The sequence below is a fragment of the Macaca mulatta genome, chromosome 13 (assembly GCF_049350105.2).
Source record: "Macaca mulatta isolate MMU2019108-1 chromosome 13, T2T-MMU8v2.0, whole genome shotgun sequence".
In the NCBI taxonomy this organism is placed as follows: Eukaryota; Metazoa; Chordata; class Mammalia; order Primates; family Cercopithecidae; genus Macaca; species Macaca mulatta.
Window position 1 is genome coordinate 114,651,455 of NC_133418.1, and position 67,789 is coordinate 114,719,243.

A 67,789-nucleotide genomic window follows, 5' to 3' on the forward strand; every position below is an offset into this window, starting at 1 on the left:
ATAATATCCTTTATAATAAACCAGTAAACACAAGTGTCTCCTTGAGTTCTATGGGCCACTCCAGCAAATTATTCAAACCCAAAGAGGGGGCTGCGGGAACCCCTACTTGAAGCCAGTCGGTCAGAAGTTCTGGAGGTTGATGTGTGACGAGTGTCTGGTGGGGGGAGACAGTCTTGGGGACTGAGCCCCAGCCTGTGGGATCTGACACTACCTCCAGGTAGACAGTGTTGGCACTGAATTGGAGGACACCCACCTGGGGCCGAAGCTGGGCGGTGGGGAGGAACCCCCACACATTCAGTCACTGAAGTCTTCTATATTGATGACGGCTGTGGTGTGAGAGCAGAGAAGAAAAACAGTTTGAGAGGGTTTTCCCCGAAACACAATCCACGTGCGTATGAATAAACTCTGCCTCTTCAGGTGGGCTGGTACGGCGGCTCAGGCCTGTAATCCCAGCACTTTGGGAGAGTGAGGCGAGAGACTCATGCGAGACCTATCTCTATTATAAAAAACAAAAACCAGAAAAGCCTTTGTCTTTTCTACTGTTGATCTGTTGACTGTTAACTTCTCAGACCCCCACACATAGAACCTAAGTGGGTAGAGGAAGAGCTTTTCCTCCTAACACTGTAGCTTGCCTGCTTTAGAGCTGTCTCCAAGAAAGCCCCGGAGACAATTCCTCCGGCCAAGCAGACATTTGGCCTAAGGGCTTATTAAATCTCAGAAGCGGCCACCATGGCCTGGTGCGGGAAGAGAAATCAGAACAGCTGAGTTATCTTCAGTTGGGAAATGAGGCCAGGCAGGCCCAAGACTCTGCCACGAAGAGTTCTGGGTGGGAACCAACAGTCCAGTACACACTGCCACCCAGGCTGGGGACATCGGCCCTGATCCCATAACCAACAGTCCAGTACACACTGCCACCCAGTCTGGGGACATCGGCCTGGTCCCATCTCTCCACTTCCTCCTGGCCCAGAGAGAAGACACAAGGAGGAAGAGCCAGGACACAGGATGAGCAAGGGACAGAGGACCTTCCCACCGCCGCACCCGCTGACAACACCTGGCCCAGGACTACACACAGCCTGAGAGGAGAGAAAGTTACAAGGCAGGGCGCAGCACTCAGAGCCCTGACACTCACCAGCCAGCACATCCTACACACAGCCTGAGAGGAGAGAAAGTTACAAGGCAGGGCGCAGCACTCAGAGCCCTGACACTCACCAGCCAGCACATCCTACACACAGCCTGAGAGGAGAGAAAGTCACAAGGCAGGGCGCAGCACTCAGAGCCCTGACACTCCCCAGCCACCACATCCTACACACAGCCTGAGAGGAGGGAAAGTCACAAGGCAGGGCGCGGCACTCAGAGCCCTGACACTCACCAGTCACCACATCCTACACACAGGCACGGACACACTCCACCACTCCGCTGTTTGTCCCCTGCAGCCAGGCAGGGAGAGAGGCAAGTCCAAGTCAAGCAGTGAGATCCCAGCAGCCAGGCATTCGAGAGAAGGCTGTCCTGGGCCCTCGGATCAGCTTCTTCCCGATTCCATCAAGAGGGCCTTTTGCTTCCAGTCATTTGCCTTTCACTGGCTCATTCGTTCCTGATGGGTTCAATCTTTTATCAACAATCATTTACTGAGCGCTTCTTACGGGGCAGGTGCTACACCAGACCCAGAAAAAGCAAGGCAGATAAAATAGTCGGGAGGTTGCCGTGCAGGGGTGGGAGAGCGGCAGTCGAGGCGTGTCTCGAGAGCAGCTGTGACAGGGCTCTTGACAGGTGTCACATGCATGAATCAAACAGCGTTTGACATCCTGCTTAGAAGACAGAGTTTTAAGCCCTGTTCTCAAGGCATCTGCCATCCTGCTGACACTAGCCCCAGCAAAGTGACCATGGCCTGTCCCCATCATAAGTGGCATGTACAGACATTAACAGGGTCAGTGGTGACCCATTGCCACGCTCCCAACCCCGCTGGGGTAAAAGCTCCAAGAGAGAGAGACCATGAGCAAACCATCACCATCTCGACACGCTCGTGCTTGTGGAGGGCTTAGGACACTGGGGGGACACGGCGCCTGTTCCATCGCCACTCAGCAAATAGAATGTGATGACAAGGCACCGCTCCGTGGGAGCATCCAAGCAGCTGGTGCGCCATAGGGAACAGGGCAAGGGCTTTGCAGGCAACAGGTCCCTGCCTCTGCGCCTCCTAGCTATGCATCACAGACGGGCCTCAGTTTCTTCAGCTATAAAATGGGACCATAATTCTCTACTCCTGGGGGCAGCATGGAAGATAAAAGGAGACCCGGGATGCTAGACACATCACCCACTTGCCAGACATGTATACGGAGAGCGGGGAGCACACGCGGCATCCCTGACCCACCCTCACCCTGAGAGACCAGGCCCTGTTCGGGGCAGCCTGATGTTCAGGGGCAGGGCACAGAAGCCAGTCGGCTGACCTAAGCGCGCCGGCCACCAGGAACCTGGGGTGTGAGCGGGGTTGGTGGACAGCAGGGCCCGGGAGAAGGGCTGTGGGTCCCCGGCCTGCCCCTGTAGCCGGCTCTGGTCTCTGGACTTCACTCTCCCGCACTCAGCTCTGGAAAGCCTGGTTAATTTAGAGGAGTCATTTTAATCAATTAGATGAAGTGTAAAATAACTGTTCAGCTCTGTTCAGGAAATGGGACCTGTCATCTTTAAGGCTTTATTGGAAAGGCATTAAGATGGAACGGTGTGCTCCACGCTGCCCTCACCGAGCTCAGTCAAACCTCAGGGCAGAAGGACCTTCCAGAGCCCCTGTGACAACCCAGCACACTGTCACCAGCAGCTGCTGTGCTCCCCCGGGACCGCTGGCTGCCCTTCCTGCCTTCAAACGCCTCTGATGCGGCTGCTGCCCGGGGCTTCTAGGCACCCAGTCCAAGCCTCCTTCCCGGCCCATCCCCAGCTTCTCAGCAAAAGGGCTGTGAAGCACTGTGTGGAGTCACCACAGGGCGTGTGCACAGGGACCAGGAAGCAATCAGCAGGCCCTGGACCCCCGCATTTATCCCAGTGAATCAGATGCAGCTTTTCCGGCACAGCTGTTGCAGTTTGGAAGGCAGCATCCCAGTCTCTCTGGGTGAACCAGTCTCTGATCTCTTTGCCTTTCCTCGCGTGTGGTGTTTTGGGTCATTCATCGCCCTGGTCACCCAGGAGAGGATGAGAGTGGTGGTGATGATGAACGCCTGTGGGCACGTTTCATTCCAGAGCTTATTTAAAACCGTCGTTTCCCATAGGCTTTACAATATTTATCTCCCTTTTGTCCAGATGAGCAGCAGGAGCCTTAGAAACAACTGGTTCAATGTGGCCCCTGCACCATGGCCTCACCCCCGTTGGCTTCGCTTAGGTCTGTTGTCTGCCCTTCTTCCCACACAGGGCTCCTGTCCTGGGACCGTCAGCTACAGAGCCCACTAACTGGGAGGTCCCCATATGTGGCTCTACTTCAGTCCCTCTCCTGGCCGAAATTTCATCCCAGAGGATTCAGTGAAGGTGCCCAAAGGGAAATGTGTTTGATGGATCTCTCAAAGGCCCTGCAAGTGTTCCAATGAAGATAACCAAAAGAGGCTGGGCATGGTGGCTCACACCTGTAATCCCAACACTTTGGGAGGTCGAGGCAGCCAGATTGCTTGAGCTCAGGAGTTTGAGAACAGCCTGGGCAACTTGGTGAAACCCCATCTCTACAAAACATAAAAAATCAGCTAGGTGTGGTGGCGTGCACCTGTGGTCCCAGCTACTCAGGAGGCTAAGGTGGGAGGATCTCTTGAGCCCAAGAGGTTGAGGCTGTAGTGAGCTGTGTTTGTGCCACAGTACTCCAGCCTGGGGAAGAGACCAAGACCCTGTCTCAAAGGCAAAAGGAAGCGAAGAGTAAAGCGGGGTCTCCTCTGTGCGGCAGAATTCAAAACACTTTACTCTAGGAGCAGCAAAGTGTAAAGCCAGCTGAGAATGAGGAACCCCTCGCAGTCGGTGGTGGCAGCCAGTGGCAGCCTGCCCCTGTGCGCCTGGCTGCAAAAACTGAGCCTGGTTGAGTAGTCTCACATACCAGATGGACTGTAGGACCAGGGAGGGGCAGGGGGGCCCTGGCTTGTAAGTGACAGGGGTACCTCCTGCAGGGCCCTGGCCTCCCAGATAGGAACTGGGTAGTCCCCAGGGCTGGATTATCTGGCCACACCCACATCCCTCCCCTAGTCCCTGCGTCTGTAAGTAGCCCTTCAGTTTCTGTCTCTTCTATCCAGGGATGCATTCAAACTGTTTAACAACTAACAGTGGCCGGGCGCGGTGGCTCAAGCCTGTAATCCCAGCACTTTGGGAGGCCGAGACGGGTGGATCACGAGGTCAGGAGATCCAGACCATCCTGGCTAAACCGGTGAAACCCCGTCTCTACTAAAAAATATAAAAAATTAGCCGGGTGAGGTGGCGGGCGCCTGTAGTCCCAGCTACTCGGGAGGCTGAGACAGGAGAATGGCGTAAACCCGGGAGGCAGAGCTTGCAGTGAGCTGAGATCCGGCCACTGTACTCCAGCCTGGGCGACAGAGCGAGACTCCGTCTCAAAAAAAAAAAAAAAAAAAAAAAAAAAAAAAGCAACTAACAGTGTTCAAGCAGAGACCAATCCAAACAGATGCCAGCCTACTCACCTCGCCCGTGAGCACTGAGTGAACCCGAGCCCTGTGTGCTCCTGAACGGATTCATCCCACATCACTGGCTGGTTCATGTGGATGTTACAGTGACCCTCAGCATCAAAAATAACCATGAGGATAAAATGTATTGAGCACTTACTGGCAGTCCTTGTTCTGAGGCTTCCGAGTCTGTTAAGTCGTCCACACACCTAGGCAGAGATGTGGACAGATGATATGATGTCTACTTACAAATAAGAAAACAGGAACAAAGTGATTTCACACACAGCTGGTGAGGTGGAGCCCAGATGCAGACTCAGGCCAGCTCCATAGCTGGTCCCCTATCATAACACTCTGCTGCCTCTCTTTAAAATAATATAAAAAGAATTTGGGAAATACACCCTGGGTGCCATTCAAAAAAGGTCGAAAAATACATACATTGTTTAGAAACACTTCTATCCAACACAGCCACACACGCACTCATATGCACACTCACACACACGCTCCTCATGCACTCACACATACTCATACTCATGCACATACACACATTCGCACACACACACACAAGCACATTTACACACATGCTTTAGTTCTAGGGAAATGAACTCACAGGACTCTAATTTCCTGATGCCATGGGAAGAACAACGGGCATTCCTGTCATGTTTTTCGTAGGAAGCTGATTCAGAGAGGCTGAGGGGCATCCCTAACGTCACACAGCTAACAGGCAAGGCTGAGGTTTGCACTTCCACCGCTCTGACTTGGAAGCCCAATGAAGCGCTCAAATTAAAATTAGAAATCTTTTCCTGTTGTCCAGGCAGAAAACCAGGAGAGGGGAGAGGACGGCCTCTAGGGCAGGGACAGAGCACAGCCACTGGGCAGCCAGGGAACCGAGGTTCACGCCTGGCTGCAGACCTCCCTCTTCAGGCCCTTCCGGCACCATCTGCTCCGGACCCCACGGTTCCCCCCCGCCACCGCCCCGGATGAGTGGGCTCCATCTGCTCATTCTGCACAGCACTCATTTTGCAACCTGGGGAAACTGAGTCCAAGAGGGCTATGTGACTTGCCCAAGGTCACACAACCAACCCTCACCAGACTGAGTGGAGTGGCCCTGAGCTTGCTGTCCAAGCCTCTACTCCGAGCCTGGCTGCCCCACACCCACGCACGGAGCTTGGTGCCCGGCGCAGGTGGTGGGCTCAGCCCCAGCCCCCAGAGGCAGCTGCAGACGCCCCCTCCGCTTTTCCCCACTCTGCCCAGTTCTGCCCTTTGGTTCTCCCAGGAACAGGCTGACATTCACCATCATGCTCTGGCTCCCCCTCTCCCTGCAGCCAAGAGCTAATTGTCCTGATTTCTTTCCAAGAGCAGTCTCTCTGAATAGCCTTCGCAGGCACAATTAGGCAGGTTCAGCTTGACTTTCACACTCCAGTTCTGAAAAAATCAAATCAGCAAGGAAGCAGAGCCTCTCGGAAGTTCTCTGAGAGTGCCTCTGTGCAGGAACAGGGCACACACATAATTACCCGCTTCACTGATGAGCTCAGGCCCCGGGGCCCTGCGTGCAGGAGCGGCCGCTGGCGGCCCGCACAGACCCTGTCTGCTCTATTCTGGGGCTCCTCCTGCAATCTGCCGTGGGAGGGCCATGCCCGGGAGGCCCCTGCCCCTGCAGGCCATGTGTCTCTACCTCAAGAACCTCGGTCATGGATGGCTGGCGCGGGTGGACCCATCTGAACAGCAGGTGCAATGGCCTTATTCTGACGATGGAGTGCCTGAGGCCCAGAGAGGGTAAACACCCTGCCCAAGGCCACACAGCAAGATCAGGCAGAGCCTGTGACCCCCCAGGCCTTGGGGAGGGGGGATGGGGGGACACCGGGGGGACGGGGGGGCGCGAGGGGCTGATGTCTTCCTGGCCCTGACCCTAAGGCTAACTCACGGTGCACAGTCATCCTGTCCAGAAAAAAGCGCGGACTTTGACCCCATGAAAGAACATGGCTTCCCACTAAACAGCGGGTGCATCGCTGTCGACAGGCCAAGGAGAGTGTGGCCGGCACTTTTTCTGAGGACAGAAAAGGAAGAGGTTCTCTATCTCCATGTGGAGAAATCAAGGTCCAGACGTCACACAGCCAAGAAATGGCAGAGCTGAGACTCATCCCCGTCTCTGATTCCTGGGCCCGCACTCATGACTAATATCAGCAACCGCCCTGCACACGCCCACACACCTCGCGACGCCGCATCCCAAAGCCCGCTGTGGCAGCGTTTTGATTGACTGAGTGAATCGACATGAGCGACGGGCGGCTCCACACCACTCTATTCATCAAGAAGTTGTGCCTGGCCTGGCAGCTCGGCTGTGCCCTGCCTCCTCCCTCTTGGCACCTCTCTTCCCACTAAACAGCAGGTGCATCGCCATTGACATGGCACCACTCATTCCGGGCGGCGGCGAGTGGGAACCATGGGGTCCGGAGCAGATGGTGCCGCAAGGGCCTAAAAAGGGAAGTCTGCAGCCAGGCGTGAGCCTCCTGAGGTTCCCCAGCTGCCTAGTGGCTGTGCTCTGTCCCCACCCTAGAGGCTGTCCTCTCCCCTCTCCTGGTTTTCTGCCTGGACAACAGGAAAAGGTTTCTAATTTTAATTTAAGCGCCTCACTGGGCTTCCAAGTCAGAGCGGTGGAAGTGCAAACCTCAGCCTTGCCTGTTAGCTGTGTGACGTTAGGGATGCCCCTCAGCCTCTCTGAATCAGCTTCCTACGAAAGACATGACAGGAATGCCCGTTGTTCTTCCTATGGCATCAGGAAATTAGAGTCCTGTGAGTTCATTTCCCTAGAACTAAAGCGTGCGTGTAAATGTGCAAGTGTGTGTGTGAATGTGTGTATGTGCATGAGTATGTGTGTGTGAATGAGTGAGCGTGTATATGAGTGTGTGTGTGGCTGTGTTGGATAGAAGTGTTTCTAAATAGTGTATGTATTTTTCTCATCTGTAGAATGAAGATGAGGCTGGCCTCTCACTGGGCTGGGGAGATTCCTGGTCCAGGTTGCCGCGTGGCACACCTGCAGGAGGCTGTGCCCCTCGTGCTCACGGGTAGTGGAGGTCATGACACACACACCCATATCTGCCCTGTGATAGGGAAGTCAAAGTCTTGGACCCGTGCTAATAAAGAACCACCAGCCCAGGCACAGTGGCTCATGCCTGTAATTGTAGCACTTTGGGAGGCCGAGGCAAGTGGATCACTTGAGTTCAGGAGTTCAAGACCAGCCTGGGCAACACGAGGAAACCCTGTCTCTACCAAAAATACAAAAATTTAGTCAGGCATGGTAGTGCATGTCTGTGGTCCCAGATACTTGGGAGGCTGAGGTGGGAGGATTGCTTGAGCCTGGGAGGCAGAGGTTGCAGTGAGCCAAGATCATGCACTCTCCAGCCTGGGCCACATAGCGAGACCGTGTGTCAAAAATCAACAACAAAAAAGAACTACCAGCCTGGGACAGGGTGGAGCTCAGTGCTGTGTGGCCCAGACCATGCTTCCTGCAGCCCCAAAGAGGGAGGCTCAGAAGGATGGAGTGACCAGCTAGGAAACTATTCCACGGAAAGGTGGGGCTGGGGGTCTCAGGGCAGGCCAGCTTCAGAAAGACTGGTGAGAGCACTGCAGGGGCACAGGCAATGGGGCAGACAGAGGTGGCCAGGAAGGTTCTGGCGTCCCAAGAGAGCAGCCAGCTCGCCTGGCGGGAGCAAGGCTCCGGGAAAGACTGAAAATACAACGGGCTGCATGGTGCAGTGTCCTGACATCCAGGGGTTTGAGCTGAGATGTGGGCAGAGCAGGCAGGGAAGCCATCAGATGCCCTGAGACTGGTCTGGCAGGTAGGGATGGTCTGCACAGGTGGTCCTGGGGAAGAGGCAGAGGGGAGAGGGGACCCAAACCTCTATGGTGAATATGGGAAGGAAGGAGAGGAGCTGGGCATGAGGGAACCACCTCAAATCCAAGCAGCCCTAGGGAGAAGCCCCTGCCCATGCTGGTCTCCTCTCCCCTGCCTGCACAGCTCTCCTTGCTGGGTTCCACACAGTAGGCACCTTCAGTCGATCTGCTCAAAGCTGCAGGGCCTGATGGGCAAGCCCAAGGTGAAGCTCTTGGGTTTCCTAGGGTATCCACTCAGCACCACTCCATGAGGCGGTGGGGACCCTGGGATCAATCAGACTTTGGCACCACTCCCCGGGAGCCCACATCTTGTCAGGGAGTGAGATGCTGTCAGCTCAGAAGGCGTTTGGGTTTGGTACAAAATGCTGGGGAGCAGTGAAATGAAAAGATAGCAGAGGGCAATCAGGAAGGCTTCCTGGAAAGGGGTGCAGCTCAGGTGAAACCTGAACTATGTGCAAGGCGTAGGGAAGGACATCTAGGCTGAGCCCAGCATGAGCAGAAGACAGCAGCCTGTAAGAGCAGGAACCCCCTGGTTTGCCCGGGACGACATAGGGGCACACAGGAAATCACACAAGAGCGGGGAAGAAACTCATCACAGAGGGCCTGGAGGACCAGGGAGAGGGGGCTGGACTTTCCCCCAGGGGCCCTGGGGACCCACTGAGCATAAAGGGTAAGAGCAGAGCTGTGTCCTCAAGGAGAAGAGCTGGGCCTCCTGGGCGCTTCCCACCTCCAGCCACCTCCCTTACCAGCAGAACGCACAACCGTGGGGCTATGGAGAAACGGGGGCAGGCTCCCAGGGCTCCTTCAAGCCAGCGTTTCTGAAACGCTGGGCTCTTCTCCCTGGAGAGGCTCCCGGGAAACAAAGATCTGAGTGTTGGAGAAAAGCCCTAGTCTCCATCTCTGTGTGTGTGAACACACGATACAGCAGTCAATAAAGGCTCTGAGCAGTCCTGCAGGAAGGAAGCCTCTTTAGCTGTTTCAACCCAGTGACGCCTCAACCTCGTCATCCTGGAGCCTTTCTTTTCTTGTTGCACTATTAAAATCCTGTTTGAAAAACACCACTCGGAGCTCCACCTTCTGTGAGGGCCTCGTGGAGAGACCCTGTGTCTGATCGGGGCCCAGGGGTCAAATCCAGCGCATGGAACTGAGTGGGAGGAGAGACCCGCCTAGGCCAGACCTCAGTCTCCTGAGAATTAGACACAGGAGCGGACACTATGCAAAGACCGGCAGCCAAAAGACGGGGCTCTGGAAGAACCGAAGACTCAACGACCTTCCCAGGCTGAGGGCGAGAACCAGTCAGGGGGAAATGCTGGCGTGGCCTTCTGGGATCCGTCTGGGGCTTTGCTCATCATCTGGGTACCTGGGGCACCTGGTGGCTACTGTTTGCAGCTCTTCAACCACTCAAGCCTTTGGGCTGAGGGCGTCTCCACCCACGAAGGAGTGTTCTTGTCTCATTTAGGGGTACAGCCCTCTTTGAGAATGTTACCTCCCCCACCTCACCTCTCAGTACCAGATGTGAACACAAATTAGGGCCAATTTGGTCCCCACTGGAAGCTGACTTCCATCTCTCAGCAGGAAAGTGTGATGTAAATGACTCACTTATGGAAGAAGACATCCAAAGGACCGATGATCTGGACTGGCCCCCGCAGCACTGTTCTCACTACTACTTGGTTCTCCAAGGTGAAGGTCTGAGGACAAGCTCTCCTAGGCCTGTCCAGGTGGGGTCAGGTCAGTGTCAGCTTCTGCCTGGTCATAGCTGACTAGCTGACTGACCCCGAGCTCCTGGCAGAGGAGGCCACTCCTCGGAAGTGCCCAGCCGTTCCCCAGCTGGGGCAGCCAGGCCTTCCTCAGAGCACAGTCCCGGCCCCCATGCCAGTCTCACGCTCGGCTGCTTATTATTGGAATTCAAATGAGCATAATGAGTTCGGGGGCCCCTATTACTCCAGACACAGAAAATGAAATTAGTGAGCACAGACACTGCAATTGTATTCCAACCTCATCCTCTGGGTAAAGAAGGTGAGGGGAGGAAGAGCGCCGGAGTCAGGGCTGCTGCATCCAATAGAGCTGCTTCATCACAGTCCGGAGTTAGGGCAGGGAGCAGAGGTGGCTCAGGGACCCTCACCCTCTGCACTGAGTGCCACAGCTGGAAAGACATGGCCAAGACCCCTTTGCTGACCTCATCTCCCAGAGGCAGGCAGCATGGGGTGGCAGGAGTTGTGCAGGGGGATGATGGAAGGCTGTAGGTTCAAATCCTGGCCAGGCCACTTACATGCCACGTGAGCACAAACCAGAACAATGATGGACAGGAAGTTCGTGAGCGCTTTCCTGTGCCAGGACTGCTGACAGCTTTGTGTGTATCACCCTCTCATCCACTCAACAACCTGCTGAGCTCTCCTGACACCCATTTCGTACACGGGGAAACGGAGAGCTCAGAGGAGCTGGATTCTCTGAGCCTTGTTATTTTTTTCATCCATAAAATCAAGGTAACCATCCTTGTGGCAAGGATTAAATATGGCAGAAATTATGAAGATGACCAGCCGTGTTTGACACAGGTGAGCACCCAATAATGCTCTTCCCAGAAATGCATTTGTTTAGTCACTTATCCCTCCTCTCACTCATTCATTTCTTCATTTATTCATGCACTCATTTATTTAAAATAAATAGGCCAGCTGCGATGCCCGGGGTTCCAATATTAGGCATTTTACTAGGTTATGCCATAGAAGGTCCTCACTAGAATACGTCACCTGCCCCTTCACAAGTTCAGTTCCTAAGGGCAGGGTTGGTTTGCAGAGTAAGGAGCAAAACTGAGCCATTAGTTGCCTCTAATAGCATTCATAATTTTTAAAATGAAATGCACAAATGCCAATCAGGGGTAGAATGAACAAACTGTAGTATAGTCAAACAATGGAATACCCTCTGCAGCAACAAAAAGATTACAGCTACCTGCAACACAGTCTCACAAGTATAATGTTGAGTCAAGCCAAAAAAGGGCACCAAAAAGTGTACCATCCTTGATCCTGTCTGCATAAAGTACCAGACCGAGCAGGGGCCATCTCTGGGGATGGAAGTGGAGACGGTAGCGCCTTAGTGTGGTCAGGACTGGGAGGAGCCGGGAGGGGTTTCCTGGGTGCTAATGATGTTCTCTGTCTCTATCGGGGGCTGACTTCACAAGTGCATGCACTTTGAGAAAAGGCATCAGGCTGTGCTCTTAAGATGTGTGCATTTTTCTGTAGTGTAATATTTAGTTTTAAAAAATGTCTATTAGGGCCATGTGCACTGGCTCACTCCTGTAATCCCAGCACTTTGGGAGGCAGAGGCAGGCAGATCACCTGAGGTCAGGAGTTCAAGACCAGTCTGGCCAACATGGTGAAACCCCATCTCTACTAAAAAATACAAAAATTAGCTGGGCACAGTGGCTCACACCTGTAATTCCAGTAGTTTGGGAAGCCAAGGCAGGAGGATCACCTGAGGTCAGGAGTTTGAGACCAGCCTGGCCAACATGGTGAAATCCTGTCTCTACCCTACTAAAAATACAAAAATTAGCCGGACGTGGTGGCATGCACCTGTGATCCCAGCTTCTCGGGAGGCTGAGGCAGAATCGCTTGAACCCAGGAGGTAGAGGTTGCAGTGAGCCGAGATTATGCCACTGCACTCCAGCATGAGTGACATAGCGAGAGTCCATTTCAAAAAAAAAAAAAGAAAAGAAAAAAGTGTCTTTTAGACATCCCAGGGGAGCGCTTCATAGATAATGAGATACTTGAGTGTGGCAGCCAGGAGGGCCAGGACAGAGCCATGAATGTCAGCATCATCGGTGGCCTGGTGGGAGCCAGCAGCACAGAAAGGCGAGGGTGCCGAGCTCCGAGGTATGGGAGTTTGGGAGGGGAGAGGACCCAGCAAAGGGAATAAAGAAGGGGAGCTGGTGACGCTGGCGGAAACCAAGGAAGGGTGGATCCCAGAGGCCAGTGGAAGTTTCCAGGAGCATGTGCTGCTGAGAGTCAGGAAAATGAGGCCCTGAGGACCCGCTTTTGGGTCTGGCAACACAAAGGTTACTTGATAAGAGCATTTTGGGGACAAAGAAGGGACAAGGGCCAGACTGTAGCTGGCTTCAAAGCGGGAGGGAGACAAGGAAGCAGAACAAGACCCACTGAATCCTTCTCAAGCCTACTCATCCTTCCAGGCTCACTCAATGCCGCCGCCTCCAGGAAGCCCTCCTAATAATCCTCATCTCCCAAGGCCTCTTCACTTTATAGTCACTGCAAATATGGCTGTTCCACCATGTGAGCCAAGTGCTTCCCAAGGGCAAGGACTGTCACCCTTGCCTTATGGCACACAGTAGGCCCTTTAGAAATCTTAGCTCCTCCCTCTTCCTTTTCAGATTCCAGAAGGCAATTCTGAGACTTACTTTTTTTTTTTTTTTTTTTTTTTTTTTTTTGAGACAGAGTCTTGCTCCGTCACCCAGGGTATAGTGCAGTGGCACAATCTCGGCTCACTGCAACCTCCGCCTCCTGGGTTCAAGCAATTCTCCCACCTCAGCCTCCCGAGTAGCTGGGATTACAGGTGCACACCACCATGACTGGCTAATTTTTGTACTTTTTTAGTAGAGACGCTTTCACCATGTTGGCCAGGCTGGTCTCGAAGTCCTGACCTTGTGATCTGCCCACCTAGGCCTCCCGAAGTGCTGGGATTACAAGCCACTGTGCCCAGCCCCAAGACTTACTTTTTTTCTTTTGGAGATGGGGTCTCACTAGGTTACCCAGGCTGGTCTCAACTCCTGGGCTCAAGTGATCCTCCCACTTTGGCCTCCCAAACTGCTTAGATTCCAAAGTGCTTGGCCTTCCAAAGGGATTACAGGTGCGGGACATCATGCCTGGCCTCTTTTTTGAGACAGGGTCTCACTCTGTCACCCAAGCTGAGTGACATGACATGATCATGGCTACTGTAGCCTCAAACTTCCAGGCTCAACTGATCCTCCCATCTCTGCCTCCCCAGTAGCTGGGACTAGAGGCATGAGTCACCATGCCTGGCTAATTTTTAATTTTTCTGTAGAGACTAGGTCTCATTATGTTACCCAGATGGGTCTCGAACTCCTGCACACAAGTAATTCTCCTACTTTGGGCTCCCAAAGTGCTGGGATTACTGTGCCCAGCCTGAGACTTCCCCAGAACTCTGTTCTGTCATGTAATAAATCATTCCTCCCCAAACAGTTGTTTTTGTATTGCCTAATAAGGTTATTATTTTTTTGTATTGCCTAATAAGGTTGTATTGCCTAATAAGGTTATTAGTATAATGATGAAATTTAATATTACATTAATTTAGTTGTGAATTATTTGTATTGTCACAGTCATTAACTCGGTGATTGCAATTTTGTTTTAATTTAATTTAGCTCTTTGTGCATTCTCTCAAAACTTCCAGCAATATAACCCAGAACTGTGTAATGTAATGTTGCAGTCATGGTAATGTGACCTGGGTTATGGATCAGGCAAACAACAGAAGGTTCCAGTACTCACCTCCCTGGCTTCACTCAGCCCCCAAGACCTCACTACCCTGGACCTTTGCCATGGGTAGAAAAAGGTTTCTGAATCAGGTTGTCCATCAGGGAAGCAAAGCAGATGGAGTGGAGGGGGTGCCCTTTGTGGGAGAGGAGTTATCCTGAATTAAGCAATCAGACATCAGGTGCTCTACTAGATATGTTTCTCAGAACCCATTTTACAGATGAGAAAACTAAGGCTCAGAGAGGTTCAGCAACTTGTCTAGATAAGGAAAGCACAGAAGTGGGAGAGTGGAAATTTTGTGTCTGACTCCAAAACCCTTTTCCTTCTACTGACCAGATTGCTTCATGGACCTGACTGCTGGCAGAGACCTGGCCTCGCCATAGGCTGGCCCCGCAGCAGCCACCCCCCAGAACAGAAAAAACACCAAGGACAGCAGGTGCAGACAGGGAGGAGCCAGGTAGGACCAACACTCACCCCACTCCCACACAGGCAGCTCGGTTCTCTGGCCCCATTTCAGCCCCCTGTAGACCCTGAGGGCCTCAAGGACAAGAACTGGGTCAGCTCGCCTCTCCGCCCCACACAGAGCTCAGGTCAACATCCTGCACATCGCAGAGGCCTCAAAGAGCGGAGGAAAAGCAGCACGGTTTGGAATGAAGGAAGGACCAGCCCCTAGCAGCACTTGGTTTTGGCACATAGGGCAGAGAGCCTGGATATGTAATGTAGGTCTTCTTTCTTCTCTCTCGCCAGCTCACATCATGACCCTAGCCCTGGTCCAGGCTGCAAAGGCTGGAGAAAAGCTCAGGTGACTTGAATTCATCTGGCTTTTCAGCACCGGGCTTCACAATCTTTGCACTTGAACTGAACATGACCTTTTGCTTACTGAGCTACTGATGGTTGAAGCCAGCTGGCTGTCCTCCAAGAGGCCTCCCAGGCAGCATTTACCTGTCAGCTGATGCAACTCAGAAACCTCATTGCCGTGCTGGAACCAGCACACATAGGAGCTTGCAAGGAAGACTCACATTAGCCAAGTTTACATGGCTGATGTATAAACCAGGAGCCATTTTTTTCATTAATAATGAGCAACTGAGCTGTGACAAGCATTGGACTACTTTCTCCCAGAGATGGAGTCCTCCCTTCATCTGCCACTCCAGGCCTCTTTCTGGGCAGAGTCATAAAGCCCCTGGGTGTCCCAAGGTGCCAGGCACAGTGCTGTCACCTGGCCCCCACATGGGTCTCTTCTTCCGCTCCCTGCAATGGTGTGGGCTGTCCTGACCCTTCATGATGCTAAAGCTCAGGCTACATCCCTTGTCCCTGCTGCCAAGGGACACGGCCCCTTCCCTTTTCACTTCTCTTCCATTGAAGTCCCTCGCACTGGACCTTTGGGAAGATCCAAGTATAAGAAATGGGCTGAGCTCAGAAACCCCCTTCCTCCAACACGTTACCATTGATTCCAGCATCTGAAACGTTCCTCTGGCTGGGCACTGTGGCTGGAGCCTATAATCCCATCACTTCGGGAGGCCAAGGGGAGGCAGGAGGATCACTTGAGCCTGGTTGTTCAAGACCAGCCTGGCAGCATAGTGAAACCCTGTCTCTGCCAAAAAATACAAAAGGTAGCTGGGTGTGGTGGCGTGGGCCTGTAATCCCAGGTACTCAGGAGGCTGAGGTAGGAGGACGGCTTGAGTCCAGGAGGTAGACGTTACAGTGAGCTGAGGTTGCACCACTGCACTCCCACCTAGGTGACAGAGTGAGACCCTGTCCCAATCAGTCAATCAATCAAGCAAGCAGTCCTCACATGTTGTCAAAGCTCAATAAATAGGGAATGAAGGAATAATGAACATGGCCTAGCTTTCGCACCTCTGTTCTCTCTTGCTGCAAGTGAGAACTTTCCCAGGAGGCAAACAAACCCTGGTGTGCTGTTCCCAGCTCCCCAGATGACTGGAGACACCGCTGGGCCCCCACTGAGGACCCCACTGCCCAGGCCTGCCCCTTCCCCTGCTCACAGCATTCAGTGAGTGCCCTGATAGGTCTAACAGGCCTGGGAGCTGTTTCTTCTTTATTTTTTTTATTTTTTTTTTTTTTTTTTTTTTGAGACGGAGTCTAGCTCCGTTGCCCAGGCTGGAGTGCAGTGGCCGGATCTCAGCTCACTGCAAGCCCCGCCTCCCGGGTTCACGCCATTCTCCTGCCTCAGCCTCCCAAGTAGCTGGGAGTACAGGCGCCCGCCACCTTGCCCGGCTAATTTTTTTTTGTATTTTAGTAGAGACGGGGTTTCACCGTGTTAGCCAGGATGGTCTCGATCTCCTGAACTCGTGATCCGCCCGTCTCGGCCTCCCAAAGTGCTGGGATTACAGGCTTGAGCCACCGCGCCCGGCCTGTTTCTTCTTTAAGACTGTAGATCTCTCTGATCCATTATAGCAAGCTTGTCCAACCCGTAGCCCAGAATGGCTTTGAATGCAGCCCAACACAAATTTACAAACTTTCTTAAAACATTGAGTTTGTGATTTTTCACTGTTTTTAACTCATCAGCTATCATTAGTGTTATTGTATTTCATGTGTGACACAAGCCAATTCTTCTTCCAATGTGGCCAAGGAAAGCCAAAAGACTGGACACCCCTGCCTTATAGGCTAACTGAAAAGTGAGCTCTGAGAGCAGTTAGAGCCCCAAGGTCTAGAGGGGCTTACTGGGGTGCCAGCAGGGTTCTTCCTGTAGACTCGGGCAGACTCAGGCCAGAGAAACCCAGTCCTCAGGAGAGCAGTGTGGGCTGGCGGGCTCTGGAGTCAGACATCCCGCTCTGGAAGATGGCCCGAGTGGCTGTGCACCCAGTGCACAAGCTCTTTGGGCGGTAGCCTCCTTATCCTTAAAGGAGAACCAATGTTGTTGTGAGAATTTGATGGTACAGTTTCACCTCGCTGGGGGCACAGTGGAGCCAGGTAACCCCGACTCAGCGTTGCTTTCCAGTGAGGGGACGCAGCTCTGGGCGAACGCTTTGCCACTGTTCTGCAGGAAATCCGGGCTGGAGAGCGCTGGAAGCGGAGGGCCGGTGTCTCCCAGGTCAGGCCCAGTGGCTCATGGGTCTGCAGCTGATGATGATCAAATGAAGCTCAGAGGCATTTAGGCAGAAAGGAGGCATTCTGGACTGGAACAGAAGAGGGGAAGGAATCAGAGGGTGGAGGAGAGACCCAGAACGCCTCAGTAATGCGGAGTGGGAGACCAGATACCCACCCCACCCCTCATTTCACAGTAACGAAGCCAGGGCCTGGCAGTGCAGCCAGAGCTGGGGACACACCCAGCTCGGTCTAATTCCAGGCCCATGTCCCCTCCACTCCTCCCTCCGGGCTGCCCCCTGGCTCACCAGCTAGATGGATGAATGAGCAGGGCACCTTCTGTCCACAGCAAAAGGGCACAGAGAGAAAACCCAGAGGAGGGAGTCTCATGTAGCCAGGTGGAAATTAACAATAATACTCCGACGTACAAAATACTTATTTATTTCTCTGCAATTTATCTAATCATTTTCACAAGACTCCATGAATGTAAACTTGCTAATTAAAGAAACCCCATTAGGCTCTGAATCAAGACTAGTGTTTTGCTGTTGGTTTCAAACAGGATCCAAGAGTGATGTCTTCCTCGTGGTCTGTTCGCTGCTCAGTATCCCAGTGTGAGTGGCCAATTCAGTTGGAAGCAACATGGTCTTGAATATAAAGCCATTGTTTTTTTTACAGAGCAATTTAACTATGTTAGGCTTAAGAATTAGGAACTTACAGGCCGGGCACAGTGGCTCGCACCTGTAATCCCAGCACTTTGGGAGGCTGAGGCAGGCTGATCACTTGAGGTTGGGAGTTGAAGACCAGCCTGGCCAACATGGAGAAACCCCGTCTCTACTAAAAATACAAAATTAGCCGGGCATGGTGGCGCACGCCTGTAATCCAGCTACTCGGTAGGCTGAGGCAGGAGAATCGCTTGAACCCAGGAGGCGGAGGTTGCCGTGAGCCGAGATCAAGCCATAGCACTCCAGCCTGGGCAACAAGAGTGAAACTCAGTCTCAAAAAAAAAAAAAAAAAAAGAATCAGGGACTTACTCTGTGGAGATAGGGACTTAACCAAAATAATATTTATTAGCCACTCAGAGGAACTTGGTCCTCCTTTCTTCCCACCTCCTCCCTTCCCTGCTCTCAAGATCACTTGCTTGCTTTGTGACTGTTAGGATATTGACCAAGCAATCTCATACTGCCTGGCAATTTTTTTTTTTTCTTTGGAGTCTCACTCTGTCACCCAGGCTGCAGGTGCGGTGATGCAATCTGGGCTCACTGTAACCTCTGCGTGCCCACCCCCCACCCCTGCCACCACCCACCAGGTTCAAGCGAATCTCCTGCCTCAGCCTCCCAAGTAGCTGGGACTACAGGTGTGCACCACCACACCCAGCTAATTTTTGTATTTTTTTAGTAGAGGCGAGGTCTCGCTATGTTGGCCAGGCTGGTCTAGAACTCCTGACCTCAAGTGATCTGCCTGCCTAGGACTCCCAAAATGCTGGGATTATAGGCGTGAGCCACCGTGCCCAGCCTGCCTGGCAATATTTAATTTTAATTCATATTATTGGTCCATACTTCAGTTCATCCCTGGGGAACTTAGGTGTTGACTACAGCTAACTAACCCCAGAGGGAATATGCTTTTTTAAAAATACTCTTTAACTGTGGTAAAACACACGTAACCCAATTTACTGTTTTAACCATTTTTAAGCGTGCCATTCAATGGTATTATGAATATTCACAATGTTGTGCAACCATCAACACTTTATTTTCCAGAGCTTTTCCACCAGCCAAACAGAAACTCTACCTGTTCAAGAGCACCACCGCCTTCTCCCCTCCCCAGTCCCTGCTATTCTGCTGTCCTATTTTCCATCTCTATACATTTTCCTGGGAGTTTGCTTTTTTAAGCCACTATACCGGTCTGTGTTTTATACTTTGCAGCAAGAAAAAGTTCTCAGTGCTTTTGGGTCTTGTCTTATTTGTTGGACATTCTGGTAAAATCATTTTTGGATTAAAGGTAGGCAAGGGGTGAGGGAGGGAACAGAGAAGCGCTGTGAGGCTTGCTGAGAACTATGCCAACCTTAGCTTACGGTTTCCCTTGGTATTGCTGATGGCTTTTCCTTTTTTTTCCCTAGAAAAGAAAAAAAAAAGAAACCTCAGCCCATGGGGCCTCGTATAATAGCTTGACACAGCAGAGGAGCTGGTGGGTCCTCCCTCTCCTCCCAGAAACCGGCTCAAAGAGAATAGAAAAATAAGCCCCAATCTCCAACCTCATACCATATACAAAAATTAACTAAAAATGCAGCATAGACCTAAATGTAAAACTACAAAGTACCTAGAAGAAAACATCTTTGTATCATAGAGTCGAAAGAGATCTTTTTTTGGAGACAGGGCCTCACTCTGTCACCCAGGCTGGAGTGCAGTGGCACGAACTTGGCTCACTGCAACCTCTGCCTCCTGGGTTCAAGTGATTCTCCTTCCTCAGCCTCCTGAGTAGCTGGGACTACAGGCGCGTGCCAGCACACCCGGCTAATTTTTGTATTTTTAGTAGAGAGAGGATTTCACCATGTTGGCTAGGCTGGTCTCAAACTCATGACCTCAAGTGATTCACCTACTTCGGCCTCCCAAAGTGCTGGGATTACAGGCGTGAGCCACTGTGCCCGGTCCTTTGATCCCTTCATTCATCAATACCTACATTGTTTCCAAATCGTGGCTAACGTGAATAATGCTGCAATTCACACAAGAGTGCAGCTATCTTCACGAGGTGGTGATATCATTTCCTTTGGTCAGTCATATGGTAGTTCTATTTTTTTATTTATTTAGAAACCTCCTTTGGGAGGCCGAGGCGGGCGGATCACAAGGTCAGGAGATCGAGACCACGGTGAAACCGCGTCTCTACTAAAAATACAAGAAATTAGCCGGGCGCGGTTGTGGGCGCCTGTAGTCCCAGCTACTCGGGAGGCTGAGGCAGGAGAATGGCGTGAACCCGGGAGGCGGAGCTTGCAGTGAGCCGAGATCGCGCTACTGCACTCCAGCCTGGGCGACAGAGCGAGACTCCGTCTCAAAAAAAAAAAAAAGAAACCTCCATACTGCTTTCCACAATGGCTGTACCAATCGACACCCCCACCAACGGTGTCCAAGAGTTCCCTTTTCACCACAGGAAAAGATTTCTTAAGAATAGTACACAGGGACCAGGTGTGGTGGCTCTTGCCTGGAAACCCAGCACTTTGGGAGGCTAAGGCAGGCGAATCACCTGAGGTGAAGAGTTCAAGACCAGCCTGGCCAACACGGTGAAACCGAGTCTCTACTAAAAATGCAAAAATTAACCACGCATGCTTGCGGGCGCCTGGAATCCCACCTACTTGGGAGGCTGAGGCGGGAGAATTGCTTGAACCTGGGAAGCTGAAGCTGCAGTGAGCCAAGATCGCACCACTGCGCTCCAGCCTGGGTGACAGAGCAAGACTCTGTCTCAAAAAATAAAAAGTTGGCCGGGCGCGGTGGCTCAAGCCTGTAATCCCAGCACTTTGGGAGGCCGAGACGGGCGGATCACGAGGTCAGGAGATCGAGACCATCCTGGCTAACATGGTGAAACCCCGTCTCTACTAAAAAATACAAAAACTTAGCCGGGCGAGGTGGCAGGCGCCTGTAGTCCCAGCTACTTGGGAGGCTGAGGCAGGAGAATGGCGTGAACCCGGGAGGCGGAGCTTGCAGTGAGCTGAGATCTGGCCACTGCACTCCAGCCTGGGTGACAGAGCGAGACTCCGTCTCAAAAAAAAAAAAAAAAATAAAAATAAAAATAAAAAGTTAAGCTGGGCATGGTGGATCACGCCTGTAATCCCAGCACTTTGAGAGGCCAAGGCGGGCGGATCACAAGGTCAGGAGATCGAGACCATCCTGGCTAACACGGTGAAACCCCGTCTCTACTAAAAATATTTTAAAAATTAGCCGTGCGTGGTGGCAGGCACCTGTAGTCCCAGCTACTTGGGAGGCAGTCCCAGCTACTCGGGAGGCTGAGGCAGGAGAATGGCGTGAAGCCGGGAGGCGGAGCTTGCAGTGAGCCGAGATCGTGCCACTGTACTTAAACCTGGGTGACACAGCGAGACTCCGTCTCAAAAATAAAATAAAATAAAATAAAATAAATAAAAATTAATAAATTAAAAATAAAAAAAGAATAGTACACAGAAAACATAAACTATAAAAAAAAAGTAAATTGGACTTCATAAAAATTAAAAGACTTTTAGTTTTCAAAACACACTGAATAAAATGAAAAAGAGGGGCACAGACTGGAGAAAATATTTACAAGTCATATATCTGATAAAAGACATGTAGCTAGAATAAAGAGCTGTTATAACCTAATATATAACACAACTCGGTATTTTAAAATGGGCAAAGGATTTGGACAATTCACCAAAGATGGTGTACATATAAAAAATAAGTACATTAAAAAAGTCTCATGCCATTTGTTATTGGTGAAATGTACATGAAAACCCCAAGGCTATAAACTAGACACGCACTTGGAGGACTAAAATGTAAAAGATGGGCCATGCCAAGTGTTGGCAAGGGTATGAAGCAACTGGGACTCTTGTTGCTCTCATGTGCTCAGAGGCATGTAAAGCGGTGTGGTCACTTTGAAGAGCAGTTTGGTCACTTCTTAAAAAGTGAAACCTACTATGTGACCCAGTCATTCTGTTTCTATGCATTTATTCAACAGGAATGGGGCCAGGTGTGGTGGCTCACACCTGTAATCCCAGCACTTTCGGAGGCCAAGGCAAGCAGATCACGAGATCAGGAGTTCGAGACCAGCCTGGCCATCAGAGTGAAACCCCATCTCTACTACAAATACAAAAAAAATTAGCTGGGCATGGTGGTAGGCACCTGTAGTCCCAGCTACTTGGAAGGCTGAAGCAGGAGAATCGCTTGAACCCGGGAGGCGGAGGCGGCAGTGAGCCAAGATCGCACCACTGCACTCCAGCCTGGGCGACAGAGCAAGACTCTGTCAAAAAAAAAAAAAGGAGGAATCAAAGAGGAATCAAAGCTAGTGTCCAAAAGAGACTTCTACGTGGAGACTGGCAGCAACTTGATTCATCACAGCCAAAAGCTGGAAACAGCCCCAATGTCTATCACCGGGTGAATGGATGAATAAATATGGCACAGCCATACAATGCAATGCAATACTGCAATAAGAAGGAATGAACCACTGTTACATACAACTGATGGACTTCAAAATAATTATGCTAGGCCGGGCATGGTGGCTCATGCCTGTAATCCCAGCACTTTGGGAGGCCAAGGTGGGTGGATCACCTGAGGTCAGGGGTTTGAGACCAGCCTGGCCAACATGGTGAAACCCCACCTCTACTAAAAATACAAAAAATTAGTCCGGCGTGGTAGCGTGCGCCTGTAGTCCCAGTTACTCGGGAGGCTGAGGCAGGAGAGTTGCTTGAACCCAGGAGGCGGAGGTTGCAGTGAGCCGAGATCACGCCATTGTACTTTAGCCTGGGCAACAAGAGCAAAACTCCATTTCAAAAGAAAAAAAAATATATGCTAAGTGAGAGAAACCACATCAAAAAAAAAAAATACTGTAGGATTCTATTTACATAAAACTCTAGAAAATGAAAACTCTAACGATGGAAAGCAGGTCAGAGTTTGTCTGAGAATGGGAGTGGAGGTAAGAAACAGCACGAGGAAGCTGTGGAGGGTGACAGGATGTCCAGTGGCTGGTGGTCGTGACAGTTGCATGGGTGTATACGTATGTCAGAACTTATTAATAACACAATCAATAGGTGCAGTTTATTGTATGTCAATTATACACGAATAAAGCTGGAAAAAGAAAAAAGAAATCGTCCCACAGTAACAAGGACAAAGAGAAACAAAATGCAAACGTCATCTTTTTTTTTTTTTTTTGAGGCAGAGTCTCGCTGTGCCTCCAGGCTGGAGTGCAGTGGCGCGATCTCGGCTCACTGCAACCTCTGCCTCCCGGGTTCAAGCAATTGTCCTGCCTCAGCCTCCCCAGTAGCTGCAATTACAGGCATGCGCCACCACACCCGGCTAATTTTTGTGTTTTTAGTAGAGACGGGGTTTCACCATGTTGGCTAGACTGCTCTCGAACTCCTGGGCTAAAGCAATCCACCTGCCTTGTCCTCTGAAAGTGCTGGGATTACAGGCATGAGCCACCACACCTGGCTAAACTCCATTTCCAGTGAAAACAGAAGAGAGATGAAACCCAAACTAGAAACGAGTCAGAGGGTTGCCCAGGGCAGGAAACACCATACAGATGTTTGGGAAGAAGCTGTGAGAAGGGATCACACTGCCCACCAACCAATGTCCCTTATCTGCACGAGCAGGAGTGGGGCCCGTGATCTCATGACAGCGGCATTTGAGATACAGGTAAGCTTGGAACCAAGAAGCAGAAGCAGCGGATCAGACACAGACAATCACACAGACAAGCCACACTTGCAGGCAACAAAGAGGAATCACCAGACTGCCCGTGAGCAGCCCTACAACTGCACATGGCACTGGATGTAGGGAAAGTCCTCGCTGCTTCTCCCACACAAACCTCTGGCAAATAGACGGCTGAAGAAACACTCACCTTGCCCAAAGATGAAAAACAAAAAAGCAAAGAGCGCAGCATCTACAGGAAGACACTGTAAGAATTAAAAAATAAAAACGAGAAAAGGAACAGGAAAAACAAGTGGCAAGTGAAAGCTCATGAGTAAAAACGTTGCCATAGAACAGATAAAATTGCCAGCAAACTTTTCGCTGTAAATTAAACAACAACAAAAATTAATAAAGCAGGGCTGGGCGCGGTAGCTCACACCTGTAATCCCAGCACGTTGGGAGGCTGAAGCAGGCGGATCACCTGAGGTCAGGAGTTCGAGACCAGCATGACCAACATGGCAAAACATCATCTCTACTAAAAATACCAAAATTAGCTGGGCGTGGTGGTGCAAGCCTATAATCCCAGCTACTTGGGAGGCTGAGGCAGGAAAATCGCTTGATCCCAGGAGGCGGAGTTCCAGAGTGATCTGAGATCCCACCACTGTACTCCAGCCTGAGCAACAGAGTAAGACTCCATCTCAAAAAAAAAAACAACAAAAAAAGAAATTAATACAGCAATCATCTCCAGAAAGCAAGCACACAAAACAGATATGAGAGCTCAGGGGGAACATGAAACTGGAGCTGACAGAACTGGAGAAAGAAGGAAAAACATCACATCTTCAAAGTCATGATGAAATGGAAAGCTGTGCAGAGGAGCATCAAATATTGCTCAAAACACAATCAAGACACTGAGAACAAGACTGAGGAAAGTGAGTAAAAGGAAATGAAAATGGACGGTGTAAAGAGATTACAGAGAAAATTACAGATTTGGAAGAACTGCAAAGGACCCATCATATATCCCAGAATAGAAAACTGAAATAAGGGAACATAAATATTTAAAGATATCATTCAAGAAAATTTTCCTGAAATAAAAGAAGATAAATCTACAAACCAAAAGGGCACACCATGTCTTGGGGAAAATGACAAAAATCTGTCAATAACAAGGTAATTTCTATGAAAGTAACTAGACATAAAATATAAAAGAAAGGGGGAAGAAGCTAACTAGAAAAGACTTTGGACAGTCAAGTGAAAATATCAATTCATAAAGGGTAACAAAACAGAAGTTAGACTCAGACTTTCCCACAATGACATTTGACTCTAGAGACAGAAGTGATGCCTGCGAAGTTCTCAAGGAAAGAAAGTGTGGTCTAAGAATTTTATGTCCCGGAAAGCTGTCAAACACAAAGACTAGAAACCTTTTTGAACTTGCAATAACTCAATAATTTTTTTTCATTTAGTCCCTTTTGATGAAACTACTGGAGAAAGAATTTCAACAAATCAAGAGAAAAATAGGAAAACTTCAGCAAGGGAACAGACAGTGAGCAGTGACTCTACCTATAGGGCCAATGTGAGTGAGGATTAAGGACATATATAAATATAAATTCTGAAATTAGAAATGATACATTAAACAAAAATTGAGAAGAAAAGAAAGAAAGAAGGAGAGAGTTGTTAGTATCTGATTTCTTTTTTTTTTTGAGTCAGAGTCTCACTCTGTTGCCCAGGCTGGAGTGCAGTGGCACGATCTTGGCTCACAGCAACCTCCACCTCCCGGGTTCAGGTGATTCTCCTGCCTTAGCCTCCGTGGTAGCTGGGCATACAGGCGCCCACCATCACGCCTGGCTAACTTTGTATTTTTAGTAGAGACGGTTTTCACCATGTTGGCCAGACTGGTCTCAAACTCCTGACCTCAAGTGATCCACCCGCCTTAGCCTCCCAAAGTGCTGGGATTACAGGCGGGAACCACCAGGCCCAGTCTAAGTCTCTGATTTCTTTATCTTTCTTATGGGGGAGGGGGCAAGAATAAGAAAAAAGTAGCATAGAGATATAAGTATATTTTAAAGACAAACACTAAGAAATACAATGTAAAATTAGATGGCAAAAAAGGAGAAGGGGTAAGAGAAAACACATACTTTTCATAAGTGCTTTTAGTAGGAAACATACTGTTGAAAAAGGAATTCAAGGTGAGTGCAAAGGCTCACACCTGTAGTCTCAGCACTTTGGAAGGCCAAGGTGGGTGGATAGTTTAAGCCCAGGAATTTGAGAAACTTACCTCTAGCCGGGTGTGGTGGCTCACGCCTGTAATCCCAGCACTTTGGAAGGTTGAGGTGGGCAGATTTGCTTGTTGCCTGGGCAACAGGGCGAAACCCATCTCTAGAAAAAAACACAAAAATGAGCTGGGTGTGGTGGTGTACGCCTGTAATTCCTGCTACTCAGATGAGGTGGGAGGATCACTTGAGCCCAGGTTGAGGCTGCAGTGAGCTATGACTGTGCCACTGTACTCCTGCCTGGGAAACAGAATGAGATTCTGTCTCAAAAACAAAACAAAACAAAAAACCCTTACCTTTAAATAAAGAAACTAAGCTGGGCGCGGTGGCTCACGCCTTTAATCCCAGCACTTTGGGAGGCTGAGGTGGACAGATCACGAGGTCAAGAGATCAAGACCATCCTGGACAACATAGTGAAACCTCGTGTCTACAAAAAATACAAAAATTAGCTGGGCGTGGTGGTGCACATCTGTAGTCCCAGTTACTCAGGAGGTTGAGGCAGGAGAATCGCTTGAACCCAGGAGGCAGAGGTTGCAGTGAGCCAAGATCACGCCACTGCACTCCAGCCTGTCGACAGAGCAAGACTCCATCTCGAAAAAATAAGTAAGTAAAAATAAATAAAGAAACTAAATTATACATCTAAAACAGGAAGTTAGAAAAGAAACCAACCTTTAAAAAGTAGATAGAAAGCATACACAAAAAGTGAAAATTAATGGATTAGAAAATGAACATGCAGGCATTTCCTCCCTACCTGTGTACACTTTCCAGTTTCCCCATGCTCAAAACGGGGGCAAGGCTGGGGGTCGCTGTCCCTGCACTGCCCTCTCCTCTCCCTACCCTTCCCGGGGCTTACCAGGCACCCCCTCAAGGCCTGATCCATCCCCAACCCATCTCAGCTCTCCTGCGCCCCTCCAAGCACGGCCCACCTGCGTGGCAGGGGCAGAGGGAGGAGCACACACTGGGGGGAGGGGCAGAGAGGACACTCAGCATTGCCCAGTGCAAGGGGGCTAGCAGCCCCCAGAAAACAACCTGTCCATGCAACAGCTGAATGGATGGACCAGCAGGTGGCAGGTGGGGACAGAGGGCAGACACAGGGCCACTCATACCCCTCCCCTATTCCCCAGAGCAGAGGTGCCCCACCCTAGCTGCACGTGAGAATTACCAGGGAGCTTGAAAAATGCCAGATCTCTAAGTCCCTTCCCCATACACTCTGATTGAATCAGTTCATGTCTCTCCACGTTGGTCATCTGGTTCCAAAAAGCAAGGTGCACTGGGGAAAGAGGCAGCCCAGGGCATGGAAAAGAGAGGGGGCTCTGGAGCCACCGTTTGGAGTTGGAGCCCTGTCTCTGCCTCTCGCTGGCTGTGTGATCTCAGGCTGGCGCCTTAACCTCCCTGAGCCTCAAGGTCGCCATCCATAAGATATGCTTCCCTCCCAGAAGGGGCTAGGGATGGGTGATTGTACATGTAAACGCTTCCGCTGGTGCAGGGTGCCCAGGATGAGTGTGAGAAGGAGGGCTGTCATGGTTCCCCTGAGGCCACCTCTGACTCCTGGCAGGTAGGCTGGGCTCCAGGACCACCTGCCCCCTCTGGGGAGTTCAGATGTGAGCGAGACCCAGGGCGGTGGGGGCAGCCTTGGATCCACAGACCCAGCTTCGGAGGCTATTCTGGTTCCAATTCAGAATCCCTGGCTCCTGACTCAATGGGCTTTGTCCCAGAGATGTAATTTCTATTTTGATTCCATGTGACATTTAATGAAATGGCTTTCAGACACCACACAGTGACTGAGTTATGAAACCACAGCTTCTGCATCCTCAACACGCCTCACGATGACAGGACCCCTCTTGTTGCTTCGGAAGCTGCCCCAAGTCTCTTGAGGCCTGGGGCCCAGGACCACTGAGGTGGGGTCTTACTACGAAGTCCCTGGGGTCTGCCCCAGGCCCACTGTCTGGCACCCGCGTCTTGTCCTAGCTGGACTCACAGCAGCCTCTGCCTGGGTTCCCGCCTCAGTCTCCCTCTTGCCAATCCAGTGCTGTTCTAACTGCAGATCAAAAATATTCAGGGAGACAGGAAGCCAATGTAGAGGATTGCAAACAGCATTGTTCGAAGAACAAATGAGCCGGAATAGAAGCAGAACAGAACACGCCAGAACGAGCTGCACATGGCAAGGGCGACTGCAGCTCACAAGCCTGGGCTGTGAGTGTGCACGCTGGGTCTCTATGTATGGGAATTTGAGGGAGTTTGAATGACATGGCTCTAACCCACCACCGTGCCACTCCCCAGTTACAACTTTCGGGATGGACTTCAGACCCCTCAGTATGGCACTAAAAAACCCCTCCATACCTGGCCCCTTTCTGCCCACCCACCTGGTCCACAGCCAACTCCAACCACACTGAGCCACTGGGTTCTGCAAACTCTGCCAGCAGCTCCCATACCCGCCCAGAATGCAAGAGCCTCCCTCCTCTCTCCAGGCCTCCTTCCCTCCCTCCCTCCCCTCCAACAGCTTCCACTCTCCCACACACTCCTACCGATCCTTCACCCTTCAAGGGAAGGGCCACCTCCTCTTTGGTGTCTCCCTGATTCCCCAGCAGCCTTGGGGGCTCCCGGTCCAGTGCTCATGTTACATGGTGCACACTTTGCATAACACGGTCACCCCCGCCAGCCGGTGGGCTCATTGTTTTCATGCCTCCCCGCCCTTCCCCCAGTGGGCAGCTGGGACTTCCCTCGAAGGGCTGGCTAAGCCCCTTGGTGCTCAATGTCGTACCATGTAATGACAGCAAGTGCAGGCTGACACGGGGGCCTCTCCCAGGTGACCCTCTCCACATGCGGGACCTCTTCCAAGTGACCCTCTCCACATGCTGACCCTCCCTGGGTGAAGATGACCTCCTAGATTCTATAGAAGCAAAGATATAAATATTTCTAGAGCCCTTCCGTTCAAAAGGAAGTAGAAGCCCTACAATTTCTCAACAACTTGGCTATTAAAAATAGGAACTCCACCTACACGCCGGAACAGTTTGTTGGCGTGGAAGGGCCAGAATTGTGAGGTCACACATGTGTTCGGGACTGAGAAAGCTGCTGGGTCCAAAAGCTGAGCACTGTAAGAAGGCAGACAGCTGTCTGCAGCTGGTGCTACAGCCCTGAGGCCCCAGAAATCTCTAGAACCACAGGGATGCCAAATGGTACTCTGCCAAGAGTTTTATAAAACTCACTTCCCCACCACATCATGTGAACATCTGCACAGCACAGGTTCCAAAGGAAATTGAAAAAGAAATAAATCGTGCATTAGCAAGCAGATCTGAGACCTCGTCTCTGACCTTGGAAGAGTGTGAGGAGATGCCTCAGACTCCGGCTCCTGCTGCCGCCTCCTCCCACTCCCAGTCCTCAGAACAGAGCCCCAGACCCGGCCCTGAGCTGGGGTCCCCTAAGGATTCAGTCTTCCGCGTTCATTTCCTGGCCCTCAACGCCTGAAGCTCCATCCTTCCGCCACTCCTTTGGGTTACAGGAGAATCCCCAACAGGCACTCTGCATGAACAGTGACGGCAAAGCAGACATGCATTCTGTCAGCATCCACAGTCACTCCAGAGACAGCCTGGGTGGAGACGGGGGAGGAGGAAGAAGGGGAAGAAAGTGGGCAGAAGGGCCAAGCGCGATGACTCACGCCTGTAATCCCAGCACTTTGGAAGGCCGAGGCAGGCGGATCACAAAGTTAAGAGATCAAGACCATCCTGGCCAATATGGTGAAACCCTTTTTCTACTGAAAATGCAAACATTAGCTGAGCATGGTGGTGCACACGTGTAGTCCCAGCTACTCGAGTGGCTGCGGCAAGAGAATTGTTTGAACCCAGGAGGTGGAGGTTGCAGTGAGTCAAGATGGCGCCTGGCGACAGAGTGAGACTCCATCTCAAAAAAAAAAAAAAAAAAAAAGGCCGGGAGTGGTGGCTCACGCCTGTAATCCCAGCACTTTGGGAGGCCAAGGTGGGCAGATCACGAGGTCAGGAGATCGAGACCATCCTGGCCAACATGGTGAAACCCTGTCTCTACTAAAAATACAAAAATTAGCTGAGCATGGTGGTGCATGCCTGTAGTCCCAGCTACTCGAGAGGCTGAGGCAGGAGAAGCGCTTGAACCCAGGAGGCGGAGGTTGCAGTGAGTCAAGATCGCACCACTGCACCGCCTGGCGACAGAGCGAGACTCCGTCTCAAAAAAAAAAAATGGCCGGGTGTGGTGGCTCACACCTGTAATCCCAACACTTTAGGAGGCCGAGGTGGGCGGATCACGAGGTCAGGAGATTGAGGCCATCCTGGCTAACACGGTGAAACCCCGTCTCTACTAAAATACAAAAAATTAGCTGGGCGTGGTGGTGGGTGCCTGTAGTCCCAGCTACTCAGGGGGCTGAGGCAAGAGAATGGCGTGAACCCGGGAGGCGGAGTTTGCAGTGAGCTGAGATTGCGCCACTGCCCTCCAGCCTGGGTGACAGAGTGAGACCCCAAATAAAAAAAAAATTAAAATTAAAAAAAACAGTGGACAGAGGTAGCGAGCCCCACTGATGACCCCCACTCTGGGGGCCAGGGGCTCCAGTCATGATCGCAACCAGCCTCCCCCAGTGCAACCTGCTTATTACCGTGTCAGACACAACAGCTTCCCCTGTGGGCAGGTCACTCACTCACTCATTCATTCAACAACACTGAGAGTGCCCGGTCAGGTGCTGACTGAGCACACTGGGGGACATGGACCCCATCCCTGTCCTCAGGGCACTCACAGCTGGAACAAGGCATCAGAAAAGTGTACGATTCTGTACACTTTGGATAGTATGAAAAAGAGAAGTGGTAAACACTTGGGGCCATGAGGGCTCCCAGGAGGCCCCTAATCCGGCCTCACTGGGTCTGAGGAGGTTCCTAGAGAAAGTGACCTCTAAGTTGAGACCTGAAGGATCAGGAGCGGGTGGGCAGGGACAAAGTCTAGGCTCAGGGAACAGTCTGTGTGAAGGCAGGAGGCTAGAGGATGTGGTGTTTAAGAAGCTCAGGCGCGGTGGCTCACGCCTGTAATCCCAGCACCTTGGGAGGCCGAGGTGGGTGGATCACGACGAGGTCAGGAGATCGAGACCATCCTGGCTAACACAGTGAAATCCCGTCTCTACTAAAAATACAAAAAATTAGCCGGGCATGGTGGCGGGCACCTGTAGTCCCAGCTACTCGGGAAGCTGAAGCAGGAGAATGGTGTGAACCCGGGAGGCAGAGCTTGCAGTGAGCCGAGATCACCCCACTGCACTCCAGCCTGGGAGACAGAGTGAGACTCTGTCTCAAAACAAACAAAAAAAAGGAAGCTCAGACTCAGGAAGGTTCAAGGCAGAGGTGAGTGGGGAGCCTACAGGCACCTGGGCTCAGGCAGGGCCGAGAGCTGCGGTGAGGGGAGAGGCTTATGCAACACAGCCACATCGTCTGAGGTGCTGCCCATTCCAGATGCTATGTGTGCAAAGGACTGGGGGAGGGTGAAGGTGGGGTGGGGGGTCTGGCCATGGTAGGGGCCTGAGCCCTGGAGGGATATGGCTGTGCTGAGGACTGGAATGGGAGGGGGATCACAGGACCGTGCTGTCTGGGCCATGGGACGAGGGACATGGGAGGGCGAAGGCTCCCCCGCCTGACCACACATAGAACGGCAGAGGCTGGCAGTGCCTGGATTTCTGACAGGGGTGCGTGGGGGCACTGTTCACTGAGCTGGGGAACAGCAGGTGACAGGCCCCCCAAACCACCTCCACAGCGGCCCCTCTTCCCCCACCATGCGAGTTGCCATCATTTCTCACCTGAAAGCTGCGACTGCCTCTCGCTTCCACTGGCGAACCCCGAGTAACAGCTGACACGCAGGAGCAGGGGTTTCCCTTTCAAGATGTAAGGCTGGTCAGACCTTCCCGAGCTTCTCATCCCCTTAAAAATGAAATCCAGACTCTTCACCTGGGTCTGCAGACCTGCCATGTACACACCCCACCCCACTGACCCGGTTCCATCTCCCACCCCTCACTCTGCTCTGACCGGTCACAGACGTGCCTGCCGCAGGGCCTTTACGCTTGCTCACCCTCCGCCTGAAACACGCTTTCCTCCCCTAACCACGTGGTCGATCCCCACATCCTCTGGTTCCTCTCGTCTCCCCACATGAAAGAGCACAGGGGACAGCCCACCCCTTCCTCCCTGCTTTCCTTGTCTTCAGAGCTTGTCACCGTCTGACTTACTGCACACTGGGTAGGTGATTGGTCTCCGTCTCCCCCACTGGCATGCTGTCTCCCCGAGGGCCTGGACTCATCTGCTTTGCACTTCACGGTCTCCCAGCACCTGCAGCAGTGCATACAGGAGGGCTCAGTCACTGCATGCTGGAGCAAGCGCCTCCCAGCCCTGGCCCCAGGGCCATGACCACCTCCTGGTGCTGTTTCCTGTGCTTGGAACAGAATCCCACCCTCACCTGCTCTTTCCTTCCCAAGAACAGGTCGAGGTCTCTCGCCCTTCTTCCTGCCTCCCCGCTTCCCAGACCTAATCACACCCTCCTCCGTGTGATCCTGGAATTCTTAAGCACACGCACTCTTGACTCCAAGACCAAACACCAGGCCTCCTCCATTCCAGCACAACCACAGATAATAGCCACTGTCCACCACCATGTGCCCAGGCCTCTGCTGACAGTGACTGAGGATGCAGAAGCAGAAGATGCACGCCCACGAGCACTGGCAGTCTCCCTGGAGAGGGCACACTAAACATGGGGACAGCATCTTAGCACAGCACGAGATGCGTGTCAGTGAGCGTAGCTAGGTGGCACCAACTTCCTGAAGCTCAGAGTGAGACACGGGGCTGGGGGGGAGGGATGGAGGGAAGATGGGATGGGAGGTGCCAGTTTTGCCACCCGCAGACTTAACCAGAGTCCCAGAGCACACAACTGGTTAACAGCAGAGCTGGGCCTGGCTGGATCCATTGGGTTCCACACCAGAGGTTTCTGAACTCAGAATGGCCCCCATTGGCCGAACCCTTTGGACAGAAGCAACTGACTCCCACTTCTCCACGAAATCCCAAGCTCCTGAGCAACTTTCAGAGGCTACAGCACAATAGTGAGCAGACACACAACTCACATGGGCCCTGCACATGACAGCAACATGGGCGAGACGCAGCCCCAGCCACCAGCTCACAGGAGCGAGGGCCGCCAGCCTCCACATGCCCGGGGCACCTCCTCCTAACCCTGGTCCAGAGCTCGGGGTCCCTCTCCCTAAAGCCCGCCTGAGACCCGGAACGGCCTTCTGCCTGGGTGGCTGCTTCCCCTGGTGGCTGCGAGTGATCAACACTTATTATAAGAACATTACAGGAAAATTTAAACAGAAAAATAGAATAGAAAGAAAAACTGCTCTTACTCCCAACCCGCCCCCTAAGATACCTGTTCATTTCTCCACGTGGGACACCTTCTTCTCTATCCATACATACACATTTTTATGACAGCATAACCACAGTGTACCATAATTTTACGTTGTGCTATTTTACCGTTTTCCTGTAAACAGCTTTCCTTGTGTTTAAATGTGATCTGAGTATTTCTCATCTAGAGTGACTGGTTAGCACTCCATTAATAACCGGCTCTCTGAGAGGGTACCCCGCTCGCTCAGCCACCACCAATGCCATCCACTACTTTCCCATCAGCTCCACTACAGAGCCCTCAGGAACAAGGTCAGGCCTTACTCAGAGCTCAAGTATTTTCTGTAAAGACAGAGATAGAAAATACAGACCGCAGCAGCTATTCTAGTCTCTTATCCATGGCGAAGGCAGCCACAGACCATACGTAAACAAACAAGTGTGGCTGCGCCCCAACAAAGCTATTTATGGGCTTTGAAATTTGAATTTCATAGAATCTTCATGCAACACGAAATGTTCTTTTGATTTTTTTTTCTTTTTCTTTTTTTTTTTTTTTTTTTAGAGACAGAGTCTCGCTCTGTCGCCCAGGCTGGAGTGCAGTGGCGCAGTCTCAGCTCACTGCAAGCTCCACCTCCTGGGTTCACGCCATTCTCCTGCCTCAGCCTCCTGAGTAGCTGGGACTACAGGCATCCACCACCACGCCCAGCTAATTTTTGTATTTTTAGTAGAGACGGGGTTTCACCGTGTTAGCCAGGACGGTCTCGATCTCCTGACCTCATGATCCGCCCACCTCAGCTTCCCAAAGTGCTGGGATTACAGGCTTGAGCCACCGCACCTGGCCATTCTTTTGATTTTTAAAACACATTCCTAGCTCCTGGTATGTACAAAACCAGGCAGCGAACCAGATCCCACCCACAGGCTGTTTCCTGACCCCTGCTCCATTAACATTGGAGGATTCAGGGGTGGAGGAAGGAAAGTCCTAGAAAGGAGTGAAGGAAGAGGGTGGAAGCTGAGGAAGCAAAGGAAGGCCCAACAGACCACTCTCTGTGTTCCAGAAAGTTCTAGGACTTGCTTCCAATTCCCAAGGGGCCTGGGACACTCCAGCTCTCTGAAACTCCCTGAACAGAGCAAAACCGAAGGCTGGCCGGGCGCAGTGGCTCAAGCCTGTAATCCCAGCACTTTGGGAGGCCGAGACGGGCGGATCACGAGGTCAGGAGATCGAGACCATCCTGGTTAACATGGTGAAACCCCGTCTCTACTAAAAAAAAAAATACAAAAAACTAGCCGGGCGAGGTGGTGGACGCCTATAGTCCCAGCTACTCGGGAGGCTGAGGCAGGAGAATGGCGTGAACCCGGGAGGCGGAGCTTGCAGTGAGCTGAGATCCAGCCACTGCACTCCAGCCTGGGTGACAGCGCGAGACTCCGTCTCAAAAAAAAAAAAAAAAAAAAAACGAAGGCTGAGACCACAGAGATGGCTCAGCACCTCATTTTCCTGATGGAGGGGAAGGGTCACCAAGACAGATGGGGGAAGAACAGACTCCAAATTCACTAACTATCCCCTCATGTGCCCCCACCAAGGTAGTGATCCCAGCCTTTGACACCCCCACTTCTAGTCAGCTTGTCACCAGCTCACAGTGGCAAAAGTCCCCTTCCAGACAATGCCCCACAAATCTCTTTTTAATGCCAAGTGGCCTAAAATGCCAGAAAAGATCCTTTTGAAATGTAAATCAAACCTCTCTGCGAGGCAGACCCATCCTCTGCTGCCCCTGGCATTCTAAATGATCTCTTAGAAATAAGAGCCAGTGCCTTTGCCAATAATAACTTCTACTTTAGAAGTGCCAGATCAAACCCAGAGAAAGTGGCTCAGTGGCTGCCCAGGGCTGAGGCAGTAGACGGGAGACAGGGAGTGACTAAAGGACACAAGCTCTCTTTTTGGGGTGGGCAAGATGTTCAACTGTGGCAATGACTGCCCATACCTGTGAATATACAGACCCCTGAACCATACCCTTTATTTTTTTTGAATCAGAGTCTCGCTCTGTCACCCAGGCTGGAGTGCAATGGCACAATCTCTACTCATTACAACTGCCGCCTCCCGGGTTCAGGCAATTCTCCTGCCTCAGTCTCCCAAGTAGCTGGGATTACAGGTGCCCACCACCACGTCCGGCTAATTTTGGTATTCTTAGTAGAGACAGGGTTTCATCATATTGGCCAGGCTGGTCTCAAATTCCTGACCTCAAACGATCCACCCACCTTGGCCTCCCAAAGTGTTGGGATTACAGGCGTGAGCCACCACACCTGGCCAAGAGCCATACTGTTTAGATGGGCAAACCGAATGGTATGTGAAAAAGTTGCTTATGAAAGCATGCCAGGCGCTTCACTCATCTAAAATCTCACAAGCCTGTTGAACCTGGATTACAAATCCTAGTTCACGATGTGGAAACTGAGGCTGGGAGCAGTGATGTAACGTCCCCAACTGTTTCATAGCAGTGAGACTGGCTCCAAGGGCAGTCAATTTTTCAAAAGGGAGGTGACAGGTGGAGTGGCCTGTAATCCCAACATTTTGGGAGGCCGATACGGGCAGATCACTTGAGGTCAGGAGTTCGAGACCAGCCCAGCCAACATGGTGAAACCCTGTCTCTACTAAAAATACAAAATTAACCAGGCATGGTGGCACATGCCTGTCATCCCAGCTACTCAGGAGGCTGAGGCAGGAGAATCGCTTGAACCTGGGAGGCAGAGGTTGCGGAGAGCTGAGATTGTGCCATTGCACTCCAGCCTGGGCAACAAAGGCGAAACTCCATCTCAAAAAAAAAAATTAGCCGGGTGTGGTGGCAGGAGTCTGTAATCCCAGCTGCTCAGGAGGCTGAGGCATGAGAATCACTTGAACCCGGGAGGCAGAGGTTGCAGTGAGCCGAGATCACGTCACTGCACTCCAACCTGGGCGTAGCAGCGAGACTCCATCTCAAAAACAAAACAAAACAAAGAGGGAGGTGATGGTTCCTAAAGTCAGCCCTTTGCTGCAATGGCCCCTGCACTAACAGGACCTGGAAGTGCCCTTCAGTACCACTGGGACCCACATCAGTCCAGGGGAAGGCCAGAGCAGCTGCAGGACCTATTCCCAGCCTTCCAAAGCAAATCCCATCTCGTCCTGGCAGCCCTTCTGGAGGAGAGGCTGGACCCCCTGAAGTAGAGGAGAGGGAAGACTCGGGCTCAGGGAAAACCTCACCCAGGCAGCTGCTGCCCCAGGGCTTTCTGGAAACTGAGACCTCCCTGTTTTCCACCTCCAAGGGAAGCTACTGCTTCCCACTCACCCCATTCCTAAGCATGGGGCTCCATTTGGGCATGAGTACCTGTCCCTGGACTTGCCTTTGTGGCCATAAGCTACCTTTCTAGCATGGCACCCAGAGCGTCCCAGGTAGAAGCAAACTGAAAGTGGCCCTCACTCGTGATGCACAGACAGTAAGAGAGCCCCTAGTCCCATCTGGACAGGATCCCCACAGCCACGGTGACAAGGGGCAAAGCAGAGCTCACCCTCCCCCACTACCAGTGCAATGACCAGGGAGGAAGGGCAGGATGAGGGTAGGCATGACCAAACCCTTCCACGTGGCTCACTGGCCAGCTGGTGGTTTCAGGAGCCATTCCTTGGGCAGACCAGCATGGGGCTGGCAGGTGCCTGCTCTCCCATCAAGAGGGGCACATGCAGTGAGGGGACGAATATAGACAGGTTCGAGTTCGGGTCAACCACTGGTTTTTGTGCAGGCCAGTCCTCTGTGAGGCACATGGCCTCCCTGAGCCTCCCGGCCATATCTGTAAAATGGGGGCGGTCATCTCTGCCCCATGGTGGCTGTGCAGATCAACTGAATTCTGTTGGGGTGGAACTGACTGCATGTGGCAGGAAAATCAACATTATCCTATCAGGAATGTATTGACTGACTTCTGTGAAACATCTGGGATGTGGACTTCAGGATTTGCTAGACTCAGAAAATGAATGTCATGAGGCTTCAGGTCTACCCTCATGGGTTCAGCAGCCCCAAACCCCTGGCCTCTCTTCTATACCCCCCATCCCCAGAGTAAAAGCCTTAAAGTGTGGCTCATAGGGTTCTGGTTGTACAGAGACTAGAATCCCAGGGGCTATGGCCAGGGAATTTGTTTTTCAGAGTGGGTCTTGCTCTGTTGCCCAGGCTAGAGTGCAGTGGTGCAAGCATGGCTCACTGCAGCCTCTGCCTCCTGGGTTCCAGTGATCCTCCTGCCTCAGCCTCTTAAGTAGCTGGGACTTACAGATGCATGTCACCACACATGGCTAAATTTTTTTTTTTTTTTTTTGAGATGGAGTCTCGCTCTGTTGCCCATTCTGGAGTGCAGTGGTGCAATCTCAGCTCACTGCAAGCTCTGCCTTCTGGGTTCACGCCATTCTCCTGCCTCAGCCTCCCGAGTAGCTGGGACTACAGACGCCCGCCACCACGCCTGACTAATTTTTTTGTATTTTTAGCAGACGCAGTTTCACCGTGTTAACCAGGATGGTCTCGATCTCCTGACCTCGTGATCCGCCCGTCTCGGCCTCCCAAAGTGCTAGGATTATAGGCGTGAGCCACCATGCCTGGCCCACATGGCTAATTTTTTAAAATTTCTGTATAGAGATAGGGTCTCCTTATGTTGCCTAGGCTGGTCTTGAAATCCTGGCCTCAAGCAAGGGATTCCCGCCTTGGCCTCCCAGTGTTGACATTACAGGCACTAGCCACCACACCCAGCTACCCACACCTCTGATAAAGGGCAACAGGGGGTCAATCAGTGGCCTCTAGGCAAGAGCGTGCCTTTTCAAGGCCACATCCACACCCGACAAAGATTCCATCTTGCCAAAGCTTGGAAGGACGGCACCCTACATGGCGGAGGCCCACCCACACCCAGGAAGGCTCAGCCTGCCCCAGACTAGGAGGCCCCAGCATCTCCATCGCAGCATGTGCTGCAAACCTGTCTTGTCTTTTCACCTGGTATCATCTGGGCCTCAACCCCTCTGCCCTTTGCTGAGATGCCAGTGTGGCCACGTTGCATAATCCAAACCATCCACTTGTGAGCAGTCATTTGACCACACCCTACCCCATCCAGGCTTGGCCCAGCCCTGCACTTTGGTGGTACTGTCTGGACACAGGAAGATGGAACATCTTCTCACATCTGGTAGGAATGTGAGCTCTCAAGCAATTGCCAGTAGAGCCATGAAGATTCTCGGCAATTGGCATAAAAGCAAACCCAGGGACCGTGTGTAGGGCCAGAGGACAATGAATAAAAAACACATGACTAAAGAGAATATGGCAGCACCAAGACAATACCTCGCTTCATCACTCTGAGCCTGAGCCCAGGACTCATCAGTCCCTGGGGAGGCAGGGCTGAGGTCACACCCAAACACTGCAGAGACCATGGTGCTTGGTGCAGTTATTACCATCGTGTGTTCCCAGAGGAACAATTCTTTAAGCCAGTAACTTCTATCTCTAAGGGGCTTTTTGCTTTAAAGTCTTTTCCTATAGTAATTGTTTACTCTTAAGTGTTTAGTTTGGCAATTGTTTATGGCTAGAATTTGAGTCTGAAGAGTTTTAACTTAGTTTATTTACATCTACTGTGCTTTTATTTCTACCATTTTATTTTGTGCTTTCCATCGACTTGTTCTCTGCTGCACCCCCAACCCTTTCCGCCTTCTACTAAACCCATCAAGCTTTAACCCCCCTGCAACACATCCCACACCTGCACGCATGCCACTCCCTGACCAGGGCCCCCACTTTGGAATGCCTCCAGTGGTCACCTTTAAACTTTAAACTGTATCTCCAAAGCCTAATAGTACAAAGACCTTAGTATTCGTTATCCCTCTGCAGTGTCCATTATTCTAGTTCCATTTGAGTTTGGTCTCACTGTTGCTCAGGCTGGACTCAAGTGATGCTCCCACCTCAGCCTTGTGAGTAGCTGGGATCACGGGCAGGCACCATGATACCCAGCTTCCTTGTGATTCTATCAATTCACTGTGGACCAACCAATTTCTCTGCTCATCACCATCCTTTCTTTTGGCTCAATTCCTTAGGAATTATTTTGTTTTGGGGATGTGAATGGTAAAACCTTGGCATGAGAATGTATCTTACTTCTTTCTGAATAATAATTTCATCCAATGATTCCCTCAGCATTGAAGATATGATTTCATAATCTTTTGGCTTCTGTTGAAACCTTCGTTTAATGGTTGTTCTTTCTGTTCATGTTCTGCAGCTTCATTCAAATGAGCCTAGGAATGAATGTGTCTTTGCTTCTCATGTGTGATTCCTAGTGGACTTCCTGAGCCCAAGGATGAGTCCATTCTGGAAAGTCACCAGTCATTACCTCCTCAAACACTGCGTGTCCACTATCTCCATGCTTTCTTCCATCTACTTTAGAATAATTCCCTTAGATACATCCCTTCCAACTCACAAGTCCACTCTTCAGCTATGTCTAATCTTACTAAGCTGTGTTGAAAGAGCTCTAAGAGCCTGAACTCTAGTAGTTATGCTGTATCCCATTCTACCTGAATCCAAAAATCTATTTCTTCACCATACCGTTTTTTTTTTTTTCTTTTATCTGTTGTGTTATCTGAGTTCCTAATTTAGGATTGTGAACCCGACCTGTGAGAATCCTGTGCGACCAGGCTAGGGATCAATACTGGGGATTAATTTATCTTCGAGTAGTTCCTAGACCACAAATTTGTGTGAAGGTTTTTATTTTTAAGAATCCAGAAGGATTAAAACTTTCATCCTCCCCACTGTGCCAATGGGGTTTTTGTCTAGTTCCTGTGACACTGGGGCGCCTAGCTTTATGCCGAGGTTTTGGTCCCAACTCCTCCCCTGGTTTAGATCAACTTCTCCCTCCAAATCCAATTGCATGTCAGCCCCTGCCTGTTTAATTTCTCTAAGGGACTAACAACCACTCTGAAGGTTGCTACAAGCTCCGGGGCCTCCATGTTCACTTTATTTGTTCCCAAAAGAGGTCATTCTCCTTTCCCAGGAGGTGATTACCTATTTACCGTTTTGGTTTTTTGTTTTTGAGACGGAATTTCACTGTCACCCAGGCTGGAATGCAATCTCAGCTCACCACAACCTCCGCTTCCCAGGTTCAAGCGATTCTCCTGCCTCAACCTCTGGAGTAGACGGGATTACAGGCACACGCCACCACGCCTGGCTAATTTTTCTATTTTTAGTAGAGATGGGATTTCACCATGTTGGCCAGGCTGGTCTCAAACTCCTGACCTCAGGTGATCCGCCCGACTCAGCCTCCCAAAGTGCTAGGATTACAGGCGTGAGCCACCATGCCTGGCCCACCTATTTAACTTTTTACTGTGCTATTTATCATGGGCAGGTGTTTGAAGCAGGAGTTTGGTTCCTTAGTCCACCATCTTGCTGGAGCCACTCGTCTCTAGAGCCAAGGCTAAGGTGAACATGACTATTGAACCTTAAGCAGCAATGGGTTTAGCTATTCTCATGATTTAAAAAAAAAAAAAAAAAAATCCTGATGTGACATATTCCCTCCAGGGAATGGCAGGGAGACACCACTGATGTGTTCCCTTCTGTGTCCAGACAGACACCAGGAGGGTAGCCCCTCTACACTCAGGGACTGTTGGAAGAGGCCAGGCCACGCAGTCCAGTTGCAGCCACTCACGGATGAGGGGCTGGGCCTGTGCCTGTCTTGCTAAAAGTTAAACCATTATCAGGATCTCCAGACCAACACTGGCAGGGCCACTGATCCTCAAAACACAGCCAGTTAGCTCCCTGGCCAGGTGACAGTTAAGAACACCCATCTGGTTCCTCCTTTGCAGGACAAAATCCTCAGGTCAGAGGCCACAGCAGTACCAGGTGAAGGGAGGTTTGTTTTTGCAGGTCTGCTCTTAGCAGCCAGGCCTGGCCACTGCAGCTGGGCAGGGCCCTGAATGTGCACACGCAATGAAGTGTAACTCTTACGCAGCATGTCTAGAACACACCAGAAAACATATCTAGATAATGCTAAAGCTCAGCAGGGCTGCCTTTTCCACAAGTGAGATCCAGACTTTAGTAGCTTTTAAAAGCCCCAGGTGATTATAATTCACACCCAGGACTGAAGTCCACTGGTTTGAACTTTATGTTAGGAGTCTATCCCACCCGATCTCAAATGTCTGAGATCTCCCATTAAGATTACAGGGTCCCTGGTTTACCCCCAGACTGATTCAGTAGGTCTGGGGGTGAGGCCAGGGAGGATGCATCTAATGAGTACCCAGGGCAATTGACTCAGCCGCCTGCCCACTCAACTCTCTGCAGGCCCTCCTTGGGCAGCATGGGAGACACGTTCTATAGAGCATGGCAGCTGGCATGGGGCGGGAGGGAGCAGAACAGGACTGTAGGCCACCCACAGGGAGGCTGTCCCAGTAGCTGGTCATCTTCTTGAAGCCTGGCTGCCCTGAACTTCTACAATAGGCCTGGTGCCAACCTGACATTACAAATCAAATGACCTTCACTGAACACTTTTAGATGTAAAGGCAAAGCTCTCTACTAGGTTCCTCTGGGACAGAGAACACACTTTTACCCAAGATACCATCCACCCCAAAATACTTCAGTTCCAATTAGTTTATTTCCCCATGTACCAGTCACTTAAATACCTGATCCTTGGAGGCCTTATGCTTAGAAATATAGAGACAGATAAAAACCTGTGCCCTCAAAGACAACTTTCTCTTACGAGCAGCACGGGAAGGAATCTTCATGAGAACACAGGAATTGGAAGCAGCACCTCAAACACTAGTCCCAGTCTCCTCCACCAAGGAAACATCATCTCCCCCATGAGGCCTCTCCCAATCACTCCCACCCACCTTAGAATTCTCTGCTGCCCCATCACTGCCCAACACTTCAGATCTACTCATCTATCAGTTTTCCTCTCTAAGAGTAAACCCAAGCTGCAGAGGGAGGGGCCTCCCATCTGGCTCAGTGCCCCACCTTCCTGAATTAAAATGCAGGTGGAAAACGGCACCTGACAAGAGAACTGCTCTCTTCTCACTGAATGGCAGTGGCATGAGGTACAAGGAATAATAATTGGTTCGTTTGGGGATGGATGGGTGTCATTAATTCTAAAAGGCTTTATCAAAGTGGGTGGGATTCCAAGTCAGGAAAGGGCCTTTATAGACAGAGGGACCAATCCAAACCTGTGCTGGAGTCCACACAGGCCAGGTCAGATGAGGGACAGCAAAGCAAAAACTCCAGCTGGGAAGACCTCTAGCCCCACCTGTTTTGCAAATGGGAAAAGAGGCCCAGGAGTGGCTCCCCCACAGTTGAGAAGTTAACTCAGCCCCGACTTCACAAACCCCACATGCAGTATGGTAGTTAATATTTTTGGGCACCACCTTTCGGGTGTACCTGTCTCCTATACACCTTATGCCAGAATAGGCACAAGGCAAGTCTCTTGCCCAGAACCAGTGGAAAGCAAATGAATTCGTTAGCCTTTACAAAAAATACTTTTTTTTTAAGACAGTCTCACTCTGTTGCCCAGGCTGAAGTGCAGTGGTACAATCTCAGCTCACTGCAACCTCTGTCTCCCGGGTTCAAGCGATTCTCCTGCCTCAGCCTCCCAAGTAGCTGGGATTACAGGCACGTGCCACCATGCCCGGCTACTTTTTGTAGTTTTAGTAGAGATGGGGTTTCACCATGTTGGCCAGGCTGATCTTGAACTCCTGACCTCAGGTGATCCACCTGCCTCAGTCTCCCAAAGTGCTGGGATTACAGCCATGCCTGGCCAAAAAATATTTCTCTTCCTGAATTAAAATGCAAATTTTACCAATCAAGAAACTGACATAAGAACAGTTTTATTTTAATCACTTAACACTTGTGCATTATTCAATTTTGAGATTGAAATACTTGTTTCCCTTTCAACTGATTAGGAAATGGTCTGAGTTGGCAGAAGTTAATCCTCACATTATTCAGCTAATGAGACACAGAACCCTAAAACCTGATTCCAACTTCCGCCTGAACCTCACAATGCAAAGCAAAGCCTTTCATTTTAATGTTGTACAAGTATAAGGACAATGTAATCTGGATTAACTTTAGGTAACAATAACTTAAGATAGGAAAATGTATCATATTACAGAGATTTAAAAATTGACTATACAATAAATGAAGAAGAAAACTAACAATAGAACAGGACAATGTTCAAATAGCGAATATAATGAACAAATGGGGCCAAAAGATCAACATTTATCTCTCATCATCTTTCTTGCAATGTCTCAGCTTTCTTCTCCCAAACATAAAGGCAAATTAATTCAAAGTAGCCCTATTAAGAATATTTGTTTATCATGCCTGTAATCCCAGCACTTTGGGAGGCCCAGGTGGGCGGATCACCTGAGGTCAGGAGTTCAAGACCAGCCTGACCAATATAGTGAAACTCCGTCTCTACTAAAAATACAAAAATTAGCCAGGTGTGGTGGCACATACCTGCAGTTTCAGCTACTCAGGAGGCTGAGACAGGAGAATTGCTTGAGCCCAGGAGGCGGAGGTTGCAGTGAGCCGAAATCGCACTACTGCACTCTAGCCTGGGCAACAGAGCGAGACTCCGTCTCAAAAAAAAAAAAAAAAAAAAAAAGACATAGTAAATATAAATGAATTAACCCACACAACCTACTTACAAACAAAACTAGAATAAACAACAACTTGTAGGAACCACCTCTAGTTGATTTCACCACTTAACAGAGGCAAGATCTTAGGTGGGTCACTTTGTTTAAGGATGACTTGAAATTTTACAGTACTACCTTAGATCCCACATATGAAAACTCTTCAAGAATTTTTTATCAACTAGAAGTTGAGGAAAATACAGTGAGAAGTAAGATGAAATGGCTTCTTACACATATGAAGGCCGAGATCATGCCTAAATTTCTAATGATTTAACATAAGAAGCTCCTTGTCCTGAGAGATTCCTTTAACCCACAACACTACTCAGATGGCGCAGAGAATCCCAGGACACTACCCAAGCCACAGGATAAAAACACAACCTGTCTTCTATCTGGCACCAACAGACTAATATCTAGCTATACACGGGACTGACTTTAAAGTTGGTTAACGAGTATTTCAATCCATTAAAATAAAACTTAGAAATTACATGCTTAGTCTACACAAGTTTAACTTACTTTAGTCACTTAGTGAACTGTGAATTGGCTCCCATTAGTGGTCAGAATGCTTTGTATTTGGTGTAGAAACCAAATAAATCAAGCTATTATTACCTTGTGAGTACAAACAATGTTTATTTGTTTGTAAAGTGCCAGTTTTATATTTAAGTAAACATTAAAATGTGCGTTGAAGCAGTGAGGCTGCATCTTTCAATTGGCTGTGCTGGTTAAAAGACTGTTTAATCCTGCTGTGCCAAGCTCACTAAAGGGTCACCCCTCACTTTAAAGCCAAGACTGCCATTGTCACTGCTATGGTAAGTCACAGCCAGCCAGGCCTGCTGGCAAAAGGTGATACTACCAGCACTATAAATAAACAGGACTGGTTGTGAGGTAGCTACACAGTTTTAAAGATGCTGTTAATAAACATTATGGACAATTCACGGTGTGGCTAGTTGGTAACACTTCAGCTGATTTTCTTTATGACATGGAAAAAAAAATCAGCAAAATAAGGGCATATCTTCAGTTCATTTAGAAGTCAGCATCCAAGGTAAAAGAATTCTCTGTTGGACTTGACATCACTCCCATCCTCTGATACTCGCCTACTCTCTTCTCAAAGAAGTTAGTCTTTCCTTCCAGTGAAATATTCTCCATAAAGTCAAATGGGTTCTCTACTCTGAAAACCTGAAAAGGTTCACATCAAGATATAAATACAGAACACCAGTTTCAAAACAAGCAGAAGGCTATGTAAACAATACTTTACCTTGCTAAAACCCAGTTCCAGCATAAGTCTGTCTGCCACAAACTCAATGTATTGCTTCATTAGAGTGCAATTCATTCCAATTAGCTTCACAGGCAAGGCCTCAGTGAGGAACTCCTAGGAACCAAAATATAGCTTCTGAATACAACTAAAGCTCAGGCATTTTCTAGCAAGCCTGAGTAACCCATTTCATCACCCACTTACCTGTTCTATCCGAACAGCATTGATAATTATTTCTCTTACTCTCTCCTCTGATGGTTTGTGTACCAGGTGTTTGAACATCAGGCAAGCAAAATCACAGTGTAAACCCTAGAAAAAAAAGTTCAAGATCACTAAAGCCAGAAGACTTCTGTCACTAACATGGAATATGAAATTACTTTATCCTTTTCTGCATTCTCCTTATCCAACATGCTCAGCCATACTGAGAGGACTTGAACTCTCAAAGGGAAGATGACTTCAACTACAGACTTCTCTGCTCATGTCACCAAGGCAAGCTCAGTCCCATTCAAGGGCATCAAAGCTGCCACCTAGATGAAGACAGGCAAGGTCTATTTCTTGCTCTGCTGTGTGGTGGCAAAGGAGGAGTCACAGCTTCACTCAAAGTGTTCTTTCTACAGCCATGAGTGCTAATTTTGCCACTACTTCAGCAGGAAAGGTAAAACTCAGTAATAAGGCTAGTTTTTAGATGCTCAGGAAATTTGTATGCAATTTCAAGCAAATCAAGTTTGCAAGTGAGTGCATTAAACACCAAGCTTCACAGCTTACCTCCTAATCCGATAAGGAAGGTCCTCCTACAAGGTAACCAAGTTTGATTTGCCTACTGGGCTCCAAGTAAGATGGAGTTCATGCTCCTGGCTTTTCAAATGTGACTTAATCAAAGACATACACTAGACCAAAATGTGTACTCATTTCACCAAGATGCTTATTAACATTGAAGTTGAAGGGCAATTTCTAGATCAAACAGAAAAAACATAATGGCTACTATGAACATTTTTTTGGGGGGACAGAGTCTCGTTCTGTCACCCAGGCTGGAGTGCAGTGGTGCAATCTCGGCTCACTGCAACCTCCGTCTCCCAGGTTCAGGCGATTCTCCTACCTTAGCCTCCCAAGTAGCTGGGACTACAAGCACATGCCACCACACCCGGCTAATTTTTTGTATTTTTAGTAGAGACAGGGTTAGCCAGGATGGTCTCCATCTCCTGACCTCGTGATCCACCCGCCTCAGCCGCCCAAAGTGCTGGGATTACAGGAATAAGCCACCACGCCTGGCTTTACTATGAACATTTTTATGGAAAAGGGGATTACATATAATACCAGGCAAAAATAATAAAACATCCCTTAAAATCCCAATCCCATCAATAACTTGTAGTTTTGGCTGGGCATGGTGGCTCATGCCTGTAACCCCAGCGCTCTGGGAGGCCGAGGCGGGCGGATCATCTGAGGTCAGTTCAACCCGAGCCTGGCAAACATGGTGAAACTCCGTCTCTACAAAACTACGAAAACTAGCCGGGTGTGGTGGCGGGCACCTACAATCCCAGCTACATGGGAGGCTGAGGCGGGATAATCACTTGAACCTGGGAGGCAGAGGTTGCAGTGAGCCGAGATCACGCCATTGCACTCCAGCCTGGAGCGACAGAGCAAGATTCCATCCCCTCAAAAAACAAAGAACTTGTAGTTTTATGCATTCAAAGCCTATGGCGCAATATATATGTACTAATGTATTACAATATATTGAGAATGCCAAGTAAAATAGTTTCAGTAAATTAAAGTATTTCCTTCTTTTGTCAAGTATGTGATGGTTGAACTCACACATTAAATGTGGATATATGCCGTCTAGTACCCCAGGTCCCCATCAGTGAACACAAGAGCATGCCCGAGTTGTGTTTGGGGTTTAGGTCACCCTATTATTTGATTTAGACTCACCTCATCTCTGCTGATAAGTTCATTGGAAAATGTGAGGCCAGGCATCAGTCCTCGTTTCTTGAGCCAGAATATCGATGCAAAAGAACCGGAAAAGAAGATGCCTTCCACTGCGGCAAAGGCTACAACACGTTCACCTATTTCAGAGTTAACACCAAAATGATTCTCGTGAGTTGGTATTCAAGGGCCAACAATCCAATATCATTACTTGGAAAATGAAGCTCAGGTTTAAGTAGCGGCAAAGGTCTCCTTACCATAGGTAGCCTCTTTGTCCCCAATCCAGCGCAAGGCCCAATCTGCCTTCTTCTTGACACAAGGCATCGTTTCAATGGCATTGAAGAGAAATTCCCTAGTAGGCACATACAGCATCAGCAATTGAAGCATTACAGTAAAGACCCCTGATTACCAACTGCTAGATAAGAGCTCTGGGACAAAGGCCAAATTCAAGTATTTGCCAATCCTCTTCCTAAAGCAAGAACTCACACCGAAATGTTATATTTTTACTGGTCAGTTCTTCCCTCCAGTGTTTTTAAAAATCTCAACATTTGATTTACATTAATACAAGTTTGGGTATTCTGTAGTTCATATTGAACTTCAGGGTCTACAAACTGTAAAACATAGTCCAATACAGCAGGGATATTTGTTGCCTTTAAAATTATTTCAAGTCCAGATCATTGTTCAATTTGAAGAATCATAGAATTTGAATTTGAAGAACCATAAAATCCTAACTGCTATGCTATTATCAGACTATCATTGGGGGCATTATTTGGCCCCAGTTGCCACCATCTATATCATAAAATAATTAAACCAATAAACTAAGAATGCTTCCTACTAGAACTCTGTGCTACACAGTCGATCCCAGGTTGGGAAAGCAAATCCATGGGTACTACAGTTAACTGGGTCTCCCTTACCACCCTCCTCTAACTCCCTTTATTCTGGTGCCCACCGTGAGAGGCTGATTTCCCAGCCTGTTCCTACCCAGATGACCTTGTGTTCTGAATCTGAAGCCAAGGTCAACAGACATTGGGCAACTTTCATTATTTTTTTTTTTTTAAAGAGATGAGGGTCTCACTCTGTCGCCCAGGCTAGAGTGCAGTAAGATGATCACAGCTCATGGTAAAACCAAACTCCTGGGCTCAAGCCATCCTTCTGTCTCAACCTGCCAAGTAGCTGGGCCTACCAGCTCACACTACCACACCCAGCTGCCTTTCATTCTTCCATCTCACTGTCCTGTTTGAGACCTGGGTCTGCCTCTCCCTTGCTTTTGAGGCTTCCCCAGCAGACCATCTTGATCCCAACCATTCCCCTTTTGGTCATTTGCCCCAATCGTATCCCTAATCTTTGTCCTCTTTTCTCAATTTCCACCTATAAACATGTTCAAATCTCTTCACCCACAATCAGTTTCCTCAGTCCTTTCAAGTTACCACTTTTCCTCTTCATGTACTTCAAAGTCTACAATAGCTACTTTAGGTTGCAGCTTCACCACTTCCACTCCACATAGGGTTCCAGTCCCTAAAGCTGACCTTTGTATCTAGACTACTCCAACAGCCCATTTCTAATCTCCCACCTCCAATCTCCAAAACAAAACAAATCTTAAGCTACCTTTATTCAGCCAAACTGCTGCATGCCTAAATCAGTCTCAGGGTTCACTGCTGCCACTGCCTTGTGTAACTCCTGCTAAGTCTTATTTGTCTGTACCGTACTGCAGCTTCCTTAGGAGACAAGTCCGACCTGTCCTTCATCCCATGGCAGCCCCACATTCTAGCCTTTCAACATATTTACCAAACAAGCAAAGATGGTCAGACATAGGTTTTAGTTTGTCTTACCCAACATCTAGGAATTTTTTCAAAAGAAGGCTTTAGATTGGTAGACATCCAACTCTAAAAGCGGAGTACCTTCACAACTCTAAGTGAATAATAAAGTGAATTTAGGCCCCTTGCTAAGAGCAGACATGACCACAGGTGCTGGGAATGTCTATGACTGACTGCTTAGTCATTCTGGAGTCATTTTTATCCCTACATGAAGTAAAAATTTGTAATAAATCAACAATTAATGAGTCCTAAAAATCTTGGCATACCACTTGAATACTCACCTTTCTTTGGGATCTTTTATGTAAGTGTCAATAAGAAGACTATACATTTCAGAATGTATGTTTTCCATGGCAATTTGGAAGCCATAGAAACAGCGGGCTTCTGTAATCTGAACTTCTTGGCTAAATCGCTCCACCTAGTGGCAAAACACATCAAAGTTAAGCTTGAGAAAAAACTAACAGCAGCAACGCTCAACAGATACTGGTAGCATCGCACTCTTTGTACCATTATAAGGTTTATTTCTATATATATTTCATCCAATTCGTCACAGTTCTGTGATATTTTATATCATATACTCAACCTACAGATCAGGAAATAGATACATATAAAATAAGATTTCTGTGAGCACTCAATGATTTCCTGATTTATCAAGAAAGATCCATTCCCAATAAGAGATACAACCAAATTATGATTAAAACAGCAAAGCCCCAAAAAGGAGGGAGCAGAGCCAGGCGTGGTGGCTCACGCCTGTAATCCCAGCACTTTGGGAGGCCAAGGTGGGCAGATCACCTGAGGTCATCAGTTCGAGACCAGCCTGGCCAACGTGGTGAAACCCTGTCTCTACTAAAAATACAGAAATTAGCCGGCAGGTGGCGCAGGTCTGTAATCCCAGCTACTCATGAGGCTGAGGGAGGAGAATTGCTTGAACCTAGGAGGCAGAGGTTGCAGCGAGCCAAGATCGCACCACTGCACTCCAGCCTGGGCCAGAGTGAGACTGTCTCAAAAAAAAAAAAAAAAAAAGGAGGGAGCAAATTGGTGGCCACAAGGAGTCCTCCTATTGCTACCACTTAATATTGTCTCAGCTTCTCTAGAGTCAGGAAAATACCATAAGAAAGAACTGCAAAGTGTTACAAAACAGGAACTGCCATGTAATATAAAACCCAGCTTACAGACACAGAGACACTCAGCATGGAAAAATGGAAAAACGTACAAGACAAGGAGAGCGAACTAGTTCGACCTCAGATCGTCAATGTCAAATGAACGAAAGATATTTGAGAAACTCACCAAGTTTTCATTTACTATGCCATCACTTGCTGCAAAGAAAGCCAGAACATGGGATATAAAATATCTCTCCTCGGGCTTCAGGGATTCCCAGTGCTGAATGTCCTTGGACAGGTCCACCTGAGGTTCGGAGTCACAATTTTAGCATAAAAGGAAGACAGCGAAGCTTGCAGGACTCACACCGAGCTCTCTGAAACTTTAAGTGTGCTGGCACCACTAACTAACTATGCCCCACAGTTAGCCCCCCTTGCCAACGGGAACCTCCAAGTGCATTTATGTCTGAGGTGTCACGGTCCCCCCTGCAGGGGTCTTCGGGGGTCCTCCGATTACCTCCTCGGCAGTCCAGAAGGAAGCCTCCGCCTTCTTATACATCTGCCAGATATCATGGTACTCGATGGGGAAGATGACAAAGCGGCGGGGGTTTTCTCTCAGCAGCGGTTCATCCTCCACGCCGGGGGCAGCTGCTTTAGTTTTCTGTTGGGGAAGAAAATAAAACATTCAAGTACGGGGCGAACCATATGAAACTAATGTTTTTCTCACCAAGTCCGTTCCATGGGCGGCAATTTCATGGGACCCGATGTGAAAACGTGGCTGTCCCGTCGCACTCCGTGGGTCGCAGCAGAGGAGCGCACGCCCAAACCGGGAAATGGGCCGAGGGGCACGGGAGGTCGCCCTGGGGAGGGGCCGCGTAGGCGGGAAAGGAACCGGCGCGGGAGTGTGAACAGCTGAGGAGACAATGCGGTTTTGGCGCCAAGACGCCCAAGGCCGCCCCTGGCCCCTCTGCCCCACGCCCGTCACTCACCGGCTCCACGGGCTCCTGGAAGATCCTCCTCGCGGTCTTGCTGGCCAGGACGCGGGCCCCGCTCAGGGCTGGCGGCTGCAGGGAGACGTGTGTGAGTCGGAGGCGGCTTCGCTTCCCTGCCTCCCTCCCCGGTCCGCAGCACCCTCCCCGCGCGCTCACCGTGTTCTCCTTGTCTACCAGGCTTAGCCCCTTCAGCGGCGAGAGCTGCAGCTGCTGCGGGTTCGTGATGGGCGCGAGCGGGATGCGGACGGAGAGCATAGTGGCGGCGCAGCGAAGTACAGCGACAGGCCAGAACAGGATGGCTGGGACGCGAAGCACGGGCGACCCCTCGGTCCAGCAGCCTTTAAATCTCCCGTGCCGGCCCTTCCCATTCGCTTTGGCGCCCCGGCCCTTCCCATTGGCTGTGCCGTGCCCCCGACCCTTCCATTGGCTGCACCTTGACCCCACCCAGGCTGGCCGCGGGACAGCGCGCGATTTTCAAGCGCAGCGCGGGAGCCTCCGCCGGCGCCTTCCGGGGACCACCGGGGACACCCCCGTGGACGCCCCCCGGGACCTCCCGGTTCCCCCCGCTCCGTCCGCTGGCTGGGTCGGGGGCGCCGCCGCCCGGGCCTCCACAGGTCCCACGGGACCAGGACCGCAGTCCCTGAGAGTCTCGGCGGCGTTGGCGCGCGCGGGCCCCGGTTCGCCCGGGAACCGTTTGGGATTGCGTGAGGCGCAGCGATTGGAGCCCGCGGGCGCGCTTCCCAAAAGCGCCTCCTCCCAGCCGCGCCGCCGCAGGGCAGGAGACTTTGCCAACGAGGTTGGTGCAAAGGCCTGGAAGACGCTCCTGGGTCGGGGGAGGCGTTGCTGCGACCCTTTCGATCTGTGTCCCTGGGGTGGGAGTGCAAGGGCCCCGAGCCCTGACATTTGGGCGGGGTGGTCGGCGAGGACCCTACAGCCTAAAAGTTAGGGCTGCTGAGCCCCGCGGCTCGTTTTGTTGTGACTGGGACATGCGACCAGGCTTCTTACAGATTCGGCGTCCCCCTGAGTAAAATGGGACTCGTCACCGCGTGGGGTGTTAATGTGGTGAGGAGAGCATTCGTTGAGATGACTCATGTAAAATGTGCAGTCCTTCGTAAACCTTCAAACTCCAGGACACGGAGAGAAGGCCCTTGGTGCAATTTTCCACAGAAATCCTGTCTCCTGTCAGACCCCTGTCCCCTATTGTCACCCTTGCTTTAAGAATTGCAAACTGTGGCTGGGCGCGGTGGCTCACGCCTGTAGTCCCAGCACTTTGGGAGGCCGAGGCAGGAGGATTGTTTGAGGCCAAGAGCTGGAGACCAGCCTTGGCAACATAGTGAGACCCCGCCCCCATTAAAAAAAGAAAAAAAAAACTTGTTTTAATTGCAAACTGAGCAAAAATTCCTGGGAGAAAGTTCACAGAATGATTTTAGAACTAGGATTTAATGTACTACTCATTGGGCATCAAATATGCTGAAGAGGAGTTTGAAAACACTGAGGTAGAGCCTGGAACTTAGCAACAGCTTTCATTTAATTGTCTATGTGGCTTTCCGATTTGCCAGGCCCTGCAACGGCAAAATGCCAAAAATAAAGGAAGAGAAAGAAACTTTAAGATCCAAGAAGAAATCATTAACCTGAGAAAGCTTCAACAGCTGCACTCAGGGCTGTTATTGAGAGACTCGGGACTTTTTACAAAGCCTTTTCTAGATACTTTATAGAGGGTGGGGTTGGACAGATACCCTCCCCATCTAGGTCTGTTTCTCTCATTTCTTAAAAGTACTACGGACTTGTATTCAAAGTATTCTCGTGTTGCAGGGATAAGTGACCATCACATTCCTTACACAAAGCCACAACCAAAACTTTGGTGTAGCATGATTTGTTTAAAGCAACTTGCCATCCATTGCCAGTTTCACCCCCAAACACACTAAAGCATCCATCTCCAGGAAATTGGTATTTTTATTGATTACTTTATGGCTGATAAAGCTATTATCTAACAAAATTATAATTTCTTGGTGTAATACTCAACTCAGATTTCAATGTCCCATAATCAACGTCTAAAGCCCTGGTTTTGGTTGCCCTACGGCGCCACGTGCTTTTTTGCTCCTGTTAAACTCACTGTTAACTGAAATAGCCAGAGGTGGCTTCACTTACAGTTTAGTTCCTGGCCACGTAATTAACAGCCATTGTAGAAGGCGCGGAAAGATGCGTACGTGTTAGAGGCCAGGTGAAGTCGCCATCCTCCCCTCCCGCGCTGAACCTGAGTCATCTCGGCGTGGCCCTCCTCCCTCCAGGTCCGGCATCTTTGCCCCGCTGCGGAGGTGGCGGCGCCCACGGCCACGCGGCAATGCGGAAGGTTCCGCCTCTGGGGGGTCGGGCAAAGCAGCCACTCCCGGGAGGGCGCCCGCCGCCGCCGCCGCAGGCGCCGGGCTGCTGCTAGCGCCGGGATTTACTCCTTTTTCCGTCGGTGCTCGTTTTTTTGGTTTTATTTAAGTGAACAGACAAGGGTCTCGCTTGTTTGCCCAGGCTGATCTCAAACTCCTGGCCTCAAGCGATCCTCCCTCCGCCTCCCTAAGCCCCGGGATTCCTGGCGGGAGCCACTTGAGCGCGCGTTTTGACATCTGCATCTACACCATTGGTCTGCACGGGAGGCCCCGCCCCGTTCCCCGGAAGGCTCCTCTGCATTCCCAGCCTCAGGTGCCCCGCCCCGTTTCCGCTGCGCGCTCTCCCGCTCATACGCCCCCAGCCCGGACAGGTTTGCAGGTCCCTGGCCAAGGTTAGCGCGACTTCCAAAAGGCTGTTCCTACCTGTCCACCATTAGGGTGGAAAAACCGCGGCCCGGGGAGCTCAGCACTCACTGTGTACCAGACGCCGTGCCGAAGGTGGTCATAATAATAATTACGGCTGCAGCACCCACAGCCTCTGGGCACCTGGATCGTGTGAGGCTGGGTTTTTTTTGTTTTGTTTTGTTTTGTTTTAGTTTTTTGGTTTTTTTGTTTTGAGACAGGGTCTCGCTCTGTTGCCCAGGCTGGTGGCTGCATCATAGTTCACTGCAGCCTCAACTTTCCGAGCTCAAGCGATCCTCCCACCTCAGCCTCCCAAGTAGCTAGGACTGCAGGCATGCACCACTCTGCCAGGCTAATTTTTAAATTTTTTGTAGAGATGGGTTCTCGGTATGTCACCCGGGCTGGTCTTGAACCCCTGGGCTCAAGCCCTCCACCCGCCTTGGCCTCCCAAAATGCTCAGATTACAGGCGTGAGCCACCGTCCCACCGGGGTTGGTATTTTTAACCCCGTTTCATAGGTGAGGAAATGAAGACCTGAGAGGCAAGGAAACTGCCCAAGGTCGCACAGCACAACTGCACAGCAGAACGTTTCTACCCTAACTTTTTATTATGAATGTTTTCAACATACAGAATAATGGAACGATTGCTAGCATTCGCCCACTACCTAGGATTCAACAGCTGTTTCTATTTTGCCATATTTGCCTCATGGCAAATATGGCAGACACCCCCTCTGTGGGTGTGTGAGGCTTATGCTTTTTTATGGATCATTTGAAAGTGATAGATATCATGACCCATTACCCCTAAACGTTTCAGCTCCTAAAAATAAGGACACTCTCTAACATCACCACAATACCACATTTATCCCTAGGAAAACTAACAATACTCCAGTATCACCTAATATCCAGTCCATATTCCTGTTTTTCCAATTGTTTCAAAAATGTCTCATAGTTTTTTGGATTTACTTTTTTTATGCAGGATCTAATTAAGTACATGCATTGCGTTTGGTTATTATGTTGCTTTAGACTCTTAATAAAGCTCTTCCACTTCTTTTCCCCACGACATTGGCTTTGAAGTACAGGCCAGTTTTCTTGTAGAATGTCCCACATCCTACATTTGCCTGATTGTTTATTCACGGTGTCAATTAACTTGTTTTCCTGACCCCTGGACTCTACACTGGAAGTTAGGTGAAAAGGCTTTATTAGGCCCTGCTTGGAGGCTCACGCCTGTAATCCCAGCACTTTGGGAGGCTGAGGCAGGCAGATCACCTGAGGTCAGGAGTTTGAGAGCAGCCTGGCCAATATAGGGAAACCCCATCTCTACTAAAAATACAAAAATTAGCCAGATGTGGTGGCAGGCGCCTGTAATTCCCACTACTTGGGAGGCTGAGGCAGGAGAATTGCTTGAACCCAGGAGGCAGAGGTTTCAATGAGCCGAGATCACACCATTGCACTCCAACCTGGGCAACAAGAATGAAATTCCGTCTCAAAAAAAAAAAAAAAAAAAAAAGGCAGGTGGGGAGTGGTCGTTATTAGACTTAGGCTAAAAGTTATTGGCAAGAAGACTTCATAAGTGATAATATAGCTAGGATTTGAACCCGGGTCTGACTAACTCCAGAATTCCAGACTCTCAAAAACTTTAATATGAACTGCCAATTACATTATATATATTATATATAAAATATATAATATATATATAATATATATTATAGAGAGAGAGAGAGAGAGAGAGAGATGAGATCTCGCTATATTGCCCAGGCTGGTCTCAAACTTCTGGGTCAAGCTGTCCTTCTACCTCAGCCTCCCAAAGTGCTGGGATGACAAGCATGAGCCCTTGCGCCCAGCCCAGCATTCTTAATGTAGCACGGCACAGTAGCACCACAACCACAAGTCTCAGGAGCAGCCCAGTTCAACTTTATAATTAGTTTATGTGTCACTCACTCAGAGGTCAGCAGGAAATGGTTAAGCAGGAAGCAGGGTGGACAACCAGATGAAACTGTCTGATGTTGATATGAGTGTCACCACATCATGTGTGTCTAGAACATTCGCATTGGAGAGCTTCAGCCACTAAGAGGCCATTTTCAGGAGATGGTGAGGATGGGGCAGCCAGCACAGTACAGAACCTTTGGGATCAATGATTTTCTTTGTGCTCAGATAACCTCTAAAATGGTGTTGAAAAGTGATGTGCCACTTTGCACACATTTAAAGTGACATTTAGCCAGGCACAGTGGCACACCGTTATCGTCCCAGCTACTCTAGAGGCTGAGGAAGGAGAATTGCTTGAGACCAGGCATTTGAAACCAGTCTGGGCAACATAGCAAGACCCCTGTCTCTCAAACTAAAATAAGAATTAAACTGACATTTAAACTTTTTGTCATAAATTAAATAGTTACAGGAGATGTAATCTCCATCATGTTGCAAATATGAGCACTTTAAAACGAAAACTGGCCAGCATAGTGGCTCACACCTGCAATCCTAGCAGTTTAGGAGGCTGAGCTGGGAGGATGGCTTAAGCCCAGAAGTTCAACACCAGCCTAGGCAGCATAGTCAGACCTTGTCTGTATGAAAAATAAAAAATTAGCTGATTGTGGTGGCACGCATCTATGGTCCCAGCTATTCAGGAGGCTGAGGCAGGAGTATTGCTTGAGCCCAGGAAGTTGAAGCAGCAGTGAGCCATGATCAGGCCACTGCATTCCACCCTGGGCAACAAAGCAAGATGCTATCTCAAAATAAATAAAAATAAAAACCACAACTATGTGCTTTTTAACTCTTAGAATTTAGAATCCACAGATTTCAGTATGTTTCTTATGCTTATTTAAAAATTCTTAGTCTGGCTGGGCACGGTGGCTCACGCCTGTAATCCCAGCACTTTGGGAGGCCAAGGGCGGCAGATCATGAGGTCAGGAGATCAAGACTATCCTCACTAACAGGGTGAAACCCCGTCTCTACTAAAAAATACAAAAAGTTAGCTGGGCATGGTCGCGGGCGCCTGTAATCCCAGCTACTCAGAAGGCTGAGGCAGGAGAATGGCATGAACCCGGGAGGCGGAGCTTGCAGTGAGCTGAGTCTCACCACTGCACTCCAACCTGGGCAACACAGTGAGACTCCGTCTCAAAAAAAAAAAAAAGAAAGAAATTAAAATTCTTAGTCTGTCACATCTTTTTTTTTTTTTTTTTAAGAAACAGGGTCTTGGCCGGGCGCAGTGGCTCACGTCTGTAATCCCAGCGCTTTGGGAGGCCAATGTGGGCGGATCAACTGAGGTCAGGAGTTCGAGACCAGCCTGACCAACATGAAGAAACCCCGTCTCTACTAAAAAAAGTTACAAAATTGGCTGTGCTTGGTGGCGCATGCCTGTAATCCTAGCTACTCATGAGGCTGAGGCAGGAGAATTGCTTGAGCCCGGGAGGCAGAAGTTGCCGTGAGCTGATATGGCACCATTGCACTCCGGACTGGGCAACCAGAGCAAAACTCCATGTGGAAAAAAAAAAGAAGGAAAAAAAAAAAGAAAGAAAGAAACAGGGTCTTGCTCTGTCACCCAGTCTGGAGTGCAGTGGTGCAATAATGGCTCACTACAACCTTGAACTCCTGGGTGTAAGCAGTCCTTCCACCTCAGCCTCCCAAGTAGCTAAGACTACAGGTGCACACCATCACACCCGGCTAATTTTTTTTTATTATAGAAACAGGGTCTCACTATGGGTCCCAAGCTGGTTTGAATTCTTGGCCTCAAGTGATCCTCTAGCCTCAGCCTCCCAAAGCACTGAGATTACAGGCCTCAGCCACAGTGCCTGGGCTTTGTCCATTTATTAATTGGGTCATCTATCACTTTCTCATTGATTTATGGGGGCTTTATATGATTTGGACAGTATCTCTTTCTATTATATATGTTGCAGTTTTAGTTTCCTGTTACTCCATTTATGTCTTTTTTTTTCTTTTTAAAAAAAGTATTAAGCTTTATTTTGAGATAGTTTAAGACACACAGAAGTTGCAAAAATGGTAGAGTTTCTTTGTACCCTTCATTCAGGTTACTCAACATCTTGCATAACCATAGTACATTGTCAAAATCAGGAAGTTGACAGTAATTAAATTACTAACCTTGTTTGGATTTCACTGGTTTCTACATGCAGTCGTGTATTTGTGTGTGTGTACGTGGTTCTTTGAAATTTTATCACATGTGTAGATTTGAATAACCATCACCAAATCAGGATACAGAACTGTTCCATCACCACAAAGAGGATCCCTGTGTTGCTCCTCATTGTTAACACCTAGCCTTAACTCCTGGCAACCACTAATCTGGTCTCCATCACTGTAATTTTTCTTAGAGAATATTCTATAAATGGAATCATATAATGTGGAACCCTTTGAGATTAATTGCCTTTTTTTTTAACTATAAATAATGCCCTTGAGATTCATCCAAGTTGTTGAATGTATCAACAGTTTCTTCCTGTTTATTGCGAAGTAGTGTGCATTTCCTTAGATGGCTGTGCCATAGTTTATCCATTCACCTGGTGCAGGACATCTGTGTATTTTGCTTTCTTGTTTTATTTATTTTTTTTTGAGTTAGGGTATCACTACGTTGCCCAGGCTGGACTCGAACTCGTGGGTTCAAGTGATCCTCCCACCTTAGCCTCCCAAGTAGCTGTGATCACAGATGCATACCACCAGGCCCTTGCTCATATCTTGCTTTCTAACTAATTAATTTCTATTCTTATCCCCTCTCAAACATTGGTTGACTTTACTTCTTTTTTTTCTTTTTTTTTTTTTTGAGACAGAGTCTGTCTGTCGCCCAGGCTGGAGTGTAGTGGCACCATCTTGGCTCACTGCAACTTCCACCTCCCAGGTTCAAGCAATTCTCCTGCCTCAGCCTCCTGAGTAGCTGGGATTAAAGGCACCCACCACCATACCCAGCTAATTTTTGTATTTTTAATAGAGAAAGAATTCCACCATGTTGGCCAGGTTGGTCTCGAACTCCTGACCTTCAGTGTGATACACCTGCCTCAGCTTCCCAAAGTGCTGGGATTACAGGCATGAGCCACCGCACCCGGCCGCCCTTACATTTTCTTTTGAGTACTGCTTTGGCAAATCCCACAGGTTTTAATGGATGGTGTTCTCACTTTTGCATTTTTTAAATAGTCTGAGATGTGGGTTTTGATTTCCTTTATTACCTAGATCTGGTTTATTTAGAATGTTAAAACTTTTCATTTCCATGTGCTTTGATTTTCATTTTGAGTATCTTTTCATTCAGATTACATTGTTACAATCATTAGATCAATTTTAGGAGAACTGACATCTTTATGATATTGAGTCTTCTAATCCTGGCTATGGTATATCCTTCCATTTATTTATGTTGTCCTTAATTTTTTTCAGTAATTTTTTTGTAGCTTCCTATATAGCGGTCTTGCAGATTAAAAAAAAAAAAATTTCCTGGATATTTATTATTTCTTATTCTATGATAAATAGTATCATTTAATTTTTTTATTTTCTATATTTATGCACTGATACATATAGACATTGTTTTTCATGTTATTAACCTTAAATCCCACAACCTTGATCAATTCGTAAATAATTTGGTTTATCTGTGGACTCCTTTATATTTTCTTCATTCACAGTCATGGTGCCTGTAAAGAATGACAGTTTCATTTCTTCCTATCCAATTGTTATGCTCATTTTTATTTTATCTTATTATCATTATTATTATTTAGATACAGGATCTCACTCTGTCTCCTGGACTCAAGTACAGTGGCACGATTGTAGCTCATTGCAGCCTCGAACTCCTGGGCTCAAGCGATCCTCCAGCCATCACACCATCTACATGGAATCTAATTACTTATATATTTGGTTTACATCTACTATATTAGTATTTGTTTTCTACTTACCCACCTGTTTTGTGTTCTTTTGTCTCTTTTTGAGACAGAGTCTCACTCTGCCACCCAGGCTGGAGTACAGTGACGCAATCTTGGCTCACTGCAACCTCTGCCTCCTGGGCTCAAGCAATTCTCCTGCCTCAGCCTCCCGAGTAGCTGGGATTACAGGCGCCAGCTACCACGCCTGGCTAATTTTTGTATTTTTAGTAGAGACAGGGTTTCACCCTGTTGGCCAGGCTGGTCTCGAACTCCTGACCTTAAGCGATCTGTCCGCCTTGGCCTCCCAAAGTGCTGGGATTACAGGCGTGAGTCACTGTCCCTGGTGTTTGTCTCTTTTCAAATATTCTTTGGAATTAAAAGGTTATTATTTGGCTGTGCCAGGCCTCACCAGGTGCATTCTACCTAGTGACTTCAGCTTATATCACATGGAGAAGAAAAATTACCAACCTGAGTCCCATCCAAATTCCTGAAACACAAAATTATGAGATAAAATGGTGGTTGATTTAAGCGGCTAAAAGACAGAAGTCTCATTTTGAAAGCTTAAGGCCAGACACAGTGACTCACGCCTGTAATCCCAGCACTTTGGGAGGCCAAGGCAGGTGGATCACGAGGTCAGGAGATCGAGACCATCCTGGCTAACACGGTGAAACTCCATCTCTACTAAAAATACATTTTAAAAAATGAGCCGGGCATGGTGGCGGGCGCCTGTAGTCCCAGCTACACGGGAGGCTGAGGCAGGAGAATGGCGTGAACCCGGGAGGTGGCCGAGCTTGCAGTGAGCGGAGATCGCGCCACTGCACTCCAGCCTGGGTGACACAGCAAGACTCCGTCTCAAAAAAAAAAAAAGCCAGAAGTTTAAGACCAGCCTGGGCAACAAACATAATGAGACCCCAATCTCAAAAATATTTATGTATATACGTGTGTGTGTGTGGTCTTAAATATTTTTAAAATTATTGCAAATTTATATCAATTCTCATAAGTGATTTAAGCCATATTTACATATTATTATAATTGATTCACTTGAATACTTTGCTATTGCAAATAAATAAAATGCTCACAAAGTCACAAAGAGCATTGTTGGGAGCCCCTGCAGATGCATCCCCATGCCCCACTCCACTCTGTGCAAGGAGGGAGGGGAATGCCCTGGCCTGGGTGGAAGCAGCAAACAGCTTCCCCATGGCCTCATTCCAGCAGGTTCAACTGATGGGAGGGAGTGTCCCTAGGAGACAGAGGCAGGAGATGAGGTGGGCGATTCTCTCTCACTCCATGAGGGTCACCATAGGCTGTCTGCATCCCTTGATCAAAGGTCTCAACTCCTATCCTCATACAATCCTGCTTCTCTGCGTCTGGTAACTGCTCGCTCCCCACCCCACTGTTCCTAGCCCCAGGGTACAGTACCACCCTTAGGGTTTCCTTCACCTGCAGAGAGTTCGGGTGGAGACCCATGAATAGGCCAGGCATGGTAGCTCATGCCTGTAATTCCAGCACTTTGGGAGGCTGAGGAGGGCAGATCACCTGAGGTCGGGGCTTTGAGACTAGTCTGAGCAACATGGTGAAACCCCATCTCAACTAAAAATACAAAAATTAACTGGATGTGGGGGCAGGCACCTGTAATCCCAGCTTCTTGGGAGGCTAAGGTAGAGGTAGGAGAATCACTTGAACCCAGGAGGCAGAGATTGCAGTGAGCCGAGATCGTGCCATTGCACTCTAGCTTGGGAGACAGAGCAAGACTCCATCTAATAAAAAAAGTTTTAAAAGACCCACGAATAGATTTAGCCTCAGAAGCCTTTTGGAGAAGCACTCTTTGGAGTGCCTTGCATTTGGTCAAGGCTGATTTTCTGACGCCCGAATGAATGCTGCCATGCTGATTGCAGGTTCCAGATCCCCAGAACGCTGTGGGACTCTCTTCCTCCCCCTCTGAACACTCATCCCTGAGATGCTCCTTGACAAAGAGCTTTGGGAAGTGTTACCTACTCACCTCGTCTCCCTCCTGGAGCTCTCATTAGCAGAGTGAAGGTCCTGAGAATTCTTGCAGGAAAGAAACCTGTGTAACTTCACTGGACTTAGGATAAAATTGGATCAGGTAGCCTGTCCCTTGGCCCTTCTGGGCTCCCAGGCCCACCACCTGGCCTTCACCGTCTGGATCTTCCCCTGCAGCTGAGGGTGGAAAAGAAGGCCAAGGAACACTGCTTTCCCTCCCCAGCCTCCTCCACCAAGACCCCCCCTCACTCTTGCGGGTTTTTCAGGAAGGAGAGGGAAACCATTCACGCCATTTTTCCAGTACCATAGATGTTATTAAGAGAGAAGAAATGCATTTGAACCAAAGCAGCAGGTGTAGGGATGTGTGCGTGTGTGTGTGTCCTTTATTCTACCAAAAGCCCCATCTCCCACTCAGACCCTCAATGAGTCCATTTTTCCTTTTCCTGAGCACACACTATGTGCCAAAATTTACGAAGGAGTGTCTTGCCCTTGGAGTTGTTAAGGATGATTATCTTTAAACAATTGCAGAGTGCAATCCTCACACATAACAGGTGCTCCACAAGTGGAATGGAACGACATGCTGTGTTTGGGGCCAGACATAAAGATCTTATTAATCTCCGTATTTCCTCCAGCACTGGGCCCTACCCATGGCAGGACCACATAAATAATAAATTTTGTTAAGAGCCAATGATGATGCAGGGTAGGGGGTAGGGTCATCAATCTCCCAAGCGCTGCCCTCCTCAAATACATAGAGGACCCTAATCCAATAGTGCGCTTTTCCCCTTGGCATCTGTCAAGCCCCTTAGTCACTCTCACCCCCTCCACTGAGGGGCAGATGACTGGGGCTGCCCCCAGTCCTCCTTTGTGGAAGTTCCAGGAGCCCGAGCTCTGGGGTTGTCCTGGAAATGTGTGCCGCTGGGGGTGCCCCAGCCTCGCGGTAGCTCAGGGCCTCTTCCTCCAGGCAGAAGTAGTGAAAAGCTCTGGCTCCCCTGCTGGTAGGAACCGGGAGAAACTGACCTGAAACACCACCTGAAGAGGCCAGGTGGGCCTTGTTTGGAGGCGAGGGCAGGACGCAGTTGTTCATTATATAGAAGACAATGGGACATTTTTATTGCAGAAGAGACGTTTTATTGCAGAAGAGACATTTCTTTTCCACACTGCACGCAGGTGTTGACACAGTCTGCTGAGCATCAAAAAGAGCATGAGGCTGGGTGCGGTGGCTCACACCTGTAATCCCAGCACTTTGGGAAGCCGAGGCAGGCAGATCACTTGAGGTCAGGAGTTGGAGACCAACCTGGCCAACAAAGTGAAACCCTGTCTCTACTAAAAATAGAAAAATTAGCTGGGTGTGGTGGCGTGTGCCTGTAATCCCAGCTACTCAGGAGGCTGAGGAGGGAGAATCACTTGAACCCAGGAGGCCGAGTTTGCAATGAGCCAAGATCGCACCACTGCACTCTAGCTAGGTGACAGAGCGAAAGTCTGTCTCAAAAAAAAAAAAAAAAAAAAAAAAGCATGAATTTGGAGGACAGACCTGTGGAGCTGTGGAGCCCCTCTCTCCTCACTTGCTGCTGGGCCCCGGGCCAGCTCCACACTCCTCTGGGAGCCACTGCGCTGGGAGGCCTTCACCTGCTACCCTGCACAGTCCTCCCACCGGTCCTCTGTCCTGTGATCCAGGGGAGCTGCTTCCCCCTCCCCAGGCTTCTGCTTGCCCACCTGGAAGGATGGCGTTTAGACTGCACCAGCTCTGTCCTTTGAGCTCTGACTTCCAATCCTATTCATATGTCCAGAGCCAAAGGAAAAATAAGGTTGTGCTTTTGTTTTGTTTTGTTTTTTGTTTTTTGAGACGGAGTCTTGCTCTGCTGCCCAGGCTGGAGTGCAGTGGCCAGATCTCAGCTCACTGCAAGCTCCGCCTCCTGGGTTTACGGCATTCTCCTGCCTCAGCCTCCCGAGTAGCTGGGACTACAGGCGCCGCCACCACGCCTGGCTAGTTTTTTGTATTTTTTAGTAGAGATGGGGTTTCACCGTGTTTGCCAGGATGGTCTCGATCTCCTGACCTCGTGATCCGCCCGTCTCGGCCTCCCAAAGTGCTGGGATGACAGGCTTGAGCCACCGCGCCCGGCCACTAAGGCTGTGCTTAAAGCAGCCCCACCCATCACCAGAACAGGGTGGCCAGGGCTAGGGCCTCAAAAACGGTCATTGAGTTGACAGCAGCCTTCAGCTGGTGATACATTCTCCATTCAGTTACCAAACTTTTCTCATGAACTCCAGGGAACAGGTTTTTTCCACGGACTTTCTGGGAAACTGTATTTCGAGTTTTAAGTAGCTGTCTTTTGCAAAAGCATTTATAGCTCACTGTTTGAGCCTCGTTATCTTCTACACCCTCTACTGATTGCTCAACATGCATAATCACTTTTAATTGTATTCACTTCTCACAACAACATAGCGAAGTGGGCATTTATTATTCATCGCACTTGAAGGCGAGGTGAGATGAAGTAGTTTATCCACAGCACACAGACAGGAGACCCCCCCTGAATCCAGAGTGCCTCCATTTCCCAAGTGCCACTGCTCCATAGAGCTGGAACTTGGGAACAGACCCCACTCCTGCTCCAGACAGACAGTGTGCATGTGGCCAGAAATATCCCTGCTCTAGAAGAACAAAAAACTACGAGGAGCAGTTCTGAGGACCATTTGCCCAGGCTTGTCCCAGAGGAGAGAGAGGCTCTCATACATCTCCTCTCACACTATTCAGCAAGGTAACAAATAGGTATTGAGGTTCAGACACTGTAAATGCAATGAATAAGTATAATAATTAATAAACATAATCGATAAGTATATTAAATTGTACCTTAGAAGGCAAAGGGCTATGGAAAGAAAATAGAGCAAAATAAAGGGATCTGGATTGGCCAGGCGTGGTGGCTCACACCTGTAATCTCAGCACTTTGGGAGGCCGAGGCAGGCGGATTACCCGAGGTCAGGAGTTCAAGACGAGCCTGGCTAACATGGGGAAACCCCGTCTCTACTAAAAATAGAAAAAATTAGCGAGGCAGGAAACAACTCTCTTGAGATGCCTGTCTCCGCTGACAGCACGAATGGTGAAGGAAAGGGTTTGGCCCCCGCAAGCGCCTTCAGGATCAAAGTATCAGCTCCACAGTTTGCTACCGAGGTGGAAGAATGCTGCCATTTGGAAGGAGAGACCCCACCTCACCCCAGCTCACTGGGACCACTGTCCCAGCCATCCAGCTGGGCTCTGGACCTTTTGTTTTGTCCTCTCCATTCCATTTCCTGTGTTGGGCAGCTGAAACTCACTATAAACTCCCCACAGCCCTCAGAAGGAAAACCAACCTGCTCGGCCGCAGTCAAGCTTCTTCTAATCTGGACCCTCCCACCTCCCCTCCCATCCCTCCTGGCTTACTGGGCTGCTGGTGATCTTCTCTCTCGGCTCCATGACTGAACCGCCCTTCTCCATTGTCTCTGCCTGGTGAACCCCCAATTATCTTTTTTTCTCTCTTTTTTTTTTTCTTTGAGACAGAGTCTCACTCTGTTGCCCAAGCTGGAGTGCGGTGGCATGATCTCAGCTCACTTCAACCTCCACTTTCCAAATTCAAGCCATCCTCCTGTCTCAGCTTCCTGCGTAGCTGGGATTATAGGCGTGTACCACCACGCCCAGCTAATTTTTGTATTTTTAGTAGAGATGGGGTTTCACCATGTTGGCCAGGCTGGTCTCAAACTCCTGACCTCAAATGATCCACCCACCTTGTCCTCCCAAAGTGCTGGGAGTACAGGCGTGAGCCAGCACACCCAGCAACCTCTGTTTATCTTTTAAGAAGCAGTTCAAAAGCTGCCTCTGCTGGGAAGTCTGCCCTGATGCTCCCAGGCAGAGATACTTGCCCCCATGACTTTGTGTGTGAGCTCTATCCAATTTATCCCCTGGACTGCAGTTACTTGTTCACCCTTTTATCTCCCCACCCAGCGTACATGCTTTTTGAGGGCAGGGTCGGTCTATATCAAGCTCATCTCTCCACAGTGCTTAGCACAATGCCTGAGACTAGCAGGGCCGCAAGTGCTTGCAGAATTATAGACGAGATGTTCCCTAGACGTTAGATTCCGTCTCCGTATGCTAAAGGCACCCCCATCCCCACACTCAGCATGGGGCCTCACATGCAGCTGGTGCACAGTCAGTGCATGTGAGCTAGCTGACAGGCTAATCAGAGGAAGATCAAATCAAGGGAAGTACCTTACTTAAGCTCTTCTCTCCCCACCCAGTGTTCTGAAACATGCAGCTAGAGGTGAGGGAGGGGCCTGCTGCGAGCTGAGCTTTGTAGCTAAGACTCGAGTGGTGTTACTTGGACTGCTGGAGTCCAGAAGAGCAGGATGGCCCAGTTACCATGGCAACCTGAGCTTGCTCTAAGGGCAGCTGGTGTTCAGATCTCATTTGGACTTGGAGATGCAGTGGAGAGCCTAATGTGATGATGGTTCAGATGCCACACAAATCCAAATAATCCCCTCACACATTTGACTGCTAGAAGCGGGCACGTGGGTGCCAGGTTATATGAACTGGAAGATGGACCATGATCATTTTAGGAGTGGAAGATGTTGACCTGGCTCCGGTCTGGGAGAGAGTTCCCTCAAAGACAGGGACACATGCTTTACAGATGCCACTGAAGCCATTTGTGCAACTGTCTGCTGGTCTGTTAGTGTCAGTGGCTTGCTGGTGATGGAGGGCACAGCCAGGAGTCAGGATCCTGGCCTCAGGTTAAGGAAGGTGTCAGGAGAGCACAGTCCCTGGAGGGAGACCCCGAGGCTCCCCCATGGATTAGCTGTGTGACTGTGGGCGAGTATCTTGGGCTCCCCAAGACTCCATGCCCTGTCCATCAAGTGGACGTTCACAGAGCCTACCCCATAATGCTGCTGAGGGAACTTCAGAGCCTCATAGGGTGCCCAGCACTCCGCAGCCCTCAACAAAGGATTGCTCTGGAGCACGTGCTGGGTGGCTTTGGAGAAGTCATTACCTTCCTCAGGGCTCTGTTCCCAGAGTGAGTATTATCCAGGGTTCCTTCCACTGCAGACTCCAAAACTCCGTGTGTTTGCTGTGTGCTCATCCAGCACCCGCGTGGTGCCACACAGGCCACGTGCCCAATGCCATTGTGGGGGCAGGAGGAACCTCTCTTCACTTTTGGATTTCACGTTCTTCAAAATGCAGGATGCTTTTTAGAAATCAGATTGCTCAGCCTCATGCCTGTAATCCCAGCACTTTGGGAGGCCAAGGCAGGTGGATCATTGAGGTCAGGAGTTCAATACCAGCCTGACCAACATGGTGAAACCTCGTCTCTATAAAAATACAAAAATTATCCAGGCATGATGGCAGGTGCCTGTAATCCCAGCTACTCAGAGGCTGAGTAGGGAGAATGACTTGAACTCGGGAGGTGGAGGTTGACATTTTACTCCAGCCTGGGCAACAGAGCAAGACTGTCTCAAAAAAAAAAAAAAAAAATGACCAGGTGTGGTGGCTCACGTCTGTAATCCCAGCACTTTGGGAGGCCAAGGTGGGTGGATCACCTGAGGTCAGGAGCTCGAGACCAGGCTGACCAACATGGTGAAACCCTGTCTCTAGTAAAATTACAAAATTAGCTGGGCGTGGTGGTGCACGCCTGTAATCCCAGCTACTCCGGAGGCTGAGGCAGGAGAATTGCTTGAACCTGGGAGGCAGAGGATGCGGAGAGCTGAGATTTACCATTGCACTCTAGCCTGGGCAACAAAGGCGAAACTCCATCTCAAAAAAAAAGAAAGAAAAAGTCAGATTGCTCTTTTCCTCACTCGAGCAGTGAACTTAGTCCACGTGGGAAGTAGCACCATCTCTTGCTGTTCTGCCCTTGCCTGGCACACTGACCTCCTTGAAGGTCCTGTGTCCTTAGTACCTCAGTACCTTCCCTTCTCATTTTTCTCTGCTTGGAGGCACTCCTACTTCTTTCTTTTTTTGAGACAGGGTCTCATGCTGTTGCCCAGGCTGGAGTGCAGTGTTGTGATCACGGTTCACTGCAGCCTCCACGCTCTGGGCTCAAGGGATCCTCCCACCTCAGCCTACTGAGTAGCTGGGACTACATGCATGCACCACTATGCTTGGCTAATTTTTATTTTTTTGTAAAGATAAGGTCTTACTAAGTTGCCTAAGCTGGTCTTGAACTCCTGGGCTCAAGCAATCCACCTGCCTTGGCCTCCCAAAGTGCTGGGATTCCAGGCGTGAGCCACTGTGCCCGGGCCTTCCTTTGTATTTTGTACCTGTTATTACATGTTTCTTCAGTTACTTTAACTATTTAACATCTGTCTCTCCCACTGGCCCCTGAGCATCTTGAGGGTAGGAATTATGGATTATTCATGCCTATATCCCCAAATGTATCACGTGGTAGGTGCTCTATAAACATTTGTAGAATTGAATCAAATGGAAC

General features: G+C 49.6%; 1 protein-coding gene and 1 non-coding gene across 5 annotated transcripts; one reads left to right on the forward strand and one right to left on the reverse strand.

Moving 5' to 3' along the window:
* Window positions 1-16,499: 16,499 nt before the first annotated feature.
* On the reverse strand, window positions 16,500-53,370 carry RRM2 (ribonucleotide reductase regulatory subunit M2). 4 transcript variants are annotated; one of them, XR_013403056.1, is made up of 14 exons: window positions 50,887-52,292; window positions 50,728-50,802; window positions 50,256-50,399; window positions 49,929-50,045; window positions 48,926-49,059; window positions 47,088-47,182; window positions 46,837-46,970; window positions 45,118-45,222; window positions 44,917-45,030; window positions 31,888-31,987; window positions 31,465-31,585; window positions 25,673-25,773; window positions 19,109-19,159; window positions 16,500-17,137 (listed from the first exon to the last, which is right to left on the reverse strand). XR_013403056.1 is itself a non-coding variant. In XM_015111692.3 (11 exons), the coding sequence occupies exons 2-11, from the start codon at window positions 50,983-50,985 to the stop codon at window positions 44,685-44,687; spliced, it is 1,170 nt and encodes a 389-aa protein (XP_014967178.2). In that variant the 5' UTR covers window positions 50,986-51,029; window positions 52,879-53,370; the 3' UTR covers window positions 44,267-44,684. The 4 variants fall into 4 exon arrangements, 1 of the variants encoding a protein (XP_014967178.2); XR_013403055.1 differs by having other exon boundaries at window positions 16,500-17,142; XR_003721879.2 differs by lacking the exon at window positions 25,673-25,773 and having other exon boundaries at window positions 16,500-17,142.
* Window positions 17,565-17,693, forward strand: LOC114672022 (small nucleolar RNA SNORA2/SNORA34 family). The gene has a single exon (XR_003722223.2). It is a non-coding gene; the product is annotated as a small nucleolar RNA SNORA2/SNORA34 family (small nucleolar RNA).
* Window positions 53,371-67,789: the final 14,419 nt, after the last annotated feature.

Excerpts from the sequence above, each read along its gene's own strand:
- RRM2 (XM_015111692.3), bottom strand. The coding sequence starts at position 50,985 with ATGCTCTCCGTCCGCATCCCGCTCGCGCCCATCACGAACCCGCAGCAG. Across the intron at positions 47,183-48,925 it reads ATAAAAGATCCCAAAGAAAG|GGAATTTCTCTTCAATGCCA; the intron begins GTGAGTATTCAA and ends TGTGCCTACTAG. Across the intron at positions 45,031-45,117 it reads ATGCTGTTCGGATAGAACAG|GAGTTCCTCACTGAGGCCTT; the intron begins GTAAGTGGGTGA and ends TTTGGTTCCTAG.